The sequence below is a fragment of the Eleutherodactylus coqui genome, chromosome 13, assembly GCF_035609145.1.
Source record: "Eleutherodactylus coqui strain aEleCoq1 chromosome 13, aEleCoq1.hap1, whole genome shotgun sequence".
Taxonomy (NCBI): Eukaryota; Metazoa; Chordata; class Amphibia; order Anura; family Eleutherodactylidae; genus Eleutherodactylus; species Eleutherodactylus coqui.
The window spans coordinates 63,621,740-63,690,575 of NC_089849.1; the positions used below are offsets into that span (position 1 = coordinate 63,621,740).

General features: G+C 43.1%; 2 protein-coding genes across 2 annotated transcripts in view; one reads left to right on the forward strand and one right to left on the reverse strand.

Annotated features, from left to right (window-relative positions):
- The window catches only part of LOC136587557 (lysosomal protective protein-like), an 18,005-nt gene extending 3,380 nt beyond the window's left edge, over positions 1-14,625 (forward strand). Inside the window, exons 6-15 of the mRNA XM_066586213.1 lie at positions 76-231; positions 3,293-3,384; positions 3,936-4,020; positions 5,323-5,414; positions 6,478-6,550; positions 6,727-6,875; positions 7,566-7,641; positions 13,017-13,106; positions 13,222-13,323; positions 14,018-14,625. Of these exons, the coding sequence (XP_066442310.1) occupies positions 76-231; positions 3,293-3,384; positions 3,936-4,020; positions 5,323-5,414; positions 6,478-6,550; positions 6,727-6,875; positions 7,566-7,641; positions 13,017-13,106; positions 13,222-13,323; positions 14,018-14,101 (999 nt within the window). The 3' untranslated portion in view covers positions 14,102-14,625. The remainder of the gene's footprint in view (positions 1-75; positions 232-3,292; positions 3,385-3,935; positions 4,021-5,322; positions 5,415-6,477; positions 6,551-6,726; positions 6,876-7,565; positions 7,642-13,016; positions 13,107-13,221; positions 13,324-14,017) is intronic.
- Positions 14,626-20,520: 5,895 nt separating this feature from the next.
- On the reverse strand, positions 20,521-52,864 carry PLTP (phospholipid transfer protein). The gene is made up of 16 exons (XM_066586556.1): positions 52,716-52,864; positions 39,363-39,487; positions 39,108-39,207; positions 37,603-37,731; positions 37,083-37,238; positions 34,407-34,470; positions 32,777-32,840; positions 31,807-31,898; positions 27,622-27,798; positions 27,256-27,315; positions 25,747-25,911; positions 22,919-22,986; positions 21,616-21,658; positions 21,465-21,528; positions 21,305-21,381; positions 20,521-21,207 (listed from the first exon to the last, which is right to left on the reverse strand). Exons 2-16 carry the CDS (start codon positions 39,472-39,474, stop codon positions 21,085-21,087), a joined length of 1,494 nt encoding a protein of 497 aa, XP_066442653.1. The 5' UTR covers positions 39,475-39,487; positions 52,716-52,864; the 3' UTR covers positions 20,521-21,084.
- Positions 52,865-68,836: the final 15,972 nt, after the last annotated feature.

The following is a 68,836-nucleotide window of genomic DNA, read 5'->3' on the forward strand; positions in this document are numbered from 1 at the left end:
GCTACACTGTTTATACAGATAGTTCAGAAAGGAAATATGTATGTATGCAACCTCTCTTCCATTCTTCTTTCCCAGGTTGCTCAGGACAACTATATGGCCTTGAAGGATTTTTTTCGCCTCTACCCGGAGTTCGTTGGAAATGATTTTTACATAACAGGGGAGAGTTATGCGGGCTTTTATGTTCCTGCTCTGGCACTTGAGGTTACAAAGGACAGCAGTATAAACTTGAAGGTAAAAAAGACATCTTATATGTAATACTAATATTTAAGTAAATATGAGAGAAGGACATTTCATGGTCAACCATAAAGGGACTAACAAGACAGACAATGATGGAGCCATGTAAAGGTTAACAAAATAAAATAGAGGAAGGAACCCCAGTGAGAATATCCTAGCCTGACGCCATTTCTTATAATAAAAAAAGAAAGAAAAAAAACCTTAAAGGGAACACAATTGTGGTGCCTTACTTCAATGTAAGGGCCAAAACCACAAAAAACAAAAAAAGAAGGTGTAAAAAGGCACTCAGAAATTATACTTTAAATTTCACTTTGTGGAATACCTAATTAGAATATCCTGATTCAAGATATACTGTTATTTGGACAGGGACTAGAATGGAGTTAGAAAAGTTCATAGATATGTTAAACATAAATGATGACAATACTCATCTAACTAATTTGGCCAGTAAATGTAAGAAATTACATTTTTGAATTTGGTAATTTATATGTCAGGAGGTTGAATTCCTGATACAGACATCCCCACCTGAGCACTATAAGTCATGATAAATATAGTAATCATAATAATCCATAAATATTGAAGTGCAACATGCCTGAATACATAATATATATCAAATATATTCTCGAAAATTCATGCAATTATCTCCAAATGCAAGAAGCAACAGAAGTTCATTCATTCAAATATCACTTGTGTCAGTAGCGAACACATATTCATAAGAGGCACCTAATTTATAGTCGTTCAAATACAGGCATGAAGACTAAATCCACATTCTTAACAAGTGTATCCTGTGCTGATTATTACCACCTTTAACCCTTTAAGGACCAGTGTATTTTGGTCCAAAAGGACCTAATACGTTTTAGGGATTCTACTCATGTGGTGGTTTTATTACCCACATTTTTTTTTCTTCAGCTACCAAAATTATTTTTGCTGTGTTTTATGTTTCCATGACAAATGGGGCTATTTTTTTAAAATATATTTTTCAGAATTTTTTTCTAGTTCTTTTAGTTTTATTAAAATTTTTAAAGTTTTTTTTTTAATGTATAATTCTTTATTTTTACAAATTGTATATTTTTATGCTAACATAAAGTACAGGAATGGATTCTTCATTTTGTTTTGGACATTTTGATATATAATTTATGTAGTCTGGGATTACAGAGCGCATATGGCGATGGTTTAGGTTGGCGTCAGCAGTAGGTAATTTTCTTTTTTACATACATGTCTTTATTTTATTCTGCAATTTTTTTTAAACTTATTTTTGTAGCTATATTTTGTAACATCTATGTCCACCCTGATGGGATATAAGATCTCTGGGGGTCACTCATATTGTCTTTTTTTCCATAGAAGCCCCAGTTACAGGGGAAAACACTCCCTGTAGTGTCAATAGTCACTGGCAGAGCTGATCTGGGTTTGCAAGGACCATGCAGCTCTGCTGTGGCAGGGTGCCCCCAGCAGTCACATGATCGCCAGGTCGACTAGCGGAAGTGACACTTCCACTTTCCCTCTTCACTGCATAGAACTCATTGAATAACATCTCATTGATTAACAGCTGAGGACCTGACTTGCTCCTGCTGCACTGCAGGAGTTTCAATCTCGCACCATATTTTTATTATTGGGCAGAATTAAAGCCCAAGACCAAGCGCTGTAAATTTACTGTGCTTGGTCCTTAATGGGTTAATTATGGAAAAATACTCAGCATAATTATCTTCTTTTTACACCCATGGTTAAATAATCTAGATTATGACATATCAATAAGCAATAGAAATTTCTATATGTCACCCTCCATTGGGTTTCCAAATATCATCACTGATTGATAACTGCAATGCTGGCTGCCAGATTTCCCACTCGGGTACTGCACCAGATAAGACAGATGCTGCAGGCACCTTGTTACTTGAGGGGATTCAAAGAAGGGCAACTAAATTAATAAATGGAATGGGAGGACTGGAATACCCAGAGAGGCTATCCAAATTAGGATTATTCGCCCTAGAAAAAAGACTAGTTAAGGGGCGATCAAATAACTATGTATAAATACATGAGGGGACAATACAAGGATCTCTCCCATGATCTGCTTATACCCAGGACTGTGACGGTAACAAGAGAGCATCCTCTACGCCTAGAAGAAAGCAGGTTCCATCACCAACACAGAAGGGGGTTCTTTACTGTAAGAGCAGTGAGACTGTGGAACTCTGTGCCTGAGGAAGTGGTGATCGCAAAATCAATAGAGGAGTTTAAGAGAGGACTAGACGTCTTTTGAGAGAGCTATGATATTACAGGATATAGACATTAAATAACCAGTGGGTTGTTGATTCGGATCTTAGTCAGGTAGGAACCTTCAAATGTTGATCTAGGGATCATTCTGACTATCATTATGGAGTCGGGAAGGAATTTTTTCTCCCAAAATGGGGTAAATTGGCTTCTGCCTTATTGTTTTTTTTTGCCTTCCTCTGGATCAACAAGGGTTATGAGAACAGGCTGAAGTGGATGGACATTTGTCTTTTTTCAAACAAGCATACTATGTTACTATGACACATAAATTACCATTTATGTTCAGTATACCTACAAACTCCTTTCTAGTCCCTGTCCAAATAATAAGGATATTTTGTATCAGGATATCCTAACATTAATATTATTATTATTATTAATTTAATAGGTATTCAATAAAGTGAGATTTTAAGCATAATTTCTGAGTGCCTTTTTTTTTAACTCTGTTTCTTCATTTTATTGACCAAGCAATATTAAATAGTGTACACTTCAACAGATTTGTAAGTGCAATGCCACTCTAACTCTATCAAGATGGTGCCAACTGATGTTTTCATACCTGGTCTTGCCTCCTTTACTGTCACCACTGCTGATGGGCTAGTTGAGTCACCAAGGAGGCAGGGCTTAATAGCGCCACCCGAAACAGCATTGCTCCTTCTCATAGGGAGCTGTTTCACTCCCTTACATTCTCCGCCTGTGACACAGTTTTCTAAAGTAAGGCATTACAGATCCTGATGGAGCGGGGAATTGATAACAGTCTCTAACAAATAATATGAGTGCTATAATTTTTATCTTTGAATTTCAGGGCCTCGCTATTGGAAATGGGGTCACAGATTATACAATAAATCACTACTCCCTAATATATTTCGCATATTACCATGGTCTGTTTGATACAAAGTGAGTGAAAAGTAAGCAACATTAAAGTGTGTATGGGGGACACCTATACATTCTGTCAATTCATCTATATACACTGCACTCTTACTATCCTATACATATGACCCTACATCCTACTGTAGATCCAAGTACATGTTCTTGTACCAATTAATTGATATTGGAGAAGCTGGATGATAACCCTAGACAACTATGAGGAGAACCTCTATGCTTCATCATACATAAGATCTGTACAGCTTCAGACAAAGTCCCCATGGGTCCGTATTATGGGTCTCCTCAGAGCAATGCTTCTAACTTAGACTATGATGGTAATACAGCATGTGTGGAACATACTACAATTTTATGAGCAGATGCTTATGGAATCAATGAGAAACAACGCTTGTATGTCTTCATATATGACAGAAGCCTTGGTGTACATAGCAGCTTCCATACACATTAGATTCTTTGACAATGTCGTGAAAATGGTGGAAACAACTGATATGTGTTCATATGAGGACATAATGTCTAATACTTCTCAGTCAATAATCTTCTTCTCTGTCTTGTTATCTTTTATATAGGTTCTGGTCACATCTAGAGGATGCTTGCTGTGAAACAGCAGTATGCAATTTTTTAGATTCCCCCGGCCTATTTTGTAATTTGGCAGTAAGTATTACAGTCATTTTATGCCACCAAGTATTCTATGAATATTGATATCATACAGTTCACACTGTAAATGTCAGGAATCATACTGGGTTGTAAGTGATGGCTCTTAAGTTCCTACAGGGCGCAAGTATGACGCCCTTCACAGACATCACCAACACTTCAGATCAAGAGCTAATTATTATCCTCATTGGACCAACATAGACATATGTACATTATATCACCACAATACAGGGAACACAAAATAGGACAAATAATGATAACAGAAATACGAGAATGAAAAGGCTATCGCTAACCAACTTTGGTGTAGCAGACCCTGCCTAGAAGTAGGGCACTTACCCTGATAGGGGTGGCCACATGTCAGGAATCTAAGGCTTCAAGTCTGTTCCTATATGGAGGATAGTGTAGATGTTTAATTCAGATGGAAAGAGCTATGTGTATACACAGCATTTGGTAGAAGTGAAGAAACCCTACACAGAATAAAATAACCACAGATACTTATCTGGCACAAGAGTCCGCCGCCTCACTAAATGCCTCAGGCAGGTCAATAACCAGTGCCCATGTAAAGGCGGGGCCAAAAAAACCCCACTTCCATTATGGCTGATTGGTCGACCAGGGGAAACGTCATTCTGTCGGATAATCAGTTCATACACCACAGGAGATGTTGTAGCAGGCTTGTAAGGAAGAGTACAATATATACCAACCCCACTGAGGGGTTTGCATTGGATGACACCTCAGGGACCTTCTACAGTGGCGGAAAGAAGGCACTCATCGGTGTCTAGCCCCAAATGACATAGTGCATGCACTTAAGGTATAGTCAGGTTGGCTGTGGCTGACGTCTTGTTGTCACCCGGCTCCACTTCCTGATTGCGGCTAACATGCAGCAACAATGGCTTTGTAGAAATAAAATAATTTGGGAATGTAATTTTGTTTATTAGTGCAAGACAGTATAACACAAGATAGGCTTATACACATACTGTACAAGTCTAATTATCCTAATGAGAATATGAAGACACCTTCTGATGATACTGACCTATGGGGGAGCCTCATACTGGCTTCAAATGCTATCACAACACAGTATATTATAAATAAACATTCCATTAAGCCACCCTCGGCTGTTGGGTCTCTGTGGACCATGCCATTGTCATATCCAGCTATTTCCAGTATGCATATCCTTATTTCACCTGGGACATCTCTGGGAAGAGTTGGACCAGGATGAGTTGCAGCTGCAGCAACGACGCAATGACACCTGACAGGTCACAATGTTAGTAATCATGATGATGGTGGTTATCTTTCTCTTTCTAGATTCGTTTAGCCCACTTTAAAACTCGCAACAGTAAGCTGAATATATATAATCTTTATCAGCCATGTGTGGAGGGCGAACCTGGTGAGATCAGGTACATCGATCATTTTACTATGTTTTATGTATGTTCTATACCCTGAAAATAACAGTTCTGGCATAAACCTGCTATTTAGAGACCTGCTATGTAGTTAAAAGCGCCAGCCACTACACAAGGGTTGGAGCATTATCTTTCACTCTGACCCCTGTGTATTGCAGCGCTGCCGGCGGGTGCTTAATCAGCTGATCAACCAGGATCCTGAGCGGTGAATCCCAGTCCTGAGAATAGGTCAACAATAGTACTTTGCATAGAAAACCCCTTTAATGGGCAAGCCAGTCAAAATGATCTATGTATATGTCAGATACATGATACATGAGAAAAACACATGGCCGGAGACTATGGTCTTGAACCAATACTGATTTCCAGAACAGAAGAGTTCTGTAAAGACCACAAACATCTTTAGTACTGCTCAGAGATTACTGTTACTGGGAAAATGATTACATTATGAACAAAGTCTCATTGACATGAATAGCAGTTTGCTTAGAATGTTGCATCAGAGGTTCTTCACACTGATGTTCAGGTTTGTCAGCTTCCCATTAAATAGAATGCTATTATTAGGAAAGTATAATATCAATGTTTATGGTGGAGCAATTACTAATATAATATAGTGAAAGGGATTGGAGTTGTAAGCACACGGCTGCTGGTTTAGGACCTGTGATGATGTCACCGGCATTGCTTACATGCGCATGTCACACACACACACAGCTCTGCTGCATGTATGTCATATGCACCACACAGCTCTGCTACGTGCATGTCACACACACCACACATAGCTCTTCTACATGTGCGTCACACACCAAACCCACAGCTCTGCTACTTGCCTGTCACACACACACCATACACCTCTCTGCTACATGTGCGTCACACACACCACACACAGCTCTGCTAGATATGCGTCACACACACAGCTCTGCTACATGTGCATCCCACACAGCACACACCTGCATGTGATCCGTCATGTGATCAGGAGCGGAGCATGTAATTGTTGGCATCAGGGTCAAATAGATAAGATCAGTGATGTTCTGCTGCATGATGGGCCACGTATCTTTTCTTTCTGCAGAGACTATGGGGACCATATTAAAGCCTATCACCCGGGGACATTGTCTATTCAAAGTCATTCTGAATTCAGTAAGGTAAGTATATGAAGGCAAAACACCAAATAGTCAGCAGGTACATAGATGATAGTAGGTAAACATGAGGAAGAACCATCACATCTGATCATGACTTTGTATTTATGAATGTGACCTAAATATGTGTCTTCAATAATGACTCCGCCTAAAGTTTCAAAATGTTCTTTTACATTCAACAGAGGCTGAAGGATGCGTCTCGGTTCAACAAGCCGATATCAATGGGTGTTCCTTGTGTGAATGACACAGACCTCTCTACCTACCTGAACAACCCCGATGTGCGGTCAGCATTACATATCCCACAATCACTGCCCCAATGGGAGATCTGCAAGTAATTATTTTACATGCCCAATCTTTTTATCTACTCAATATAGAAAAATTCACAACCTGCTTAATTCCTGTTGCTGGCAACCTATCAGATGGCTTGAAATGAGAGCCTCGTTGCTGTCATGTGTTTTAGTAAATTTATAGTCCCAATATTGCCATTGCATTGTCCCTGTTTAATATTTTTTAGACAGGGAGGTCAATGGAGTCGCCAATGCCAAGCCAAGATCAATGGAATCATCTTGGCCAGTGTCTGTGGTATCTTGAGTAAGAAAGAAACAAAACATGGCTTGCATTTATTAGAAAAAAGTGGTTATTAAATTACACATATTTCTGTACATGACTCACATTCATTGGCGTAACCTCCAGGGTAGCAAGCAGAGCAGCTGCCTAGTGTCTGAGAGAGGTGAAGGAGGGGAGGACAGATTTGGTAAATACTGCACCAAAAGGAAGAGAAAGACTTCTATTTCTTGAGAACACTTGAAAATTGGCTTCTACCTCATAGGTAGTTTTTGGCTTCTTCTGGATCAACGTTGCTAAATAATAGGTTGAACAGGGATGGGCGTGTGTCTTTTTCAGTCTTACAAACTATTTTGTGGTCATTCACCTCTGAGAGTGGAGACCCCTCACAAATTGATGGGGTCCTGTGATTATTTATTTCCTTACCTATGCTACATCACCTTCTGTTATTTCACAGTGAATACGTGTTCAGTAACTTTAAAAGAGAGCTGGTAAATGTACACGACCAATATCTTCAGCTCCTGAAAGAGAAGGTAAGAAAACTGTAAGCTGGCCTGGTAATAAGAATGTCTTACATCTAGAACAGACAGTAGTGTGTAGAGAAAAGTCCGGTGCGACCTTCCAAAAGAAGATGTTTATCTAATAAGCGGAGGATAAATTCACCTTTAATGTTGAATCAACGTAAAACCAGTATATAACAGATTTTGAGGCGGAGAGCCTCATCTTCAGTTAAGCTGGGGTGAGGGCTTGCAATTAAAAGGAAGATGGTGGTCATTGGGGGAAAGGATTACAGAAGGAAAGCACATGGAAAAAAAAATATAAAAACAAACCGTTAAAAAAATAAAACTATGCATGATACATAAGCACTAGAGATGAGCGAACGTGTTCTTCCGAGCTCGATATTCGTGCGAATATTAGGGTGTTCGGTATGTTCGTTATCCGTAACGAACACCATGCGGTGTCCGGGTTACTTAAACTTTCTTCCCTGAGACGTTAGCGCTTTTTTTTGGCCAATATAAAGACAGGGAAGGCATTACAACTTCCCCCTGCAACGTTTAAGCCCTATACCACCCCCCTGCTGTGAGTGGCTGGGGAGATAAGGTGTCCGCCTGATATGAAAGTCTGCCCCTCCCGCGGTTCGCTCTGGATGCATTCTATATGCGCTCAATGGGGCCGGCGGCAGCAGCGCTGACCCCATTGAGAACATATAGAAGACAAATCCTTCTTCTCTGGCACAGCTGTAACAGCTGTAGCAGAGAAGAACGATGTTTGCCCATTGAATTCAATGGAGCGGCAATACAGCATGTTCCACTGAATGCAATGGGCTGCCGGCGATCGCAGGATGAATGGTCGGAAAGGGGTTAAATATATAACCCCTTTCCTGCAATTCATCCAGAAATGTGTTACACTAAAAATATATACCGGCGTATAAGGCGACCGGGCGTATAAGACGACCCCCCAACTGTCACCTTATACGCCGGCAATACAGTGGAGCAAAGAATAAAAATCATTACTTACGTTTTTAGATGATCTGCGGCGCTCCTGCAGGCTGTCACTCCTTCCTGGTCCACGGCAGAGTATTGCTTTCTCCACGAAAGACTTTAAATCCCTGCCTCCAGAAGCACACGTGCCTTCAGCCAATCACAGCCAATGACAATGGCATCTTTCTTGCTTCGGCTCGGCGGATGTGCCCGGCGCATTCGCGCGGCACGTCGGCGACGTGCCGGCGACGTGCCGCAGCCGTGACGAGTTCATCCGCCGGCCGAAAAAGAAGATCCGGCTGTGAGGAAGAGAAGACTTTCCCGAACCGCTCCGGATGGGTAAATTCTTTTAAATTCCTATTTTCAGCACTCATGTCTGCGGGGCAGGAGGGACCCGCTGCAGATTCTCCATGTAGAATCCGTAGCGGGCCTGATTTTCCCCGTGGACATGAGGCCTTAACATGTGCCCTCGCCCACTGGCACCCAATAAATTGAACCTGTCATGTTGAACATGGCACCCTATCTGTGGGCAGCATACTATAAGGCGGGAGGAGCTGAGCAGATTAATATATAGATTTATGTGAAAAGATTCAGTAGAACTTACAATTTATTGATTTAAATCTCTGCTCATTCTGGAATTTGGAGTCCAGTGGGCGGTCCTACATGGTGATTGTCAGCTATCTCTGTAACTATACATATACAGAGCTTGTTGTTAATCACTGATAGGACCGCCCCACGGACTCCCTAGACCCAGAAAGAGCAGAGATTTCAATCAATAACATGCAAGTTCAACTGAATCTTTTCCCACAAAGCTATATATTCATCTGCTTTTTCACACTTTTCAAAAAAGCTAAATTTTATCCTGTGTTATAAATAAAATAATCGGTATATACTGCTTAATAAGGTATTCCAGCCAGAAACATTTATCACCTATTTACTGGATAAATATTTAACCCTTTGCCTCCCCAGGACATAAACTTACATCCTAGCTAGGAAGCAGGTCCCTCTCAAGGACATAATCCTAGAAGCTAAACTCATACCATCCACAGTGAGAGCCAGTTGTGACTGACAGTTGGCCTCCCGTTGCAGCAGCAGGAAACAGTGAGAACATTAATCCCCATTGTAACCTCTTACATGCTGCGATCAATGTTGATCGCAAAATGTAAAGGGTTCACCTATGGAGCGCATGCTCTCTGTGATGTTATCAGTCCTCTGGTATGTAATTGTGAAGTGCCATTGGGTTGCCATGGCCTATGATCGCTATTATTAGCAATAATACATTGCAGTAGAGAAGTACTACAATGTATTATTATTTTGGCATCATAGGTTCAAGTCATCTTCAAGGACATAAAGACATAAAGGACATGTCAAAAAAAAATAAAAACAGTAAAAAAATACTAATTGAAAATCTTTTTTGTGCACTTTCCCTTTTGTTTAAAAATAATAAATCCGTGTTTGGTATTGTCGCATCTATAATGAACTGCACAATACACTGAACATACTTTTTATTCTGCATGACAAGCGCTGTAACAAAAAAAGCTAAAAAATGTAGCCCAAATGCATTTTTTAAATTTATTTTGCCTCTCAACACAATAAATGTGATAAAAAAACATATGTTTTCCAAAATGGTAGCACTGAAAACTACAGCTCGTTGCACCAAAAACAAGCCCTCACAGAGCCCCATTAATGGAAAAATAAAAAAGTTATGGAATTTAAAACATGGTGATGCAAAAGAAAAAATTATTTTCCTAAAAAAGGTTCTTATTGTGCAAAAGTGGAAAAACCTAAAAATATATATATAATTTTGGTGTTGTAATCATATTAACCGACAGAAAAAATTTACTGTGTCATTTATGCTGTATGTCATGTCGTGCTTCTGGGACCTGCAGTTCTATGGGTTTCCAGGAGCACACTTCCACAAATGTGGGATGAGTGAGGCAGCAGAAATGCAGTCCTAAGATTTTGCTCATGACCTAAAGGTTACGAGTTTAATCCCCACATGGATTAGGTAGCCGGCTCAAAGTTGACTCAGTCTTTCAACCTTCCAAGGTCAGTAAAATGAGTACCCAGATTGGAGGGGGGAAATAAATAAATGACCTGAAAGTTCTGTGGAATAAGTTTGCGCTATACAAATAACAAGATTTATTTATTTTTATTTTATTGCTCCAGCCAATCACCACCGGTCTGCTGCAGATATACACCAGCCCCTCTTGCTAGATAGAGCTGGTCATTTATCTTTCTCCTCATTACCTCTCAGAACCCTAGTGTATGGAGTCATGCATGTTTTGCTTGGTGTTGCTGCATGCATGAGGTTCTGGGTGGGATTCCCTTGTCTGTTGGTGTACACCGTGTCCTGTTATGCTTTTATGCCTTTTACCATCTATGGTGAGTCAGCCCCCTAAGTTCCAGCTTGGGGCCATCCCTATAGGCAGGACTCCTTTGGGTTTAAGTTGTCTTGTTAGAGTAGGGACTCACAAGACAATGAGGATCCTTGTTGTGGGCTCATGAGCTTAAAGGGGTTGTCTCGCGAAATCAAGTGGGGTTATACACTTCTGTATGGCCATAGTAATGCACTTTGTAATATACATCGTGCATTAAATATGAGCCATACAGAAGTTATTCACTTACCTGCTCCGTTGCTAGCGTCCTCGTCTCCATGGTTCCGTCTAAATTCGCTGGCAGCTTGCTTTTTTAGACGCGCTTGCGCAGTCCGGTCTTCTGCTCTCAGCACGAGCCGCTTCAGCCTGCTAGCCGCTACAGCTCTTCTGCGCATGCACAGACGAGCTGTCACTTCTCGGGAGCGCGCTGGAGCGGCCATTCTGTACCATCCTCTCTTAGAGGAAGGTGCAGAAACTTGAGCCGCCCAGCTGTCCCGAGAAGCCGCCAGCTGTCCCGAGAAGCCGCCCAGCTGTCCCGAGAGGCCGTCCTGCTGTCCTGCCGTCCTGCCGTCCCGCCGTCCTGCCGCCCAGGTAAGTGATGGGCCGGGGGGGGCTGCCGCTGGGCCGGGGGGGGGGCTGCCGCTGGGCCGAGGGTCTGCCGCTGGGCCGGGGGGGTCTGCCGCTGGGCCGGGGGTCTGCCGCTGGGCCGGGGGGGTCTGCCGCTGGGCCGGGGGGTCTGCCGCTGGGCCGGGGGGGCTGCCACTGGGCCGGGGGGACTGCCGCTGGGCCGGGGGGGCCTTCGTCTGTTGTCAGGGGTCTAGCGCCGGTTACCTGCTGCCTGGCGGTGGGTGACTGTGTGCCGTGGTTGGCCGCGTTCAATCCTGGGGTCCGGTCGGCGGCTGCGGGGCGTCTGGTTGTCAGGGAGACACAGCTGGTAGCGTCTCGGGAGCGCGCACGTCGGGCTACAGCAAGCAACGGGAAAAAAGCCGGCGGCCATCTTGGGAAAATTTTTATAAGTTGCTGAAACGCTGGAACTGTATGTACAAACCAGCTAGAAAAGTCATTTACAGGGGGGCTTAGTAATGTATGCTTAATAAGGGGGACTGGGCAAAAAAAAAAATTCACTGCTTCCTCGAGACAACCCCTTTAAGTATCTTGGCCAAAATACAAACCAATACTTTGTACATACTTTAGGTATTTAGCTATTCCATCTGCTTATATGTGTTGGTATTCTTGGTAAGTATGTTGGTGTTTGTCAGTCATAGTTTGATGTCTGCTCGCAAGTCCCATTTACTGTTCAGTCTGTTTTAGTGTACGTTTGTGTGCACTCCCCTTCTATTTGCGTTCGTCCTGGGTGTGATATGCATTACGCTCAGGTCAGATGTGACACTGTATGATTAATGTTGTAATAAAAAAAATTGCAGAATTTAGGTGTTTTTTTTCCTCCCTGCCCTACAAAAAAAAATTAATAAAAGTTATACAGAATGTTATATGTACCAAAAATTGGTACCCATAAAAACTACAGCTTGCCATGCAAAAATCATTCCCCGTATTGCTGTTGTCTGAAAAATAAAAAAACTTATAGCTTTTAAAAAGTGGAGAAATGCCAAAAAAAATCTTTGCGTCCTTAGGTCCGAAATAGGCCACGTCTCTAAGGGGTTAATGCTAGATAAGTGTTGTTCGACCACTGGGATCCCCACCAATTGCCAGAATAGGGGACCCACGCCCAATTGTGCCATACAAATCCCTACAATAGTGCTATACAATGCTCAGACTAAAGATTCCACATAGTGTCCAAACCAATAGTGCCATACATTCTCAGATCAATATTGCCAAAAAGTGCCTCTTCTGGCCAGGTGCTTTAATGGTGTGTATGACTGCACAGCTTGGTTCTCGTATGATAATATTGGACTGGCAAGATATAGACTGTGTGGCCTATGGTCCGAATAAGACAAAAATATGAGTTTGCAACACTTGTTATTAGACTGTATGTACTAAATGTGATAGAATTTATAATTGCCATTATCTGTTATTTATCCTTCTCTGCAGAAGTATCGCATCCTGGTGTTTAGTGGGGATGCAGACATGGCCTGCAACTTTCTGGGCATTGAGTGGTTTGTGAATGGACTCGACTTGGAGGTAAGCAGACTGAAGTGATCATGTAAGATACTGTATTAAACATTTTCTGCATCTTTCATACAAGTTTTATATCTGCTACTCAGTAATTCTTTGTGATTTGTATTCACTTCTGTAGGTAGAGGAACCATACCATGCTTGGATGTACCATGATGGAACAGAGTTACAGATTGGTGGTTTTGCAAAACAATATGCCAACCTCACCCTTATAACTGTGAAGGTATAAACTCGTCTAACGTCAGTCCGTATTTAAGTTTCTTCTTGTCTTTTTCCTGTTTTTATATTTTCTCACTGTATGTTCTTTACTTATCCTAAAGTGTCATCAACTTTTCTTACTGTTTTATGGCCAATAAAGCCCAATTGGACCATTGGCTCAATGCATATTATCCACCAATCCCAGGTGTAGCTATCGTAGATAACATTCATAGTTAAAATTGGAATCTTGTCCACTCCATCTGCTAAACGATGGCTGTAAGCATCTTAATATAATTTTTCCCCTTCACACAATCCATTTCGTTAGTGGGTTCCTCAGAAAATAAGATGAATGTCCTGCTGATGGGACTCCCAGTGGTCAGCTGTAATCTATGCAAAAGCCTGGCAGTGAGTGTTCAGTTGGGCTGTAGTACCACTACTTGGGAAACTGCACAGTTCCCATTGAAACCAATGCCTACCAATGCAAAGTATAGATGTTTTTCACAAATCCCATCTACACAATCACAGAGGGACAAGAACTGTCTTCCAGGGAAGCCATCTTCTTCTTACGTTCTCTTCTATTTCTGGTCACCTTGACTTAACTCTTATTATTTTAGTCTCTTGATTGTCAAATTTATTTGTCTGTCTGGAGCTCCAAAATTGTGAATAATAAAAATAAAAAACATTTTTTTAAAACATTTTTGCTTTCTATTGATCCACAGGGAGCTGGTCACATGGTGCCAACAGACAAACCTTTGGAATCTTTTCAGATGTTTGGACGATTCATCAATAATGAGCCCTTTTAGACCTTAAGTTCCAAGTCATGGCAGCATTGTGGGACTCTAGATTGCTTTAGTATTAGTGTTCACATATACTGCTTTCACTCTAAAGCTGGTCATACACATCAGATAGCTGTCAGCTCAATGCTTGTTAAGACGATATCCATTCCTCTTCAACCCCCAAAACACATGCATGCTTGGCTCAGCCAAGTGTGCATATGCTTTCAATGTTCTCATTGGGTAGAGGGGGGTAAGCTGTAGCTGGACACCTCTGGCAGTGGCTTATCTCCAGTAACAAGAAAAGGATTGGACACACTGGATTGCAAAATAAATGCCTTATCTTTTTGCTCTTTACCCTGACATCTACTAAAAATCGAGACACCCCCAAACACACAAGATGGTCATCCGGTTCCACTGAAATCAAAAGCCTTGCCTGACAATCATCTAAATTGCATGGCCACTTTAAGTGTTGATTCAATGTTGATTGCTGTTAAGAATTGTTACATCTTCTGCCGCTTATCAATAATAAATGGTCCTCTTGAAATAAAAAAGATGTCTCTGCTTCAATGAAATACGTAAGAACACTTCTAAAGTTTAACAGTTATATCATGCATGATGTCCAAGACACAACTTGAAGCTCCTGGTCTTCAATGAAAATCAGTAACAGGGTTCCTCATCTACCATGTGTAATTTTTAGTGCAGAACCCAAATTTGGGAAGTTTTTTATTTATTTTTTCAGTTTTTAATGGTTCATCATTTGTCATTGATAAAACTTGCAGACAAAATTACAATTGATCATCAGAATAGGAGAAGGGAATTCAAAGTGACAACCAAGGGCAGCCTAAGGGGTCGGCGACCTGTGCTGTCACACAGGGGGGCGGTAGATGCTTAATTGTATAGCAGGAATATTTAGACGTGCTATATCAATGAAATTAGATTTCTTTCCATATGCAGATTTGATTGCTGTAGCTTGGTATCAGTTGAGCAATATAGGGGGTTGCGTGGCACTGCTGGTACAGTACACTATGTTATTTATAATCTGTAATGTGTGCAGTGTGCACATACCCTAAAGGGGTTTTCTACTTCCTAAAAATAAATGATCTATCAACAGCATGGGTCCTCAATAGTTGATTGGCTTTCAATGTAATGTCAGCTTTTCATGAATTGGACCTTTACAGATTCAGCAATACAAATATTTTACATTTTTTTTATTTTTAGATGTGACTACTTGAAAAAGGCTTTTTTTTACTATTAATTACTTTTAAATTGACTAAAATTAAAAAAACTTTATTAATCTTATTTTTACTTTTTTTAGTCATCATCAACTGTTGATTTTTCTGATTACATATACAATATACTGCAGTACTTCAGTATTGCAGTATATCAGACATTTGTAGCACCTATGGCAGGGCTTGTGGTAATCGAACGGCAGCCCATGATCTCATTATGAGCAGGTCAATTGAGAGATAGAAGGAGCCTCCTCCCTGTGTCAAGCCCTTTAAATGTCACTGACAGTACTGGCAGCAACATCTAAAGGGTAAACAATCGGGATCAACATTACCCCTTATCTTGGCCATTGCGACCAGTTGTCAAACACAGCCATCACCCGCTTCGTATAGAGTGGGCTTAGCTCCCGAGTCTGCTCCATACAATAACACACGACTTAACACAGTACATGTATGTTGCTCCTTGAAAAGGGGTTAACCCTTTCCAACCAATTTTGGATTCAGGGTTTCCTAAAAGGCTTTCTCTTTTTGCTGTTATACAACGGTGCCATCTGCTGGCTAAAGCCAGTGTGTGTGCACCAGAGAGGCTCCAACAGCGGAGTGGTTGGCAATAGACGTAAGAATACCCTGTTGGAAATCTTCTGACATTGGAGCTGTACAATCTTCAAAAAGAATGTAGGAAACCATCAAGCAGTAGATTAGAAAAGGTTAAATAGCATCACTGGGCAGAAAAAAAACAATAAAGGAGCCGCAACACTGATTTATTCACTCTCAAGATCGGTGGGGGTCTGACCGCTAACCTCTCCTAGCAGTTTGCCAACACTTTATAAGATGGGGACTTCTCTTTAAGACTGTAGCTCTGCAGGTGTACAGCTGTATTTCTATGTATGCCAGTATTTGCCAACTTTCCTTCTACCCACTATCTGTCCAAGTCCACTTCTAAGTTCTCATCCTGTAATTTTTGCTGTAGAAAGTGAACAGAAGGTTGCAGTCCGGCTACACCCAGCAACAAGAAGTGAACGGTCAGCACGCATTGTGGTCACGTCGGGCTGCCAAGCATGCCATAAAGATTTCTTCAAAGTGTTCCTCATCTAACATGGCAGCCATTTCTTTTTTGCGGTGGGCGGTACATATACATAGCTGATTATTTAATTGGACATGAGGTTTCGAATGTATTCCTTTCAAAGTGCAGTGTCTTCATGTGTAGGACTACCACAATGCTGCCATTTCTTGGTATAATTATAGAGCAGTTCATACGTGAAACACAAACTATATAATCAGCAATAAAACCCACTGAACACAAAGCAGGTCCGGGATAAAGAAAGATGTCTTTTCTGCAATATTCAGTGCAAGGAAAATCAGCTTTTAGTAGGTTTTGCATCAAATTGCTGCTCTGTGATGACTGGGATTAGCAATTGTCATTTATCATTAACATATCAAATGCATCAAAGGTGGAAAGAATAGGATGTCAGTCCTGACTCTGCTCTGGGAGGGTCTCTTCAGAGCTTGTTCTTTTTTATCAGCCCTTCTGCCTTACAGTATCGTATTAGCCCATGCCCCTGACAATCCTCCCCATATGACATTATCAGGTGACATCTCAAAACAGTGATATTGGCCCATGAAATTATGACTTTCTATGGAACCTTAGAGGGGACTCACCATGCCCCTGACATGAACCACCCCTGCTCAGGCAAAGTAGGTTCCTAAGTTCATTCTGTTCTTAATAATTAAGGATTTAAGGTACCTTAAGGTCCAATGTCCATGGGTGGATTTTAATTATAAAATCCGCATGGGAAATGCTCATCTCTAGCCGCTCATGGGATTGCATTAGCATCCGCAAGGCAATTTAAAGCATCCGGATGTGATTTTTTTTCCCGGGGTGTGGATCACATGCACAGTAAGAAATTGCAGCATGCTCCATTTTTCTGCGGATCCTGCGGGACAGCTTCCAGTTAAGTCAAAGGAAGACGTCCAATCCGTGGCACAGCCACAGCTAACAGGTACCTGTCGACTAACAGGGTACCAAACTTTTTTCCCCCCATGAACCCTGTAATTTTACTGCATGCATTGGTGCCTTCCTAGGCATCCAGCAACCCATTACCTGACAGCAACCCCTTCCTCGGTGATGCTGGCCATACTGATGTAAAACCAACAAAGTCTCACCGACTATTCAGTACAGGGGACTCGCTACACTTCTGGCATAGACCAATCATGCCCCTGGTTGCAGTAAATGTAACCCACATACCACTTTACCCATGACATCACTACCTGCTCATCTGGGCCATAAATAGAGAAAAATAAGGCAATGTCGCTGACGTCACCATCCTTGTAATGGTGACCATATTTGTGACATTGATTTGCAGGAATGCTGCCATCCGATAGGTGGCGCTGCAGAGGTATTTTTCCATCTCCCCTATTTGCGATGTCTCTGTGATATCACCACATTAACCAGTCCCTTACAGGAGACCCACCAGCCTCTGATACAGATACACCTCTTCACGTTATTAATGGTGACATCAAGTTAATATTGAGAGGGTTAATCTTTAAAATCTAAATAGTAATTATTAGGCAATTACAGTATAGCCCTGCTACATGGTACATGCCTTATGATCCCCACACATCACACACAGCAGCTTGATTACCACTCTAGACATACACCGCTTGGCTCCTCCCACAGCAGTGAATATGATGTGTATTGCATAGCTGCAGCACTGAACGGGTTACTGTCTGGGTTATGTCTGGAAAAGTATCTCTTTGTATGTCATGTGACCTTGTTTTATGTATGTGGTTGCAAGGTGTATGAGTGTGATCTTTCCTATCTGTCTGTTCTGAGAGGAGCTGCTCTGCACACAGACACCTTTAGTTTGCATGTACAGAACATGGAAGAGGCTGAAAAGATAGCAGAAGAGTGTTGTGGACCCCTTCTTCCCTGCCTGGGAGATTTAAGAGAGTAAGAAGCCACGAGAAGTGCAAGTTCCCACTGTGCAACGCTGTGTGCATTTCTCTACTCTTTGAGTGTGGTAGAGAGTCGTCAAGGTGTTCGTGAGAAGGTGTTCTGGAACAGAGATCCACAGATAACAGCCTGTGCAGGTCACTCTGTCCTCCTGTGTTTCCTCCCTGTCAGACCACGTGTTCTTCTGCATTAAGTGTATTGCCGGTGGATGTCAATTGTACTGGATTGTTTTGGATTTGTTCAAGTTGTGTCCAAGTAAATGGCTTTACCAACCGTTCCCAGTTCTGCCTTTAACCTGCAACTCTGCGTATGTGGACTCTTTATTCCATCATCGTGAATTCACCGTGGAGCAAGGAATGATGGGATCACACGTGACAAATGGACGAAGGTAAACCACCAGTAGGTTATCCTATTTAATAGCCTGCTCTTGGCCCTTTGGACGTGTCCCTGGTTACCCTCTGGGTGGGAAACTGTAGAGCCACCGTGAGTAAGGCCTACATCTATACCCCGCTGTCTCCTAGGCTGGTCCCCTCGAAGGCTGCACAGGTATAGTGAGCCTATTACCGAATGACATAATGTGATGATGTACATTATATTTTAAAACGTTCGTCTGTGCCCAGAATACCCCTTTAGGCCTCATGTCCACGGGCAAAATATGATTTAAGATCCGCAGCGGATCTCCCGCATGCGGATCCGCATCCCATAGGGATGCATTGACCACCCGCGGGTAGATAAATACCCGCGGATGGTCAATAAAAGGGATTTTTTAAAAAATGGAGCATGAAAAAATCTGGACCATGCTCCATTTTCGTGCGGGTCTCCCGCGGGGACGGCTCCCGCGGGCTTCTATTGAAGCCTATGGAAGCCGTCCGGATCCGCGGGAGACCTAAAATAGGAATTTAAAAGAATTTACCCATCCGGAGCGGACCGGGAAGGTCTTCTCTTCCTCACGGCCGGATCTTTCTTGCTTCGGCTCGGCGGATGTGCCCGGCGCATGCGCGCGGCACGTCGGCGACGTGCCGCCGGCGTGACAAATTCATCCGCCGGCCGAAAAAGAAGATCCGGCCGTGAGGAAGAGCAGACCTTCCCCGCCCGCTACGGATAGGTAAATTCTTTTAAATTCTTATTTTCAGCACTCATGTCCGCGGGGCAGGAGGGACCCGCTGCAGATTCTACATGTAGAATCCGTAGCGGGCCTGATTTTCCCCGTGGACATGAGGCCTTAAAGTGTAATGCCTTTTCTAAAAACTTTTAACATGTCATAGGAACATAGTGAGCCATCAATTAGCCGAAGTGGAAAGTGGCTTCCAAGAACAGCTCTGGAGGACCTGGTATGTCCATGAATTAATTCTATTTCTGCCATTTTCTTTCCTCAGCTTACAACTAATTGCTGGGGGTAACAATGATTGGCAGTGATGGGACATCCTGCAATCAGCCATTTTGGGAGGACCCTGATGGCTTCTTTAACAGCTGCTTTAAACCTTGATTGGCTGCAGTGTCATGCGTTGTTGATGTGACATCATGGCTCCAGCTAGGTAATTAAAGCCCGACAGAGAGAACCAGAGCAGTAGCACTGGATCTAATAGGCAAGTATTGCTTATTTTATGGTTTTATTTAATTTGCCACCATTACCTGGTTTTTGGCTACAAGTGGACAACCTCTAACTATTTATGTAGATTGCAAGCAGTATAATGATAGGAGAATATGTCCTTTACAAGATTGATAGACTTATTTGTTTTACCCTCACTCTAAGGCTGCATTCCCACGAACGTATATCGGCTCGGTTTTCACGCCGAGCCGATATACATCGTCCTCATCTGCGTGGGGGGGGGGGGGGGAGGATGGAAGAGCCAGGAGCAGGAACTGAGCTCCCGCCCCCTCTCTGCCTCCTCTCCACCCCTCTGCACTATTTGCAATGGGAAGAGGCGGAACGGGGGGGCGGGGCTAATTCTCGGAATTTAGCCCCGTCCCGCCTCCTTTCATTGCAAATAGTGCAGAGGGGCGGAGAGGAGGCAGAGAGGGGGCGGGAGCTCAGTTCCTGCTCCTGGCTCTTCCATCCTCCCCCCCCCTGCAGATGAGGACGACGTATATCGGCTCGGCGTGAAAACCGAGCCGATATACGTTTGTGGGAATGCAGCCTTATGTTCTGAAGCATCCTGCAGATTGTGCATTGTAGCATTTCACCATTGTGCAATTATGATTTCAGATATTTATTCAAACCCCTCCTGCAACATCTACTGCCTAAATAACAAAAATCAACAAAGAACTAATTTTGAATACTTTTTATTTTTCATACAGTGCACATGGTGCTACAGACAAGTCTGCAAAGTTTTCAATATGTTCAGTCATCAGTTGTGAGCCCTTGTAGACTTTCTTCCAAAGTCAACCCTATACAATTCTGTCTAAATCAGACTGATCTACTGTAAATTCTGTATGTTACCTGTTAGTTAAAGACTGTTACAAGATTATTCACACGCGTTAAACAGATTTTTTTTCTTTACTCGGTGAAGGTTAAATTTCTCAAGAGATTGACTTCTTTTAGTTGAGTTGTTAAATAGTATTTAGTTTGGTAGCATTAAAGGGTTCTCTGTATCTCTTTCTACTTGATCAAGATATATAAGGTTTCTAATGCCCTCATACCGGTCATGATTGGTGCCTTTTTAAAGTCTAACCACATCCAATGGGACGTCCTCTAAACGGTCTTACTGGTTTGGAGGAGTTTTGTGATGTCTTTATATTACAGACACCTTAGATATGTGAGAAGCTCCCATAGAACTATCTCTTAGATGAATCTCTAGTAGCCATCGAGGAAGGTTTCAATATTGTGGCTTTCAAATAGCCTCATTGGTTCCTTGGTTTGTTTCTGCCTGGGCAGTTGGTTCAGGACGGTTTTTCTCAATGACTTCCCGGAGACTCATGGAGAAGTGTAAATCGCCACCAATGAGAATAAAACCCTGGAAAGGGGAAAACAAAGACAATTTAATCAATTATGACTAGCATGAAATTCCATCTTTGCAGTAATATTAAAGCTGTGGGAGTACTACAACTTACAGCATGGTGAGTAGTTGTCTCTCGAGTAAAATCCAAACCCTCTGGAAGAGGGATGCTAACGCCTCGCTTTGTTCTCTCTGCGGAAGACATTATAAACAAGTAGTAAGACCTTGTAATCTTCATTGCCAGATTATGAGTAAGAGGGAAATGATTGCCTTACCATTAAGGATGGGCATCACTGACAACTGCAGAAGGGTCTTTAAGGGGGTTTGTAAGGGTATGAGCTGTAATAGAAAAAGGCATGATTGTAATGTATGATAGTAATATGAGCTAAAAAACCAATTATATGCATATTTCAGTATTTCACTTACTGCCAGGGACTCCAGCGCTGACTTGTTGGAGTATATTCTGAACCTGTAGGTAATTAAAAAGGCCATATATCCATAAATATGAAAGCCTCATTGATATTCAATAATAATAAATAAACCTTAAATATTATTACTTATTTGCCTTGCTTCCATACAAATCCATATACATCTCTAGTTCCCATAGGCTACTACATTTCTCTAAAGCATTTACAGTTGCAAGAAAAAAGTAAGTGAACCATAGGAAGACTAGCAACAGTTCTGAATATTCCATGTTTGTCCATGATTTGTCTAACCGTAGAAAATATACACCCAAGTCCTAAGCAATGCTTTTGCAGCCTTTTCCAGCCTCATGTGTCTTGATAACACATCATCTAAAGTCCTGTGATTGTTGTTTGTTACAAGGCAGGGTTCATACTAACTAATCTTTATTGAGGCAAATAGATTTGTGTAGAACCAGGTTTTGTGTGTCTTTATTTAATGGGCAAAGCATCCGTGAAACCCACACTTCCACTCTTATCTTCTTTACTGAAACATCTTTGGCCAGTTAGTGTAGTCCGTTATGCTATTCTGCCCCCCAAAGGTGATGGGAAAAAAACAGAAACCCTATTAAATGGAGACCAAGAATTTTACTTTCAACATTTATTTCTCTAATGACAGTCAATGGGTCTTGTCTCAGTAAGGTTTGCAGTGATTCAGATGGGACCCAAAATGGAAAGGCATACTGCAGGGTTAAATGTTATGTGAATGCAGCCTGATTTCAAAAGAGTTCACTGATTTATTTTGGCAACTGTATTTCCTCTATGCATTCTTAGTTATTATTGCTATTTTACACACATTATACTAATATACACAAATAAGAAAGAAGGAATAAAACCTCCACAGTGCCACCTATTGGAAGGCAGCATTCCTTCAAGCAAAGTCAGACTTTTTATACAAGCCGTGTAACAATGACGGGTAATTAAAAGCAAAGCCAGACTCCATGTACAGACAGCTGTTTCAGGGTATTTGTCCTGTATCAGTGTAATTTAGGAGTCTGGCTTTGCTAGTGAGAGGCCCTGGATGAGGGTCAGAAACGCGGTCTTTTCTCCTTAGGGAGACCGCCTAGACCGTGAGTGAGTAGGCTCAAATGGCCATGCACGCTCCTCTGGGTAATATGCAAATAAGGGAGATGGAATAAAACCTCCACAGTGCCACCTATAGGAAGGCAGCATTCCTACTAATATACACACATACAGAAGTATACTATATATAATGAACCATGGCTTTTGACCAAGGATGAAACTAATGATAGTTTAAGTTAAATTACCTCTTGAGGTCAAGATGAATCAGTAAAGTAGTCTTCTTCAGAGTCACCCTAGCACTGAGGCGTGATTCCTATGGAAACATAAGTATTTGGAAGTTAGCTTCATGTATAACTATTATTCAAATTTATGGAAAGAGATTGTCAAGAGTTAAAAAAAAACATGGATGTAGCTACATGCCAAGCTGAAAGGTGGACACGATCCTAACAAAGTGGATAAAAAATATTTTGCGGATTGTGACACAAATTTGGTTTTGGAGTTATTTGCTCCTGGTATATTGGGATGTAGTTTTATCTATATCCCATGTAGATAGAGAACATACGTAACTGCACAGATAAAATACTTCTGTACTGCCATATATACTTACATATCTATGTACTTTTATGAGGGTATGTCTATCTGTATCAGCATACAGTAGGTGAGTAGAATCATACAGCAAAGACTTTGGGTGCATATGCCAGCATAGAACATGTTCTGTATAGTCCAGCTTAGTGGACCCAGTGATAGTTATTCACAGCAGTTAGATGTTATTTTCTAGCGAGTCTGATTATAAACTATCCCATTCACAGAACACCATACAGAAGTTTTATCTTATTTTCAACCTGAAGCATGTCCTCTACTTAAAGTAGGTGCATTCCACATTGACTACAGCAATAGATCCTTATTAGAGATGAGCGAACGTACTCGTCCGAGCTTGATGCTCGGGCGAATATTAGGGTGTTCGGGATGTTCGTTATTCGTAACGAACACCACACGATGTTCGGATGTTCGGGTTACTTTAACTTTCTTCCCTGAGAAATCATTTCTATATGCGCTCAATGGGGCCGGCGGCAGCAGCGCCAACCCCATTGAGAACATATAGAAGACAAATCCTTCTTCTCTGCCACAGCTGTAACAGCTGTGACAGAGAAGAACGATGTTTGCCCATTGAATTCAATGGAACCGGCAATACAGCCGACTCCACTGAATGCAATGGGCTGCCGGCGATCGCGGGATGAATTGTCGGAAAGGGGTTAAATATATAAGCCCTTTCCTGCAATTCATCCAGAAATGTGTAAAAATAAAAAATATATATATACTCACCTGGTGCCGACAGACGGAGTTCAGCGCGGCAGGCTGCAGTTCTCCTGAACTGCTCTGAACAGCTGTGAGTAGTATTCAGCAGCCGGGGATTTAAAATCCCCGCCTGCTGAATAAGATGCCTCTGAATGGTCACAGCCTGACCAATCAGAGGCCAGCCCTCACTCACACCCATTCATGAATTCATGAATGGGTGAGTGAGGGCTGCCTCTGATTGGCTATGGGGCAGCTCTCAGCTGTCCCTGTGCTGAGCCAATCAGAGGCAGCCCTCACTCACCCATTCATGAATTCATGAATGGGTGTGAGTGAGGGCTGGCCTCTGATTGGTCAGGCTGTGACCATTCAGAGGCATCTTATTCAGCAGGCGGGGATTTTAAATCCCCGGCTGCTGAATACTACTCACAGCTGTTCAGAGCAGTTCAGGAGAACTGCAGCCTGCCGCGCTGAACTCCGTCTGTCGGCACCAGGTGAGTATATATATATTTTTTATTTTTACACATTTCTGGATGAATTGCAGGAAAGGGCTTATATATTTAACCCCTTTCCGACAATTCATCCCGCGATCGCCGGCAGCCCATTGCATTCAGTGGAGTCGGCTGTATTGACGGCTCCATTGAATTCAATGGGCTAACATCGTTCTTCTCTGCCACAGCTGTTACAGCTGTGGCAGAGGAGAACTTGCTGTGTCGTTCCCATCATTTTCTTGAATTGCCAAGATTTTCACACATGAAAACCTTAGCGAGCATCGGCGAAATACAAAAATGTTCCGGTCGCCCATTGACTTCAATGGGGTTCGTTATTCGAAACGAACACCCGAACATCGCGGGAAGTTCGTTTTGAATAACGCGAACCCGAACATTTTGGTGTTCGCTCATCTTTAATCCTTATCTGTTTGCCATTCTCAGACTATACAGTTGGCCAGGCACATGAAATACTTGTCAAATAAATGCTTATTTACAGGTTAATAGCTATATCGTTTGACTTCTCCACAAATATACAAGGTAGAAGGTGAAAAACTGTTGCCAGACACTTGCCAGGTGCCTATATCCTGGTAAATGAAAGAATTAGGCATATTGAACTTTATTAGGTGATCCTTGTTTGCCCTGACATCTCCCCCTGGGAAACAGTTGTGAGGCTCCCATACACATTATATGGGACAACAACCAGTAGTCGCTAGTCGCTTTGTTTCAGTTCACTGAAATGAAGCAACTATAATGCGATTTTTTGCTCAGTGTAAACAGGCAGTTGTTCATCTTTGAATGACTGCCTGTTCACAGTGAATGAAGGTGGGCAGCCAGAAGAGATCTCCGATGCGCTCCACCTTCATTCACTGAGCAACTATCGCTCATGGGTGGAAGCACAGGAACAATAAGTCTTGGGACAACCATTGGGAGCTCGTGTGCCTGACAAAGCCACACTTAGTTGGGATTCATCTACCGGTACATAATCCTTACACCCCTCACACTGAAAAAGCTGTAACAAAAAATGTATTATCACACGACCGGTGCCCTTCGGAGTTCCTTTTGTTTGTTCGGCATGTTCGGCAGAGTTGGAAGTCGGAAATAAGTCAATGCCAGACACTTCTGTATGTGGCTTATTTTCTTGTTGAAATCCATCCTTCTTCTCCAACATCTGACATTATTATAGCATCAGGAGGCCCCCAAACATTATAGATGGTTGTCCGATGCAGCCAAAATTAACGAGTTTGGCCGACATTAATTTAATGTATATGACCAACTTTCTGTGAGCGTACCATTGTCATGCTGCTTAGCTGCACAGGGGGCAAGTCCTCTGGAATCAGGTAGATGTTCAGAATGGCATTCACTGAAACACTGGTTCCTGTGGGCTTAATGGTGAACCGTGGAGGGGTAGAGACACGCAGCTCTAGTTTCATAGGGGCGTCTGCCACGGCTGGATCCTGCATGAATAATGAAATAGCATTGTGACAATATTCTACAAGTTTTAGAACTTTAGTGATCACACAAAGCAACCAAAACAAATTTGCAGCTTGCATTTGTTATAATACATATTATATTCGTTAAAGCTAACACATAACTGATTTGCTAATTTCATTCAACTATTAAAGGGGATTATTAGCTTATTTTTTTAATACCATATACCCCTCCTTATAAAAATGGATAAAGTTTGCTGAGGGTAATTTTTCAGGTCTTTATTTAAGTAGCTCTCAGGTGTCTTTTAAAGGGGTTGTCTAGTTGTTTACGGTTGGTTGCCTATTCTAAGGACAGGTCATCGGTAGCGGCCCATTGCCCGGGACCCCCACCAATCAGCTGTTCCCTGTCTAGTGTGCTCAGCTGATTTCTGCAGGAAGCAGACAGCTCTGTTCTCACTGCAGTACCCTGGCTTGGTAGTGCAAGCCAAACTCCCATTAATTTCAAAGGTAACTTGGCCTGCAATACCAAGCCGGGGCACTAAAGCGAGAATGGAGCAGTCTGCTTCTTTCATAAATAAGCTGAGTGCAACGGCCCAGAGAACTGCCGATTGGTGGTGGTCCCAAGTGGCAGACCCATACGAGTACTTATAGGGGCTGAGCAACACCATTGGTGTTCCAGCATCTAGGAGGGCACATAGACCTACTTCATTAAGGGCAACAACAAGGGTCCATTACCAGGACAAGTCTTTTTTTAGTTTAATTAACTAGATTTGATTAATTTACAATATAGAACATACTGATTGTACATAAAATATTCGATAACATGTAAGATGCACAGATTGCATCACAAGAAGTGAGCAAGCTGACAGCACAGCACACCATATTCAAGTGTTTGCACAGAACTGTACTCTATATGTAATATGTATCCATATGAAATAGCTACAGAATGTATCATGTAGTTCTTTCTGTTCAGAATAAACAATGTATAATAATATTAAAGGTCTTTACTAGAGATGAGCGAGCATACTCGCTAAGGGCAATTACTCAATCGAGCATTGTCCTTAGCGAGTACCTCCCCGCTCAGAAGAAAAGGTTCGGCTGCCGGCGGCGGGCAGAGAGAAACGGAGGGGAGATCTCTCCCCCCACCCCCCACCCCCCGCTCCCCCCTGCTCACTGCAACTCACCTCTCACCCGCGCCGGCAGCCAAACCTTTTCTTCCGAGCGGGCAGGTACTCGCTAAGGACAATGCTCGATGCTCGCTCATCTCTAGTCTTTACATCTAATTTCTATAGTAATGGTGGCACTAAAGGTACATATATTTTGATAATATTATATTCCTTTCAATGCAACTTAATGTTAAAAACTCCTTACCAGAAGCATCAGACTTCCAAAATATGATGTCCGCAGCAAGACTTCCAAGTCTTTAGGCATCTGAATAACAGAGACACATTAAGTAACAGAACAAAATAGATTACAGTAAACTATGTTACGGCAGGTGGGGCTGTTTTATTACTCTCTATAGCCATATATGATCTATAGACTATCACACAGTATAACAGGCTGCTATTCTCCCAATAAGGTCACTCACCATTGATAGCAATAAGTTAGAGTCTTGCTCTTTATGGATCGTATTATTAATTAGTATTTTACTATTACTATTTACAGGTGTGTTGGCCCTTTAAGGGCATGCATCATTGCCAAAAGTAGCATCTATTAGGATAGAGATATGGAACTTACCTGTTCATTTGCAATTTCCAAACGGAGTACATCTGACTGATAATACGCATACATTGCTGAATCAAAAAAATACTCCGAAAGGGCGATGTAGACCATGCGTTCATTCTGCTTTATGTGGAGCGCTGGAGATGTGTTGGGGAATGTGTCATTCTCAGCATTTAATGAGTAGAACATGCCCTAGGAATAATGGGAGACAGGTTTAGTGCAGCTAATATCACGTCTGCAATAGAAAGGAGGCCTTTAGTGTTTGTCTACTTTCATCAGTTTCCATGCCATTGGCCAATATTGTTTTACTGATCAAGATGGCGGCATGGTTGGCTAAATCTCCTTTTACACCTAACGAGAACCTCACAATTCTTGTTTGCCCGAGCGAACGAGCTGGTGAAGTCATCAACAGCTCATTGGCACTCCGGCAGCCTGTTTAGACAGGCAAATCATTGTCGGGGATCATGCACTTCTTGTTCACTTATCGTTCAGTGTTTCACATTTCTATCTGAAGCACTGAACGATCAGTGTTTAAACGCAACGAGAAGCCAACGAGCCAACAATGGTTTTTATGCCGGCTGAAACCAAACAACGAATGAGAAGCACACAATTCTCGTTCGTCCTTGGCTTGCATTTAACCCTTTGCAATCCAATTTTGGATTCAGTATTTTCTAGGGGGCTTTCTCTTTTTGCCATATATATAATGGCGCCATCTGCTGGCTAGAGCCAGTGCTGCGGTATGGGATATGCTGGAGAGGCCCCCAACAACAGAGCGGACAGTAATCTACAGTAAGAATACCCTGCCGGACATCTTCCGACATCGGAGCTGTACAGCCTTCAATCAGAATGTCTTTAGACGTCAGACAGTGGATTGGAAAGGGTTAAACTGAACAATCATCAGTTTTACTCATTTGAACTATTTTCTGAACGATAATGGTTCTGTCTGAACTCAGAATAACAAAACTTTCTGAGATGGTGAGTATGCCATGCTGAATCTACCCATGGGAATTGTTTTATACCAGAACGTAATAATGAGCTCAGCTTAGTTGCTAAACTGTGATTGACTGTCATAAAGGATAGTAGGCGTTCTTCACTGGCAGCAAACCACCATTTATGTTCCACACATAGTTGGAAGCACCCTAAACAACCTTACGGATCATTTTTTATGTCTTATGTCGGACAGTCCAATGAGTTCAATATAAAAGATAACTATAATTAAAGTGGCTGGGCGGGATGCTTGGCTTCATTTATTATGAATCCGCTGGGATGGGGTATCCGGTATTTAGGGAGCTAGCGCTAATCACAACCTCTAGTATATTTAACCTTAGGGTACTTTTACACAAATCGTTCGCCCATACAAACTTGCAAATGATGACACAATTTGCTCGTTCACATGGGCGGTCAGTTTAAAGATAAATCGTTAATTTATTTCTGAACAGGATCGTTTGGTCTGCTATACCAGAGAATGAGAATGACTGAATGATCGGTGTTTAAACCAAATAATTAGCTAACGAGCCAAAGATGATTTTCAGGCTTGCCTAAAATTAATGATAAACTAACAAATTATTGTTCATCATTTAACCATTGGTTACATTGAATGAGTATTGATCAAACTCAAACGATTCAGCATTTTTTTTTTTACGATAATAGTTCCGTGTAAAAGCACCTTCATTCATGATGAACTTACTATGAGTTGAGGGCCTTAAGTGTCCTCTCTAATCTTATCATGGTCATATTTCACTGTGACAGTAATATACTGTTGGGGGCAGACCGATAGCGGCCATTTGCCCCTTACCAATTATAGTATAAGATATTTGGGTTGCCCTTCACAGATATAGATAAAATTAAAATTAATAACTTTTATTCACGACTAGTTAAAATTAGGGCCACATAAATCATATAACAAACACAAACAAATGTGGACTGACAACATGGATCGTACTATGTGACTCAGTGACCGGATGGAATGAGGGTCTCAATTCCCCTCGAGTATCCAGTCGGGTTAACCCCTATTGACAAAATTAGGGGACTGGGTCACTGGTTTGTAGCGGTACGTCACACTAGGAATGATGGTCAGAAGGTATCAGGTTTCCATTCTAGGATATAATTCATAGCTGGAGACCCATCGACCATTTCTATCGCTACTTTCAATAAGGATCATATGGTTAATCAGAGGTGTGTGTTACACCATACTAGATAGACAGTCACTCAGAGTTTGTGTATTTCAACGTTGAAGGGGAATTGTTCCCCACAGTGGGTGGTCACTCAGATATTAGTGTAAGTGTTCCAACGTTAGTGGCCGAGTAGTCACTCAGTAATCATTCAAACATTCTGAAGTCTTTTCATATTTGGGAGTGAGATAATTACTCCGCAGGTAGGTGACTACTCGAGTGTCTTTCAACGTTCCAGCTCTTTTTAAGGTATTCACTCAGAGTTGTGTATTCGTTTCACACAGTGAGTGACTGCTCAACTATTAGTGTACGTATTTCGTCCCCAGACAGGGATGGAGAAATGCGTTGATCCAATATCCTATCCCTAAAAGAATTGAAAGAGTCAATATCTTATTCTGAAAAAGAGCTAATATCCTATTCCTAAAGGAATTGAACGACGAAGAGCCACTGAAGTGATCACTTACCTTTGGAGTGATTATCCCGCTCCTTAAAACCTATGAATGTTTGAGCGATCACTGAGTGACTATTCGAAATACGTACACTAATACTTGAGCAGTCACTCACTGTGTGAAACGAATACACAACTCTGAGTGAATACCTTAAAAAGAGCTGGAACGTTGAAAGACACTCGAGTAGTCACCTACCTGCGGAGTAATTATCTCACTCCCAAATATGAAAAGACTTCAGAATGTTTGAATGATTACTGAGTGACTACTCGGCCACTAACGTTGGAACACTTACACTAATATCTGAGTGACCACCCACTGTGGGGAACAATTCCCCTTCAACGTTGAAATACACAAACTCTGAGTGACTGTCTATCTAGTATGGTGTAACACACACCTCTGATTAACCATATGATCCTTATTGAAAGTAGCGATAGAAATGGTCGATGGGTCTCCAGCTATGAATTATATCCTAGAATGGAAACCTGATACCTTCTGACCATCCTTCCTAGTGTGACGTACCGCTACAAACCAGTGACCCAGTCCCCTAATTTTGTCAATAGGGGTTAACCCGACTGGATACTCGAGGGGAATTGAGACCCTCATTCCATCCAGTCACTGAGTCACATAGTACGATCCATGTTGTCAGTCCACATTTGTTTGTGTTTGTTATATGATTTATGTGGCCCTAATTTTAACTAGTCGTGAATAAAAGTTATTAATTTTAATTTTATCTATATCTGTGAAGGGCATTTCTATGACTATATAGATTTGGAATACCACTGTGATTTCTTTTAAGATATTTGGGTTGAGTTAAGTTGCACTATAATGAATACTCTATAAGTAGATAATAGGTAACTAAGAATGACAAGCCAACTCATTTCTATTGTTTTCCCACAGGCAGTCAAGAAAGATGTGTCACAAGCTGGGGGCCTTCTGCCCAACTGAAACGCACCCTGTGATTGCATTGTGGGGTGGAAGGGGGGGGGGGGGGTGAAGGGGGGCCATTTAGGACCCTCAAATGCCAATGAAGCTATCAGAATTCACAGCAGCATTTATATGTTAAACCATTGTGATCAGCGTTCAGGCTGATTGTGGCTCCTGCCGGCGAGTGTCAGCCTCCCAAGCATGCTCCATTCACAGACACCTATCGTGCATCGGTCATGTATGGCAGGGGTCCCCAACTCCAGTCCTCAGGGACCACCAACAGGTCATGTTTTCGGGATATCCTACAGTAAGAACACCTGTGGCAATGTCTGAGGCGCCGACAATAATTACCTCACCTGTGCAACACTGAGGAAATCCTGAAAACATGACCTGCTGGCGGTCCCTGAGGACTGGAGTTGGGGAACACTGATGTATGGCATACATAGAGAAAGGCTTAAGAAGTGCTATAATTGACCAAGAAGCTCTGGGCCCCATGAGCTCTAATAACCAAACAATCATTCCACTCACGGTGCTGCTGCAAAATTATTTTGGTTAAATGGATAGTAAAGGTAGCCCACACTATAAAGGCTAACATATGATAAAGAATTGTTTTAAATAGCCGCCCTTACGTAATTCATGTGAGCTCTTATACCTACCTTAAAATCCATATCTAAACTGTCTTCTGACACATCAGGATCACTCAGGAGAGAATAGTCAATGCCTATGTAATCATCCACTGGATTCTTTACTGCAGAAATACAAAAAATATTAACACCACTTTTAGAAGTCATTGTCCAAACTGCCCAGTTTAGATCTGCACCATCATCGGGTTTGTGGCAGTAAATATGGCTAAATAATATTTGTAGAGGAGCAAACATAGTAGAATGTCCAATAGAAGAAACGTGGTGACCATTTTCAATAATAACAGTATGTTTGGAAATTAGAAGTTATGCAATTGCCTATTAATCTTTATAGTGGCTCCAAATCAGAGTATCGCATTTAACTGGGATCTACCGTAGATGGAAAACTTCAAAGCACACTAGTATTATGTGGCAGCATGATTATAATGTTAAAGTACCGTAATTGAAATATTTGAACTCTGTCTGTCCTTGCCTGCGCAATCATCTTTTCTTCTCTTATAGCACACTACCATCCAAAACCTGAAAATCGAGCTTTGATGAACTACTAACCCCCTCTAGTCATTTTCATATAGGGAACTTGGCTTGAGGTGCCCATACACCTTCAATAGCTGTTGACTAAAGACTACAGTATTTCTCCTGACTCCCCCATGCACATGAATGATTAGTTTGGCCAAGCATTCATATGTTTTCTGCAGACGGAGGGGAGTAAGATGCTGCCAGGCAGCTTAGATGGCAGCTTATCTACAGGAGAACAATGGGATCAGGCATTGAAACTGAACTGGATATCGTTCTTCCTCCAAACATCATCTGTCTGGGGAGAATTGGGAGGTACCCCTATAGACATATGAGAGTCCCCACTGAAATTGTTGGGTTTGGATGACTTTAACCTTGAGATCTTTAACCTTAATATTGAGAATCCCTATAGAATACAGAACTTGTGCACTCATTAAGCTTCAGTCATTGGTACACATGGCTTCCTACTTACCAGGCACAGTGTTAAGCAGGGAATTTAGCAGTACAATACCAGCGTGCCTTAGTGCTGGACAGATCTGTAAGAGAATATCAAGTATGATTATGGAGACATGTCAGCATTTGAAAATACAGAACATATAAAAAAATTACACACACACGCACTTATATCTTCATATATATATATAAATGAATTTCTGTTGTCGGTTCTTTATGCACGGCCAATTAACTGCACTAATCTGCACCAAGTTGGCCACATAGATAAACCAGGTGCTTTGGAAGGTTTCAGCTCTCTGGGACCTACCGTTTGCAACATATGTATAAAACAAATCAGACTATGGACAAACAACTGGACCAATCGGCACCAGATTTGCTGCATGGGTAAACCAGGTGCTTTGGAAGGTCTTAGACTGGGTTTCAGCTCTCTGGGATCTACCGTTTGCAACATATTGAAAAAAGAAATAAAAATGCGGCCAAACGACCCGACTAATCTGCACCACATTTGCCACATAGGTAAATCAGACGCTTTGGAAGGTCTTAGACTGGGTTTCAGCTCCCAAGGACCTACCGTTCTCAACATATTTACAAAAAATAGGAATACAAAATCAAATATGAGCTGAAATCTGGTCTAAAACCTTCTGAAGCACCTGATATACATACATGGCCAAGTTGGCGCTATAACGATGTTGGCTTCATATCAGTAGCAAACAAAGTTTTTAACCACACATACAAACAACAAGCAGTTACATGAAATAGAACGATGTGAAGCGGAGTCATTCTGGGACCCTTCCACTGATCAATACTTTTGCCATGTCTCTATAACATGTCAAACGTTATCTGAAAGTGCAGCTACTCTTTAAACATATACTATGTAGCTATACATTAATTAGCCTACTAGCTTGCTGTGCCTTAACCCTTTGCAATCCAATTTTGGATTCAGGGTTTCCTAGGGGTCTTTCTCTTTCTGCCATTATACAATGGCATCATCTGCTGGCTAGAGCCAGTACTGCAGTGTGTGACATGCTGGAGAGGCCCCCGACAAGAGAGCGGCCAGTAATATACAGTAAGAATACCCTGCGGGACGTCTTCTGAAATCAGAGCTGTACTGCCTTCAATCAGAATGTCTTTAGACGTCAGACAGTGGATTGGAAAGGGTTAATGCATCCTCAAAAGCTGTTTGCTGAACGCCATTCCCAGTTACCCCATGTACATGAATGTTCAGTTCAGTCGAGCGTTCATGTATTTTCAATGGACAGACGAAGGTAAGTTGCTACCAGATATCTCTGGTGGGAGTTTAGCTAAAGAGGAAAACAAAAAAAAATTGGGTGTTGAAATTCTTTGCAGTATCCTTCTTTTCTCTGACATTAACTGGCTGGAGAGAGTCAGGAGGCCCCCATACACATGTAGTAATCATCGGGTCCCACTAAAGTTGGCGGTTCCAAAGGATTTTTCCCTTATGTGTACGGGGCCTTAAGAATGATACCACAGAACATCTTCACACTATCTCAAGGCGTTCTGGCTAGCCCTCCTCTGATTTGGGTCAGTATTTGGAAAGTTTGGTGGTTATTACAATGTAACGTAAAAGGAATACAATAAGGTTCAGTTATTTGCTACACTATAGTAAGAAAGACTTTTCTTGTACCTACCTGTTGGTTTAGTAGAAATCTCATTCCTGTTGTTATGAAAGAAGCAAGAAAGTCATACACCATCCTGAAATGGAAGGGACCAGAATAGGTGAGGTCAAGAGAAATATTACGTGAGAAAGTACTGGACTGGGTTAAAGTTGTACGTAAATACTGGTGATACTGCATCATTTACTAACTCAGTTCGCAGTGTTTATTGCTAGGTTTACTCTTGTCCCTGAAAACAGTATTCAGAAGGAACCCCAAATGGAACTATTGACTTTAATTAGTCAAATGGAGACCAAAGGTGCAAACTTTGTTCTTTGTTTGATCAAGTGTCTGTTTGTTCACATTCCATTTGCTGAACAGAATGCTGTAGTCCACTAGCTCATCTGTCAACCAAAAACGAAACGGAAACAATGTTAAACGGAGACCAAAGTGTTTACCACTTGACACGAAACCCTGAGATAGAAAGGGAAAAGGCCTGTCTGAAAGAGCCTTACCCATCAAGGATTCTCATTTTGTGCATATTTGAGGTCAGCGTGACTAATTTGTCCATAATACGGAAAGACTGGCTATATTGGATATTTATTTTATCCCTCCGCCAAAAAGTCCTATGGCTGGTAGCAGAACACCCATAGAGACCATATTGTGTTGTCTCTATGGGTGTTCTGCTTGCGAATGCTCTAAAAATACAGCTCTTAGCAATATTAATGCATGTGGTAAAGCAGAGAATTAGAAGAGTGCATGCTGTATTGTGACTCTAGTTGCTCTGCACTTGTACTATTTAGCAAATATCTTTGGGAACAGGACGTACAGATTGACTAAAATGACTTGTATCACCAAGACATCCCCATTTTTTAATTGAAGCCAGCCTGGCGATCACTTGATCATTGCAGGTCTAACTTCACCAACCTCCAGCAATCTCTATTGCTCATGGAAGCTGCATTTGGACACATGGACCAGTCAGGAGCATCAGCGCTCTCACTTCTGACCAGAGAAAGGGACCTCCATCTAAGTTGTGTACATGGAGCTTGTGTATAAACTAATTCTGAATGGCGTGTGCTGAACCTACAATCTTCCTGAACAGAGGTTGAGAAATAAGAGACAGGTTTAAGAGTAAGTTCAAGTAAGACTATATTTACATGGGTGATGCATGTAAATAATGCATTTACAGTAAACCCTTGAGTAGCATTGCTCTTAAGTAAAGCTGTTTTCAACTTAAGTCGATGTATCAGGGCAGCAGTGGTCCCTCAAATAAAGTTGCATTCCTCAGATAAGGGCACTGACCACTCCATGACCCCAGGCGCCGCTCAGTCAGCCGATGCGCAGCTGATGCCTGTCACTTCCTGCTTCTCCTGCATCAGCGCGCGCCTACTCCTCCCCCTCTCCTCTCCACAGTACACAGTGTCGGCTGAACGTTGCTGTGTCTGCCTGCCTCCTGATACAGTACAGCAACTGAATCCCCAAAGTTCCGGCTGAACGCCGGAATCCCTCCTGAATCCCCACTTTACTGCAAAATGTACGTACTGTACAGATGAGTACAGTACAGTAAAGAAACGTTTGCAAATAAATACTGCAGTCCTATGTCAAAGCACAGATAACACAGTGATACATACTGCTAATGATGTCCCTGCAGTCCTATGCCCCCCTGCACATGGGCGGAAATTCTGCAGCGGGATTTCCTGCAGAATTTCCACCCGTTGAAGCTGCCATAGAATTGCATTAAAAAACGCAATCCTAGGCAGACAGCCGCGATTTGTCCGCGTGAAATGACACGCGGAAAACAAATAGCGGCATGCTCTATTTCTGTGCGATCCGACCCGAGCACCTGCAGGGACGAGCACGTACTCACCCGTGCCCGGCGGCCCCGGCTCTTTCATGTCCTGGCTTCCGGGCAGCCGGCGCATGCGCAGACCGAAGCCGGCAGCCGGGTGAGTGACGTTTCTGTGCAGGGCTCACAATAGGACATGCCGCGGTTTGTTTGCCGCGCGATATTTCGCGCGGCCAAACCGCGGCCGTCTGCATAGGATTGCGTTTGTTAACGCAAACCTATGCAGGCTTTGAGCGGTGGAAATGCCGCAGGATTTCCCCCCATGTCCAGGCGGCCTTATTCTCTATTAAATGGGGGTTGGTGTGTTTTTGGGAACGTTTAGAACCAATTACTTGGATTTACATTAATTCTTATGGAAATAATGTCCTCAACTAACATTGATTTCTACTAAAGTCCATTGCTTCCAGACAGATTAATGACGTTAGTTGAGGTTCTACTGTACATGATGCATTTTTGAAAAAGGTGCAATTTGCATCAGACTTACATCCATGTTCACATGCGTTAAAAAAAAAAAATTCATGCGGTTCTCAGTAAAATGCTTGAAAAACGCATTACATTCACATGCAAATCGCATGGCATGCAAGTGATGCCATTTTTTTCATGTTCCCACAGAAAATAGTGGCCAATTCTTGCAGTAGAAGTATAGAAAAATAGGGTAGGCTGAGATTTTTTTGATCTCGTACTATCACTGATGTGTATTCACCCACTGAAATCAATGGGTTCTTTTCCCACGCAAGTTCTATCTCGCAATCGGACAGAACTTGCGGATGAAAAAAAAATAATCACACGTGTAAGTACACCTTTCGAATGATGTATTCAAGCTAAGCTGATATTTTCCATGGCAGTAAGAAGGCTCACGAGCTTACTTGAGTGTTCCACTGAATCCAGCCTGCATTCTGCTGATGGACGCATTACATGTCATATTGGAAATCTTCAAACGTCCTCCTGAATCCCTGGCAAGATCCAGCTCAGTTTTAATGTGCACTCCCTCTGCCGAGGCGTTGATCATCCCCATGTCATAGCTGAAGAGTACATAACATTATTCGGTTATATATGTACATTCACATGTAGTGCAATTAGTGTGGATTTTCTGCAATCCGCACCAAAATCCACAGCAAATTCTGCAGCAAAAACTGAGTCAAAGTCTGCATAATTGGTGCAGATTTTGCAGTTGAATTTGCCACGGATCCACAACAGACTTTCCCACTTGAATCGATGTTGCGGTTCCGATGTGGATCTTGGTGTCGATTTTCCGCTTAGGGAAATCCGTACCATTTCAGTTACATGTGAACGTACCCTTTAGGGATACTTAGACTTTACTATAACACATGGGAGGTCGGTTCCCATATAACATAAGATTACCAAAAGTATGCCGATGATACTTACAAGAACCAGTATAGGAGTTTTCTCTGGAAATTGAGGCTAATAGATGCATTATTAATATCCAACACCAGCTGTTTGCCTGGCTGGAACCACAATTCAGACTGTGACAGCTCTAAGTGTGTGACACGTACACTGCAAGAGAAAAGGGATCAAGAAAGCAGTCACTTAGTAGATAGTGCCTATAGACATAGCAAGACTCAAAATCTATAGGATTAACTATTGTGTTCAGCTATAGCTGCTTATTACTGAGGAATAGAGATGAGCGAGTGTGCTCGTTTAAGGCTGCTACTCGATCGAGTAGCAGTCTTATCGAGTAACTGTGTACTCACCCGAGTAGCATGGGGGGGGCAGGGGGGAGCGGGGGGAGAGTGAGAGAGATCTCCCCCCCCCCCCCCCCGCGCTACCCCCTGCATTTTCCAGTCAATGTCTCCATTTGTCATATATGAATGGATCTGTCACAAGATAATACTGCAGGTGGTGGAATTGCAATTCTGATTCCGAATAGGATGCAGTTGAAGGAGTTACAAAAAACGCACAATATTTATTTACATACAAAAGAATGAAAAGTAATACTAATATAATAACAAATAAGCAATTAAACCGTTTTTGTAGGATCACCTTTCACTAGCTACAGCTAATTAAATCCTAGGATCAATAGGGCTCTTTGCACAATATGAAGTAATGCAAACACAGCGCTGTCAATAACACAGTTTAAGGAGCAATCCAGTAGAGACGAAAGACAACCTATGTACGGTAATGTGAAATTTGTATCTAAGGAAATTACACTCCAGCTTTCACAGTTTGGTAATTCTGGAATGCAATTTAGATAAACACTAATTACAATGTCTCTGAGGTTTAAGGCTTAACTCTGATTAATGACTATTGAATTACTAGCGCTGTGCACGCCTCTCAGCTTTACAGAGACTAGCCTCACTTATGACTTGTTGCTGGAGAACTCCTTGATGTCCTCCTTGGTTTGGATCCTTGATAGTGCAATCCCACTCTCTCCCTCTAGACTCTGGGGCAGCAGACAAGTTTCAGTTCTTCAGTTCAGTGCTCGCTGCTACCCAGTTTCTCTTTCAGTCAGGACTCATAGCTCTCTGGTAGCAGCAGCTACTCTGTAGATCGTTGCACCTTTAGCTGATGGTCCTTCCACAGCATCTACTATAGCTCAGCTCCCAGCAGCGTCTCTGCTCACTTGCAATCTCTCCGGTGGTGCAACAGGAAATTGTCCTTTTATAGTGTGTATATCATCTCATTAGAATGGTACCATGGAACATGCTCAGTTGAGTTTGGAGCAGCTATCTTGGTACTCCAGTGTGAAGCCCAGTACACGCTTTAAGCGAGCCCCTTACAATAACATAGATAACTGATGAACTGGGACCCCTAACAATGCCCAGAATAAAGGGGCTACTCTCTAATGTGCCTAAAACTTGACAGCTCAGGTTGGATATCTTGGGCTCAATGGTTTAAATTATGCAAGGATACAATGTGACTCAAGTACTCACTTGTTTATGCTGTAGGTGAATCTCCCCTCACGTCCGTTCACATCTGGAATTGTGATGTTCTCAAGCTCCTGCTCCACAAACTTCAGTCCTTCATATTTCACTAATTGAAAAGAATATCTACTTTACCCACATGAAGCACAAAGTAAAACCCATAAGTATTCCATAAGTACATAACATCTGTTTGCTCATGGTGCTAATAGTTGGTTTCCATACTCACCATACACATGCAAACATTGGTTGATGATTTTTACTCACCAAACTGCAGACCTTTGGAAGTGATCCGTATTCTGCAGCCAGGGTTCTGTGCAGATGACTTTGACAACACAACTGGTAGGACAAGAAAAAGAAGGTAGACCGCCGCTGCCATTGTTCCTTACAACCTGAAACAACCAAAAAGGAAACAACATTTTAACTATAAAGTACACACGTTGTAGGACATTGGAAGACACTTCCAAAGTAACAACTTGTAAATGCCAAAAAACTGTTGTAGAAACTGGTAGACCTCCAGGTGAGTCCCAAGTGTTTCAGATGATCAGCCATCTTTCATTTTATTTTGGAGAAAATGCAGAATGCTGGGAAAAGTCGCAACCTTTTATAGAAAGTAACACTGCAACAAGGATAAACCTGACTTCCCTTTTATTTGCTTAGAACCAGCAGATATGACGTGTTCCAGGGATGCAGACCCTTCCAGACAAGTGCTGGATGATACACAAATTTTTGCTTTTTTTAAGGCTGTGGGTACAAATATGTCTGCCTAAACAGCAAGGAGTTGTTTACCTTCCAGCATTTCTGAAGAAGAGGCTGCGCCCCAGAAACACGTCATATTTGCTTCTTCTAATGAAATAAAAGAGAAGTCAGATTTATCCTTGTCTCAATCCTATTTTCATAACCCTTTGTGTCTTTTCCTTATTTTAGTATTCTCTGTCGCATTCTGTATTTAGCCCACTCCAATTTCAAGGTGTTTTCCTATGTTGGCAGTACCTTTGCCTTTGCTTTTTTTATTGATAAATAACTGACAACATTTCTATCATGAAATGGGACCTTCATCTGGCCTGATAGCTACATTTACTCAAGAGAAAGCATGAGCTATTATCCCAGGTTTTCGGAGATTGTCACAAGAAAATAACAACCTCCTCTGTCTACAGAGATCATATAATTGTACACAACAAGGATGCTCATACCAGAGAAACAGGCTATATGGCTACAATGGAGTTCTTGGAAAAAAGAGGCCCAGCTCAGTCCAATCTCCTTGGGTGGCAAGAACCTGCGCAGGACTCCCACTTTGAGAGGAGCTGCATTGTTATTAAGCTAGGGATGAGGAATTAACCTAAGCTTCATTTAGGGGCAAACAAACACTAGATGCTTCTGTCCTGGGGTTGCCAAACCTGTCATCATAATAGGGCTTCCTCTCTTCTATGTACACAACCAGTACACAAGATAATTTCCATCAGCCAATCTTATAACTCAGTAAAGATTTTGTCACTCAAAAGTGAAAATCTAAATTTTGGTTACCATGGCTTCTTTTTGGTCATTATGCCCAATAGTTGAGTTGCTGGAGTCAGAGATAACAAATATTACTGGTAAATTTAAGCCTTTCAGTTATTTTTTTCCTGTTCTTCTAATTTTTCCAAAATATGTCATGGAAGATTCCAAAGTGGCTGTCAACATTTTTTTCCAAATTCTTGGAAGGAAAGAACTGCCTGGTTATGCATTACTGTGCTTAGTTCCTGTGTTGGTTGGCCGATTTGCCAACCTGGAGTTTAGATAGACATTCCAACAGAAAAACAGAATTTTTAAAGTTTGAGGGGAGAAAAGAAAAATGCTTGTTCATTGGTAGATTGAAATGCTCCTAAAGAATGCTTGACCGGATGTGCCACCCCAGTATAGAGCTACAGTGGGTATAAAACATCCTGTTATAATGCCAGGTTTTTGTCAAATTACATAATCTGACAAAGATAAATCATGTCAGATTCATTTCCACCTTCACTGTGACCAGCTATCTGTACAATTCCATTGAAAAACAAGCTGAAATCTGTTAGGGTGGAAGAAAAAGCTAATATGCACGCCCTAGAATGCTTTGTTGATGCACCCTTTGACTTTAGGGGTAGGTATCCATCAGTATGGCACATCTTGACTTGGTAATCTTTGAATACTCTTCCTTGCAAAAGCCCTCCAAATCTGTCAGATTGTGAGGGCATCTCGGGTGTTGCGCCCTCTTCAGGTCAACTCATAGATTTTCAATGGGATTCTGGTCTGGGCTCTGGCTGGGCCATTCCCAAACATTGATCTTCTTCTGTCAAAGGCAGAAGAACACGAGAGATGGTTGTCACATGCACTACACTATCAGTACTTGCTGTAGGCCTCTTGGCAGCCTGCAGGACCAATTTTCTTCTGGTCTTGTCATCAATTTCTGAGGAACGTCCTGTTCTTGGTAATGTCACTATTGCCCAAATCTAATCCACTACTTGATGACCATCTTCACTGTGTTCCATGGTATACGTAATACCTTGGAAATTTTTGGTCCCCTTCTCCTGACTGATTCCTCTCAAAAATCAGATCCCTTTGAAATTGTAAGCTTTTTTACACATGACAAAAACATGGCGTTTTAATGGTTGAGTAGACTTTTTATATCCACTGTACGTCATGGGGCTTTCTGTTCTGAGCTTGATCATCCAGTACTGTTAATTGAGCAGATGTGGTCCGAGTCCACTCAGTAAACAACTGTCATGAACAGATGTTGGGACCTTGGTATCTGGCCCTATGAAAAACAAAACCTGAGAGTTGCACAATACGCATTACAACACATCTTAATGTCTTTGAAAAGTGACCGCCGAGGAGTATGTGAAAAGTTAACTGTCATGAAAACCCATTCCAGATCTCAGTTACAGCTTGACATTTGGACACCACATCAAATTTTTTTAACACTATAGCATTAGCTGCCTTTATCCCTGTCATTATACTTATAAAGTGTGTGTGGGCAACCAAATCCACAGAAGCTACTTACAGGGCAAGATTTTACCCACTCTTTATAGTTGCACAACATACACCCTACGTAATGCCAGCTTTTACTCATGGACCCTATTTAGAGCCATGTAATTTTTATAGGTAGTATATAAAGAAAGACATACTGGGTGTGGAGAGACAAACATGGTAATTATACTAAAAAGAACTAAAAATCAGTTTTCAAAAGAGATTATTTGGTTTAGAAAACCAATTTTTAAAAACACTATTAAGGACTTTCTAAATTAATAAAGAGAATTACCCCATTCAGGATACTCTGCTATTAGCCAGAACAGAGGATGGCTACAAAAAATTATCAAGATTTCAATGAATACTGTGTAATGCTGCATTTCCCCTATGGAGGTGCTGCAAGGGAATTGAACACTTGTTGCCAAGGCCCCCCCCCCTGCAGATTACAACTGATCACTGGGTGTTCCAGTACTGATCAGCTTATTGTTGGGGATCCTACCAACAAATAGGGATTGTTCAAGTCGATAACTCTTTTAATACTAAATCTTGTTACTTTACTGCCAGAACTGTAGAACATATTACTGCAGTAATTTCAGTTGCAAATTGTTCTGTGCTGTTCAAGGGTGGTTTTTGTCTTCTGGATGAACTTGGCATTGTTAGTACCTAGCTAGTGAATGTTTGAACTTAAAGGGAACCTGTCACTGCCATCTCACCCCTAAAACTAACTTCACTTGCCAGCAGGGGATGAAACATCAATCACTTCTACTGCCCTCTCTTTTCCTATTGGGTTCACTTACCTTACAATTAGGTTTCAAAGTTATAGTTTGCCATACGCAAATAAGCAGAGAAGAGTCACCTGGCCAAGAAGAGTCACCTTGATTTATGAGCTATCAAGCTAAGCACACCCCTTTCTCTGGACAGGCAGAATTTACTGTTATAATGGAGGATGTGTCTATCAAGAGAAAGGGGTATCTTATCATTAGCCAGGCAGTTCATTAATCAGCATGACTCTTCCTGGCCGGATGACTCTTCTCTCCTCATTTGCTATAACTTTGGAACCTAATTGCAGACGTACATGGCTCATTAGGAAAAGAGAGGGCATTAGAAATTATTGAGTTTTAAACCCCAGACAGCCAGTAAAGTTAGTTTTAGGGTTGAGATGTTGCTGACAGGTTCCCTTTAATTGATGTCTTGTATGTCTGTTTTCAACCCACGATATTATCAACTACAACTAGCACAAGAAAGTTGCACTGTGTGCACCACTGCTGAGTATGATAATGCTATAGAATTAATACATTTCTCATAGTCTGCTCTAGATTTAGACATCTCAGAATAATGGAGATTAAAAACTATTTCTAGGATTTACACATACTTGCTGAGCTTGACATTAAAGAGGAAAGCAACCAAAGACCAATGCCTTTATTGATGCCTTGCACCTTAACCCTCTATGTTGAAGTCTTCATTCAATCTCTCCTACCATCCCTAGTGACAAATGCATGTGTTGTCTTTCACTTATTCTATTAACCAGGTCTTTCCACCCTCCTACATCTATCAAGATGTAAAGCAAAAATAGTGTGGTACCATGTTAGCCAGGAAAAGCTAAGTAACCTCGAAAGCTCGCAAATACCATTTTTCTGCTTAACCAACAAAGGTATCACCTCTATAATACTTTTTTCTTTTTTACACAACAGTATTTACCATTAGACACCCTCCTACCTCAATACTCACATCATTCTGATGTCTAAAACCTGTCCTTCAACAGATATTGTATTCTCTAGAAATAAACTTCCATGCCCACATACAAAATAAAGAGCCTAGGATCATTAGGAAACATATCGTCATATTGTGTGTACTATTGAGAAAACCTCATAATCTGCAGATATTTCAAGTCCGGATGGACAGCGGGCTGGACGATCAGCTGAAGAACCGGGGTCCCGAGTGGTGGATCCCTGTCCATCAACTACTGATGACCTATCCAGAGGTTAGAACATCTGTGAAAATATGGACAGACAACCTCTATAAACGTATTGTCCAGGATTAAAAAAAGATGAACAGGTATGGCATTGTTTATGGAAAGAAGCAGCCATGATTTTCCAATCCTGAACAAGACAATCCTATTAAGGTACCCATATACTTTCAATAACTGTGGCTGAACACCCATTTGCCCAACAGCTATTTTTAATAACACCTCCATACACATGCATGTTCTGCCCAGTAAAATGTGCATGTGTTCTTGATGGAAAAAGGGCAGTAAGACACCCTCAGACACCTTTGATGATGGCTTGTCTCCTGTGAAATTAAAGTATTGGACATGTTGGATTCTTCTTTCTGTCAATGTCTGTCTTCATGAAATGTCATTACACCTCGTTACACATAAGTTAGTTGGCCAATATTATTGAAATCGTCTGGTTCACCCAACACATGCATATGGATACCTTTAGTCTTTTAGTGATCTACATTCAGTTTATCATAGTCCCATTGACTTTCCCATTCCATCATCCACAATAAGTGTTCATTCACAGTTACCTCTAAATGGAGGTTAGCCGCCTTTGTAGCTCGGCCCAATAACAGTTACTATCCCAGCTATCCTAGTAGCAGCCATTCATCTGGAATTATACATGAAGTTCCTAAAACAAGGCATGAACTGCTGTTTAACTCTGCTTAGATACTCATGAGGTCCTTAAGAATTCTGATGTCCCACCTGCCTTAGGGACATGTTTCCTCTATGCTCATGACAGTTTTCTTAAGTTCTTGCAAGCTCATAAGCACTGTGAATGAATGTGTCTTGTTTTATTTAACCATATTAGCTCTTTTATGTTTCTTTGATGCAATAATGAATGTTTTATAGGCTTTGCTGAAAAATTGATTTGTTTATCTTTCTGACTCTGTCGCACAATATTGTTAAGTTTGATAAAAATGTTTTACTAGTGTTATGTCTTCACGGTCCATCAGCGACAAAGAGCCTTGAAGAGAAGCAAAGTTATAATGCATGACGTACACTTGAAGGCCAAGATAGACCATGAAATAGGCTTATTGTCAACACATGGGTATGAATATTTCCTCTTTTCAAACCCTCCTGTCTGCAAACGAAGGACGGAGAGGCTCTTGTAACTGTATCCAAAAATCTGCTTACTCATGTGAGTACATGCATATACCCAACCATAGTTATATGGGGACAAATCTAGCTGTCGCTTTTGGGTTCTGTTGTCTAATTGCCCCACTACCACAAGAGAAGAGACCAGTACTATAAATGGCACATAATTGGTGGTGTCTCTATTTAAATGGGGCCCAGCAGCTTCAAGTTTATGTCTCTGGGTATATCTGCGAATACTTTTGGGACTAATGCAATTTTTAAGACACAACAAGTCCAATCTATTACAGCTTAGCGGTTACAGCTTCCGACATATATGCCAAATGTATTCACGGGGCTTCAAATACCTGATGAAGGCCAAAAGAGTTTACTTTTGGCCTCCTTTGGGATGAAGCATGTCAATGTACTTTTCTTCTTGCGGTATAGAAGAATGTCTTAGACTATGCTATTGAATCTGAAGGCATACAATAAAAACTGTATATTGTGCATTATACATTTTTCCTTTATAATGGGAGTGCATTAGGAACATTATTTACTGTATGCCTATATAATGCGATGCGTTACAGCCTTCCATTGAAGGTATGCGCTGGGAGATCCTCCTGATGTATACTTGCTACAGAAGGCTCTCCAAGTGATGTGAGCAGAGCCTTACTGTGGGTTTCACCATTGATCTCTCTGGATAAATCATGGCTTTGTATACTATACCGTGGTTACAGTTACTTGAAGAATTTCCTAGAATTGTTCATTTAACTAAAAACACAACTGCATCAAAACTGCACATATTTACATGTGTTTTTCTGCAGTAGTGCTGAACTTACCCATGAAATATGTATCTAACACAATTTATGTCTAGATCTACCAATATGAGCGCATAATTTTTTTAAACAAATGATTAATTCTTATAATGCGTACATCTGCATAGGGGCAAGCAATAGGGCCAACTGCTACCTTAAAGGGAGTCCGTCAGCTTGAATATGTTGTCCAAACTGAAGTCATAATGTTATAGAGCAGGAAGAGCCGAGCAGATTGATATATAGTTTTAATGGGAAAGATTCAGTATAACTTGTATTTTATTCATTCACATCTTTGCACGTTCTGAGCTGAACAGTCCAATGGGTGGAGCTATTAGTGACTGACAGCTAGCTGTGTATGTACAGTCATACACAGATAGCTGTCAATCACTGTTAGGACCGTTCATTGACTGTGCAGCTCAAAATGAGCAAAAGTGACTAAAAATGCCATGCATAGCACCATATGGTAGTGCAGCGCTTTCCCATTCCTTTCAATATAAAAGATTGGTATTCCCATGCTTGTAAGGTGTCACTGGGCTAGAATTGCTCTATGAAGAAGTCATGCAGGCTGGTCCCCCTCCTGGCTTGAATGATGTCCTGCAAGCTGGGTACGTCATTGCAAATTATCTTCTGAGGCATTCGGTGCGGATGAAGCTGAGACACCAACACGTATTGCGTATGCCATGGATGTGTCTTGTGATGAGTGACAACATACCTAGCCTGCGAGATGACAATCACGCCAAGAGGGGACTGGCCAGTATGACTTCTCCAGAGAGCAGTGCCATCTCAGTGGCTCCTTACAACCATGGGGAAACCACGTTCAATGTTTCTTTACTGCATCATGTCAATCCGGTCAATAAGTAGAAGAACATCATTAAGAACCTATTACAGTCCTGGATAACATGTTTGTGGCAATTTGGGGGCCTAATTTCTAATGATAGATTCTCTCTATATTTAGAAGATGCATAACTTTAATCAGTAGAAGGCTGTGATGGTGTCATTATATAATTTGAAATAAGTCTTTCACATCACAGAATTTTAGCCTTCTTCCCGTTGTAGAACTGTTCTAATTCAGACACGCTGGCAGTTTGTTGTGCTCTTTGTTCAATTCTAGTCCTGCCAAAGCATCTTTATTGGATCCAAGTCTGGACATGGATTTAGGGCCCTTCTACACGGAGTGATTGTTCAAAAAATTGTTCAAATTAGTGAAAATGAACAATACTCATTCAGTGTAAACGCAGCCAACGATTGAAGGACGAATGGTAAATCATGGCATAAAAATCCTCGTTGGCTCGTTCATTAATCGTTCAGTCATTCTCATTCACTTATGCAGTGAGTGTGAATGACTGAACGAGCCATTGATGTATCTGCCTGTATAAACAGGCTGCCCAAACAAACTCTAACATCATTTGCTCATTCAAACGAGAATACGGCAGGTCTAAACTAACCCTTAGTCAATCTGTATCATGTTCTGTATCATTGACTGGTTGGAACAAGAATTACGTTTCAGTCCCTGGATAGATAGACATTACCTATAAGAACTTCTGCTGCAGAACATAACTCATAATTTTGGGAATAACAGCTCAAAAGCTCCAAGTGACAGTAAAATTGCAACGTTACCTCAATGTGGCATGTTCATTGGTCACTAGACCTAGGAGCAGCTCAGTCCCATTCAGGTTAATGGGACTGAGCTCCTATACCAGGCACAACCACCATGAAATGTATGCTGCTGTGCAATGAATTGGCTACAGAACTTGGTGGGGATCCCGATAGGTAGGCCCCACAATCTGATACTGACGACCTCTCTGAGGATAGATCTAGGAGCAGCTCAGTCCCATTCAGGTTAATGGGACTGAGCTCCTATACCAGGCACATCCACCATGAAATGTATGCTGCTGTGCAATGAAGTGGCTACAGAACTTGGTGGGGATCCCGATAGGTAGGCCCCACAATCTGATACTGACGACCTCTCCTGAGGATAGATCATCAATATCTTAATCCCAGAAAACCTTCTGAAGTGCTCTACTGGACTTCTTGTTAATTTTACTTTAACTTCTGAAATCATTTTCAAATGCAAAGTACTGCTCAGATAGCAATGACTTTTAAAGGTAACATTAGGTTATGGGAAGAAATGACTTTTCCGTAAAAAATTCTCATAAACCTGGTTTTATGAGCAGAACAATAAGCAAAACGGAAATGTCATAAATCAACCAGCCCTAAAAAACAGCAGAGTAAAGAATATTTTGGGGCTATAAATATTTTTGCATGACGTATGCTTTTTTTATCCAACAGGAAAAACCCTGCAAAATATGTTTTGTTGTTCACAAGTATTGATATCAACCCTGCAGGGAACTGAATGTTTTTTGTTGCTGAAGTCAAAACACTAAAAGACTCGGAGTCAGAACTTGGCTGAAGGCCTGTGCCTTGGGATAAAGGACACTCTCTCTGATGAGCTGCCAATGAGGTTGGAGGCCAGTGCGATGAAGTCCTTTATGGACCTCATATACATTTTATAGGATGTATAAAGTAAATCCAATATATAAAAATAACATATCCTTAGGTCAACTGTCTCATAGGAGTATAACTGGTATGATATGATGACAGAACACAAAGATTACACGGTTTAAAGGGAATGTAACACCTATCATTTTGTTACTAATTAAAACCAGATACTAATACACAAAAGTGAAACCTTTCCAAAAGACCTCTAAAAGACCAGCTCCTTATCCAGACATCTACATGGATTTTCTGCTCCCTCATATAGTATATTATTCATACAAGCCATCTTCTTTAGAAGACCACCACTTAGATCACTTTTCGATCCAATTTTGGTTGGTTGTTTCAAACAGGTTTCACAATTTGCTGATTGTAGATTTTTTATTCTGTTTTCTGTATATGATTATGGAGGCAACTATGTTGAATAAGCTGCTGTTGAAGGCAATCTGTCAGGAGATTATAGACCAAAACTATTGATGACCTACTCTCAGGATCACTTGATCGCCAGGCCGGCTGTCAGTGCAGTGGGCTGGACGTGCGTCCTAAGAGATGGGAGCAAAAGTGCCCTATCTGGCTTCACTCCCATTGATATCAATGGGAACTAAAGCTGGTTATTGCACTTCTGGCACTAACACGTCCAACACCAGTGATGGTCATGGAAATGTAAGAGCTGCTTCAGCTCCCATTAGTTTCAATGGGAGTGAAACCAGCTAGGGCACTTCCTTTTCATACTCAACCAGTTGCTCATTCTTGCGCTGACAATTTTTTTTTAGTCTGTGCATGCACAGTATCACTGTCCTCTACGATGGCATATGCCCGCTACCACAGTCCTCTACGATGGCGCACACACGCTACCACAGTCCTTTACAATGGCGCACTACCACAGTCCTCTACGATGGCACACTGCCACTGTCCACTACGATGGCGCACGCACACTACCACTATCCTCTATGATAGCACACACATACTACCACAGTCCTCTACGATGGCGCACGCACACTACCACTGTCCTCTATGATGGCGCATGCATACTACCACTGTCCTCCCGTTGGTGCACACACACTGACTGAAGAAAAGAGTCAAACTGTCTGACTGAGTGCCAACTTCACTGATGAAAGAGCGGGAATGGGGAAACAAGTGAGCATAAAAGCACCCCCCACACCCCTCATTCCCTATCATATAAGCATCATAACCTAGTTTATGAAGCATATAGGCTCCCTTTAATAATATGATAACATTTTTATTAACATGGCAAATATTGTGGACCCCTGGTATATACAGTGTTAGAAGTTTGTATAAATAAGTCATAGACTCTGAATATGCTGCTACCTATAATTAAAATTTGAAGACAAATTTGAATTAATTAGGAATTTATTATAAAAATCACAGCAACAAAAAATTGGCATGAAAGGGGAACAGAGCAGCAGATGTCCCACGACTGACCTAAATCCCACCTCATAGACTACAATTGCTTCCACATCCCCCCTAAACCTCTGCCAATCTGTCAGGACTTTGTTCAACACCAACCCAGTCATGGGCATGAATAAATAAGGCCTTATGGTCGACTCCTTACAATATACAACTATATACAATTTACAACATCTAATTCCATTTGCAGTGTCATAAAGCAGGTTCTGTTGTGAAGACCATATAAGCGGGGTTCTCGTGTCAGAAATTTAATGAAGTAAAGCGAGGATAACATTTATGTGGAGTCCACAACATGCCCTTACCTGTACAAGCTAATGTTGCACATCTGAATCATTTTTAAGATATGTGTTACGTCTCAGCTGGACACCAAAACCCCTCATCTGGATCAGACATAATAGTTGTGCAACAGTACGAATATACACAGAAGAAATAACTCGGGGTACAAAATTATATATAAAGTAAATCAAGAAAGGGAATGTCAGTCTATCATGCTAAAATGTGAAAACCTTGCCTGAAAGCGGGCTGATCACCCTGACGAGGGCAACCCCACATCCAGAATCTGGGGGCTGCCTAAACTGTCCATAGATGGAAAAGGGATAAATGTTAACAGATGAAAATAACAACAGTCACAACAGTACAGGTATTAGAACAAATAGTAAATAAGACCACCAGGGATTTATCTAACAGCAAACTAAGACCACAACTCCACTAAACACTTGAATAACCGATGCCCTCTGAAAGTAGGGGCGGGAATTTCTATACTACTGATTGGCGCAGAGATTGTTTTTCCAGCTGGGCAACCAGTTGAACCCCACACTGGCAGAAATTGGTTTTCAAACATCAGCATCAAGCACTGAATGATGGCACATGCACCAGTGCTGCGATCACATTGGCCAAGCTGGCATCATGGCCCATGTGATTGTGTCGTAGCCTTCACACTGCAAGACTATGAAGAGTGGAGGGCAATAAGAAGATCAAAAGAATTCCAAATGATAACCCCTGTATTCATTCGTCTCATGTCACTTCAAGAGTTGGATTTATAACCCATTCCCACCAAAAAGCATTAGTGGATTGTACGAACACTTGCCTGATAAACATCTAGAATATTTCAGAGAAACCTGTGATGACCTTGATCTACAGTCGTCTTCTGGAATTAGAAGTCTGGGTCAAATACTCTCTTACCTCAAGGCATGAAAATATATGTCTGCTGAAAACATAAAATTCATTTAAACCTCGACATTTACGTATTTGAATTTTGCTCAATGGCTATGAAGCCACCATCTCTTCGAGGCAGCGATTACATTACGGTAGTACTGATTATCAATACTGCCCATTTCTTTATTCTACTAATCAACAAACAATACGTAGTAAAGAATACATGTTTTAGGAATGCTGAACTGGGATTCCTAGAAAGAACAATTCTTGTCTCATAATTGCAGGCTATGTCCAATCTTGCATCTGACTCCTGTGAACCTAAAAATGCACTTCTGCCTAACTGTAAGAACAATTAGAGAGTCAATAAAAGAATGAAACATCTGCATCTAGCACTTTCCTAACTTGCACCGCAAAACTCAATACGCAGGGTTTAGCAATTAAATAAGCAAAAAAAGTGCCTACAACTACGATACAATGACTGCATGGAAAAGGGGTACAGTTTTTACACATAGCTTGTAACCCGAAAAAAATACGCAAGTCCATCTAGTATAGTCTATTCGACTGCAGTACTGATCCAAAAAAGAGCAAGATGAGGCAAAAGCCAATTTTCCTCAACTTAGGGTTAAAAATCCTTTCCCACTCCCAATTTGGCAACCAGAGTAAATCCAAGGATCAATAACCCATATGTGCTTTCCATTTAGGTGGAGGCATAAATAGATTCCCTGTGTATGCACATGCATAGCCAATGAACAAGATGTAAGTAAACTATCAATCTCATACCCAAAACCCTACTGTCTAGAGAGTACATTAGAAAATGAAAACGTGTCCATCGCTCGGCTAGTAGAGCCTTTACTTATGTGCTTCTTGAGAATGCCTCTAACCATGCTAAATAAAAGAGCATTATCATTAATTAATACCTTACAGGTATATATAGGAAATCCAGTGAGTAGTCAAAGACAGAACATTTCATAGGGTCATGTAGAATTGTTACCCTATAACCAAGTGCTTTCTTGTATAGCAAATTAAGCAATGATGTGATATTGGGGAGGTAATAAAAGAAAGATACAAGTAGTTTAGCCACTTCTATCTTATGAAAAATGTTATAACATTATTACAAATGCATAGGGTGGCGTAATAGAGGCGATCGGCTCTGTCTAAAGAAAGAAGCGACCTCGAAATGTTGGGTAAAAGAGGGCTTTGTTGGGGTTGTAAGGGCAATAATGCTAAATTAACAGAGCATGTAACACAGACATCCTAACAAAAAAGAAGTCTATTTACTTGCATATATCTGACTCATAGACATTGAATAGATACATCAAAGAAATCTATACACAGTAGACATCCCATGTATATACGATAACCTCGCATGCAGTTGCAAACCCAAATAGAAGTGAATTGAGATTTTTCAACCTGCTCTTTCGAAGAAGCCAACAGATCACTGGGTTTCCTATTAGTAGAACATTTTCAGGTCAATATTAGTATTTATAGATGTTAACATTTAGATTTTACATCAAGCGCTTGGAAAGTGGATGACAGTAAGAAGCATTCATTTCTGCAATGACAAGTGATGGCTGGATAGAGAAGTGTTGGTAGATTAAAGAAAGAACATCCATCTAGTCATTGCAGATCAACCACAGCTTCATGAAGACCCCAATCCAGTAGCCGGTAGACACTCACCTAGCCCCTTGGAATATCTGTCTGTGCTGCTCCTGCAGGGTACTAGCCCAGAATGCTGCTTGCAGAGACTTATATAGAGCACACTCATACACATTCATACACACACCACGCACAACCCCTCCTCCTTCCCACAGACCACACAGCTGGACGTAGAACAGACCCCGAGGCAGCAGCTCATCTTGTAATACAGACTTGACCAGGAAAATATACAACTTGATGACGTTAAACCTCACAAAAACCACATCAGTCGCACAAACTGCTTACAAAAGACATGTAGCAACACACAATAGTAACAAACACAAGAGGCAGTGGGGAACTGGAATAATACACACAGGGTGTCCATGGAAATACCTATCCAGGAGCAAAAGAGATCTTCTTGGCATTGCAGGAGGGAATGTGTGCAGAGCTGCTTGTTCCAGCGCTAAAATAGCCGAAGGAAATGAATTTAAGACTAATTAGCATAACAATGCCTTCATTCATTGGTGGCGTTTTAAAAAAAAAATGTCACAACTGAATTAATGCAATCAGTAAAATACAAGGGAAAGATCTCTTTTGCCCCTGTGGACACACGCCTTTTTCCTTGGCTACCATGTTCCTAAGGGCAAATGCCCACGGATGGATTCCTGACGCGTTTCATGTGGCAGATATCCGAGGCATTATCCCGCAGCTAAAAAGGTAAAAAGCGCCTGTGTGAGAGAGGACTAATACTTCTTTACTTCTGTGGGGTCATTGCTGGGTACTGAATATTGGCTGTGGGGTCCAACACTGTTTACAGCAAATCTCTGGAGGCCATAGCAGTGTGACACCTTATGATCAGTTTATCATTGATAGACTCTTTTTACCGCACCATCCTCGGGTATTATTGTATCTTGACGCCATCGGAAGCTAGGGGTTTGACAGGAGGAACGCCTCTGTCACACCTCTAGCTCCCGATTGGCTGAATAGCGAGAGGTCCTGGAAGCTACTAGGAAGCCCATGATTTCCCCTCCTGGCAGATTTCACTAAGCCCTCATCGAACGCTTGCCTTGCCCCTGTTCCCCTGGCTAGTGTGCTGCTGTGAGTGGTGAGCTAGTACTCTCCTACCCCACCCCACCTGGCAGTGCTCACCCGCGGGCTGGCGGCTCTTCTCCCTGTTGCTCCGCTCCGTCAATGATGGCGTCCACTGTCCCTCTTCCTGAGCCGCCACCGATGCAGCTCCCGCAGTTTGCCGCTGCCTCTGCTCGTGTTGTTTCAGCCCTCCTGCTGCCGTGTCTCTACGCTACTTAGGGGATTGTATAGGGCGCCGCTGTCAGGTTCGCCACTCTCCTAGGGCTCCTGTGGCTGCGGCGCTGCCGCTCCCACGGTGAGGGCTACCTGCTGACCACCCCGCTCTGCACTTTAGCACACAGGGGGGTGCCACCGGCGGTAAAGCTCCTTGCACCTGCAGCTGCAGCGGGGGCCACTCTCTGCTATATAAATCCATGGAGCTGTAGGCTAGCGTTAGTGGACTACCAGGACCTGCAGCCCAGCCACCTCTCCAGCCTATCAAGTACAGGGGCATCACCCCCCTATCAATCTTGACTCCACCAACACTTGCTGGTGGCGTCAAGATACAATAATACTCCATCTTCGAGCAGGGCCCAGCAATGATGACCAAGAGCTACACACAAAACTGACCCTCTTACACATACACTGTATATTTTGGCTCAGTATGTGCGGTGGGTGCATACAGCAGTACATGGTCTGTAATATGTGTAGTGGCCCTCAGAATGCATGTTTCGTGTTTGTCTTGTGCACTGTCATGTTTGTAGAATGCATCCGTTATGTGTATTGGATGGCTGCAGGCATCAATGGGTTAATGTCTGGAAAATGTATCATTTTATCTTGTGTGTGGTATAAAAGAAGCATCACATGTCTATGTGAGAGAGAATTGCCAGGAGGGAGAGCTAGACAGATCTGAGAATTAGTAAGACAGAAGACAGATCTGAGAGTCAGGGAGACATGGAGGAGGCCAAGAGGTGTTCTGTTATTCCCGCTTGGGCCTGTCCTTCCCAGGAAACTCCCCGCTATAACTAGCTATCGAGAGTGCATGCGTCTGGGGAGATAGAGACACCGCTAGCAAGCGAGAGTGACTGGCAGTAGAGAGAGAGAGAGAACCAGCAGATATCTAAGACTGCGACTGAGTAGTTCACCAGGAGGCCTCCCTGTTCCAGCACCATTTCTCAGGAGCGTTGTTTCATGTTAAGACTGTTGCATTGTTCATTTGCCATGAAGAGACGTTAACTAAACGGGTAAAACTGAACGTCTCCGGTTCTTCCTCAGTTAAGTATACTATGTGTGTCGACAATTTTATTCCTAGAATGGATGTTGGAGTGATCCACCCCAGAGGACGGAAAGTTGGCGTCACGAGTGACAAAAACTGGACTACAGGTATCCAGGGTTACCATCCCCGTGAACTTCCCCACCAGTAACGAGGTCAGGTTCTGAGTAGGGATGAGCGAGTATACTCGCTAAGGCACTACTCGCTCGAGTAATGTGCCTTAGCAGAGTATTTCCCTGCTCGTCCCTAAAGATTCGAGGGCCGCCGCAGCTGACAGGTGAGTTGCGGCGAGGAGCAGGGGAGAGCGGGTGGGAGAGAGGGAGAGAGAGATCTCCCCTCCATTCCTGCCCGCTCTCCCCCGCAGCTCCCCGCCCCGCGCCGGCCCCCGAATCTTCAGGGACGAGCAGGGAGATACTTGGCTAAGGCACATTACTCGAGTGAGTAGTGCCTTAGCGAGTATACTCGCTCATCCCTAGTTCTGAGTGATTTTTTTATTCTTCAGCAATAGCTCTGTGATAGGGCATCCTATGAATCATGCCACAATTTTCCAGTGTACTACTTGAAATATGAGGCATATTAACGTACATTAAGGCCCAATGCACTTTAACAGGTGACCCTATTACTGCACCATACGAAATGGAGTTGTAATATGGCTATGTGCATGAGGCGCACAATGAAGTTCCTCATTTTATTAACAATGGCTATATAATTAGTAAATCTAGTATCTTTGTAATATATCTATTGCTTTACAACGGCATTGTTGTCACTCTTGCTACATGAAAACAGTCAACAAGCTGATGTTCATCGATATATCATTATGTGTCTCTATTAAGTACTTCGACTACATATTGGTGTTGTGCTGTATGGCTATGGGTTTGATTGGTTTCAAGGCCAAGGCTCCACTGCAATATATTGCTAAAAAAACTAAAAAGATTATCGGTAGTGCAATAATGCGCATAATCTTCAGCATTTCCAAAAAGGTGCATGAGATGGCATGTGTATATGTTATGTTCATCACATGATACATTATGGGTATTCTATAGAGTCTTAAAGGGAGTCTTGTCAGCTGTTTTACATCAGCGGAACTAGTGATATTGACATGTAGGGTCACGGGACAAGGGAAAATCAATTTAAATCTCTAGGAACACCGCCCCAGGAAGTCCTTTAGAGGTAAGCCCTCTAACTCAAGGGCTCCGCTTTCTGTCCAATGAGCCGCTTCACAGCTCTGATTGGCAGCTGTAGTGGTCTCCTGGCTGGACGCAGCAGTTCATTGGACAGCAGAGCTCTAAGCTAGAGGACCGGCCTCCAGAGGACTTTCCAGGTGGAGGGTTAAAAGTTAATTTTCACAATCTTGCAGGTGACGCAACTAGCCAGAAAGGTAAGTACAGTTTATTTCTGTCCCCTGACCGTACATAGTGCGGTCAGCAGTTTTGATGATGCAAAACCTCTGACAGACTCCCTTTAAAACTCTGCAGTATATCCCCAGTGTATCATGTACGTTGTCCGATTTACTGATTTTACAATTTTCTGTCTAGGTCTACACCAGGGTTGCCGATGGCCCATAATTCCTGTACAGTTAGTAAAAATAATCTTCAGTGTCCGTGAAAAAAATAGAGATGTCTGCGTTATTTGTTGAGGCTAGTGGTCCTTGAGCACTTTTATTTATCACCATTTTACAACTCCCGTTAAGCGCAGGTGTGTTCCTATCACTAGATTCAGCTATAGACATTTACTACTTATGATCTTTATCATTCATTATGATTTTCCCATTCTTTCGTAAAAAATATGTTGGCTGAAATTTTTGGATAAGTTGTCCAGTAAAAAGAAAAATTCTATTTGGCAACCCTGGGCAGCACACTGATTTGTGCTATTCAATGGCATGTGGCATCATTCATAGGGAACCTGTCACTTGCCTAAAGCACCATGAACCAACTTATGACAGGGAGCAGGCTGCGGTATTTTTCATACTTACCTGCTTCCCGATTCCCGCGGTGCCGCATGTAAAGTCTGTGCGCCAGCTGAAAATCTGACTGTTTTCCGAGTCCCATAGACTTGAATAAGAGAGCGCTCGCATGGGACTCTGAAAAGAGTCAGATTTTTGGCCGTAGCATGGACTTTACAGGCGGCACTGCGGGAACCAGGAAGTAGGAGAGTATGAAAAATACCTCCCCTGGCTCCCCGTCACCTCGTCTAACAGCACCATAAGGCTAACTTCAGACAGGCAAGTGTGATATGGGGCTGTGAAACTCGGCCCGATATTGTGCGATTTTCCTGCGGACGCGAGGAGTTTGTGTAAAAAAAATCTTGCATTGCTTCATTGAAGTAGCATTTGGCAAAGTGTAGAGGATCGGCACATTTCCCATGGGAAACCCTGCATCACACTCGCTTGCACCTCGCACGCGGTGTGATGCTTTTCCCACTCCATTGAAAACAAGAGTTGATGTGCTCCAAGGGAACGCCCCAAAGATAGAACCTGCCATTATTCAAAAGAATGGGGTTCATATTCATGCAAGAGTTGTACGTCTCACAGCGCACTAATCTTGTGCGATTTGCTTGGCGGCCTAGGTTAGTTTATAGTGCTTTAGGCAGGTGACAGGATCCCTTTAATTATACATTGCAGCCTCTTATGACCCCAGGTTATTGCACTGCATTGAATCAATGACTCAATTTTGCAAAAAGTGCAACAGTAAGGCTTCCAGTCGGGCTATTAGTAACAAAGCCCACGCTCATCTGTCCTAACCTATACTTTACTACCCACATTCTACTGAACAGCTGTTCATATGTAATAGGTTTTGTTCTTGAAAGTAGATTTACATTGTTTTTCAATTTTTCTATCTTGCCTGTAATTTAATTTACACAACTTTTAGAGAGATTATCTCCTCAGTGAGAAACCTTTTCAGAATGCAGTCTCTGCTTATCTCCCCGCACTGCCAGCAAATAGCTGATTTTGGCAGGAAAAAAAAATCATGGCAGCCATTGCCATGAATGACGGATCATGTAATACAAGGTGCGCTCAAGCCCACCAGAATGCGAGCTGCTGTCCTAGAGTGGCTCTCCATTCTGGCTCATAGAAGGTAGCCCAGATGAGAGGACCACCTCTATGACATCCATATGCCCTAATATGGACGAGGTTGGTCTTCATCAGATAACACTTTTTTAAATGTTGCGTTTAGACAGCATGGCTTATTTTCAGATTGCTAAAATAGCCATGTGTTCTAATCTAATTCATAGGACCCGTGGAACAGTTCCTGGGCGTCAGAGAACGTGCATCAACATCTCACCGGATGACAGATCAGGCGGGGGGGAGAGGAGCTGGACAACTCATTTAAAAAGATAAGATTATTCACAGCTACATTTAGGCTGTCTTCACAATGGTGAAAAAAATTGCGCAATTTTTGGGTGATGCGAGAAAACGCAGAATTCTGAAACCCACACTTTATCAATGACTTCATTTACTATCTGCGAAGTCTTCTATCATGCGATATTGTAATCTTTCTGCATTTTGCAACTTTTTCTCACCCATGTTTCCCCATGGAGCCTCTGATTTATCACATCACAACACTTGCCATGTTCGTTCATTGCTATTTTAACATTAGCAACACCTGTTGTCGTCTATAACATGAGAAAAATGCGGGCTGCTGCGATGTGTAGTAATTTTCAAGGAAAAAGCATCGTTGATAGAGATCAGCGAGTGTTCTCGCTAAGGCTAACTACTCGAGCGAGTAGTGCCTTAGTCGAGTATCTGCCTGCTCGTCTCTAAAGATTCGGGGGCCGGCGGCGGGCGGGGAGCGGCGGAGGAGAGCGGGGAGGAACGGAGGGGAAATCTCTCTCTCCCTCTCTCCCCCCTCTCTGCGCAAAACCTTGAAATACTATTTAAAAAAAAACAGATCTGGACCTCATTAGGCTAAATAGCCTTTTAAATCATGGCAGGGGTGTCTCACGCCCATTTGAACTGTCTCTCCAAATGCACAAAGTACAGTAATATGCGCAAATACATGCAAAAGCGCATTGTTTACAGCACAAATGCGTTGCTTTTGCTCATACGCTTGAGTGAAGGGACCATTAGGTCCAATATCCACTGGCGGATTTGATTTGCGGAATCCGCGCAAGGCACCCACATGGATGATCTGCAAATCAGGGCCCCCATAGGGATGCATGTGTAACATCCTACAGCAACCGAGACACGACGCTGAGGAGCTGGCGGTGGTAGAGATGGCACTTGACACGGTGGCCTGAGCCAAGGCATCGCTGGGCCTCTTCCAGGCAACGCTAGGGCAGCGGTTACCTGGATAGATGTGTAGTGGACTGAAGAAGTTGTCACTTGTGACGCCACTGTTCCTTTACATCCGGCGTACACACACGGTTATAGTGAATACCTCAATCACTGGGAACGGGCAGTGACTGGAACTTTACTTCTTTAAAGCAACTTTCACACACCAGTGCAGGAACAACAATTTCAGCAAGGTCAGGGAGGAGAACACAGGATGACACCGGGCCTACAGGCTGAGTTATCTGTAAGGCCCCGCCCCTGGACAGACGCACACCGGCAATGGGAAGAACACTCTGCTGACACTCACTTGTACATGGAACACTGCATGGCCGGCTCCTTACTTCCACTCAAGGTAGGGTTCCTGGGATGGGAATGTTAGGATACCTCTCCTCAACCTCCATTCTTCACCCCATGAGAGTTGAAGTTACCCCAATGTGTCTGGCACTCTCTCTCAAGGAACCTAGAAGAAGATGCACCCAGAAGAAATAGACCCAGACTCACTCCTTGCAATCACATTTATATGAGCACATCACGTGACAGGACAATTAGTCACAATTTCCAGACATATCCCAGCCACTCTCAGGCAATACACATAACTAAAGATAAGACAATTTGCACAGTGCATCCATACTAAAGACATGAAATGTGTGACAATTATGAAGAGGCCAAATATATAGACTTCGGGCCACTACACATGGGCATCCTCAAATTGATTTAAAACATGCGGATTTGATTTGTGGACCATCTGGTCCCCAAATAAAATCGCAGCATGCTCCATTTTCTGAGGCTTGATTTCGCGATGGGTCCCATTGAAGCCAATGTAAGCTGTCCGATCCGTGGCACACCTGTGGCTGGCACTGCAGACATGCCGCGGATCCCGCAGGAAACCAAGAAATTTGGGGCGTACCCCAAAGCATCCACCATGCAGAGGAAAGAAGATCTGTCCGGGACCCACGCAGGATTCGGAGAGGTAAGTAAATGTCCCATGGTCGCAGTCACAGGCTGATTCTGTGCAGGATACCGCACTCCGAATCTGTGCATGCCATGGACATGAGGCCTTATTGTATTTTCATACAGCAGTTGTGGCACATGACGTTACTATGTACATTGCTTTAAAATGTTTTTGAGTCCTTTAGTAACCACTTTTCTGCATAATTTGCTACTATAGCACTTTCTATTGTTAGTCCGAGGAATGACCTAATTGCTTCTTTTTGCTCACTCTTCTGGTCATATGAACTTCCACATTATGTTGCCAAGTTTTTACTGCCTGGCTTCTCAGTCTTTTTGGATTACTAGGTGCTGGATTATCAGCTGCAGTAGCAGTGTGTAAACAGCCTTCGTATGCTGCAGAGGAGGGAAGTTCCCCCTTCACATCAGAGCATTGCGGTTATGGACATGTGCAGACTACCATCAGGTTTGACCAGGAGAGACCAGATGCTGTGAGGCCAATTCATAAATCCCACCTACACAATACGATGGCTGTGATTGGCTGAGCAGCGGTCGAAGAACCAATCAATGCAGCTCTCGATTAACCAAACACAGCCATTGCAGTAGTTCATCGAGCGCTGCATTGATTGATTCTCTAACGCTGCTCAGCCAATCAGAGCCATCGCTTCATGAAGGTGGGATTTATGAATCCTGTAACCAGGAAGTGATCTTCCGTGGGTGAACAAGGACTGCAGGACACACGTTCGGAGCTCCGGACAGCAGCAGAAGGACCTGGACCAAGCCTGCTAGGTACGTGTTCCTTTTTTATTTTTGTAATTCAGCCAGGGCTTATTTTCAGGGTAGGGTTTATATCTCAAGCCTCTCCAAAAATAAGGGTAGGGCTTATTTTCAGGGTAACAGGGTATGCGCTACAGTATGAAATACAGTGCTCCGATATCAGAGGCTTTTCTGCATATACATGCTACAGTATATAGGACAGTGCTCCAATGTTGGAGGCTGTTCTGTATATATATGCTACAGGATAGAGCTCTGATATCAGAGGCTGTTCTGCATATATATGCTACAGTATACAAGACAATGCTCCAATATCAGAGGCTGTTCTGCATATATATGCTACAATATATAGGACAGGGCTCCAATGTTGGAGGATGTTCTGCATATATATGCTACATTATACAGGATAGAGCTCCAATGTCGGAGGCTGTTCTGCATATATATGCTACAGTATACAGGATAGATATATACTAGATATATACTAGTACCAGTGTTTCTGGTGGCGCCACTTACTAATCTAATGTAGTAAAGGGTATAGGAAGTGCACAAATAAAATGTTTCTGCAGAATTTGCTACTATATCACTTTCTATTGTTAGTCCGAGGAATGACCTAATTGCTTCTCTTTGCTCACTCTTCTGGTCATATGAACTTCCACATTATGTTGCCAAGTTTTTACTGCAAGCAAGTGCTGGCCTCTCAGTCTTTCTGGATTACTAGGTGCTGGATTATCAGCTACAGAAGCAGTGTGTAAACAGGCTTTGTATGTTGCAGAGGAGGGAAGTTCCCCCTTCACATCGGAGCATTGCAGCTATGGACATGTACAGAATACGATCAGGTTTGACCAGGAGAGACCAGATGCTGTGAGGCCACGCAGCTTAGAGCGAGCACCGGCTGTGGCCCAAAAACATTCAGGTCACTGATGCCCTTCCTTTAATCCGCAGACTAATAAAAGACAGTGATATGGCAGCAGATTTTGTATAAACATTTTATTTTGTGTTTAAAATGAGTGGTTACTAATAAACGTTAAAAACTTTAAAGCTATGAATACAGAGATCATGGAAAATAAGTCATACACCAGTGCTTTCCAAAGCATACCTCCCAACATTTGGATCCCCATGTGAGGGACACGTTTTAACCCTGCCCAATCCACCCAAGAACACCCACAAAATGATCTGTGACACCTAATGTTATGCAAATGCTGACAACCCCAACACACTTTACAACCCAAATCACAGGACAACCCCCAAATACAGGATAGCTGGAATGTATGCAACAGGGTAACCCGAACCCCAGCTAGGAGTCCCCAGAGCACAGTAGCAGCAAGACCTATGACGTTTACAGTAGGGCAAGCAATCTGATTTCAGCCTTTTCAAAGATGGTCGGCAAAGTAGTCAATAAATCTCAGGATATACTACAGGGCAAGAATTATAGGATGCCTTACCGGCCCATGTACCAAGCTTATCTGAAGTAGGCAAGGCCACCATTGGAAGTATCTTAGCTTCATGTTTGCACATTATAACCTATTAAATGGAGCTCATTCTTTTTATACAAACAGACCAAAAAACCAACAGACCCTATTATAGTGAATGGAGTCTGTTGGGAACGGTTTGTGTCCATAATAATATTAATAGTCTTTATTTAGAATTCCGCAGCATGTTATAGATCATATGACAGATCACCACGATGCAATGTGAACAAAGCCTATGAGACTATTTTTTTGGACTAACTGGATCATAAAGGGTGATTCAAAAAGAATAGTGCAAAAGTAAAGCTGATTTCTTCACACGTGAATCCATGGACCCAATGTGCCAACCATAAAGTTAAGGTGACCGCATGCAGGGTGCAGTGAAAAGAATATCCTTATCCTTCCACAAACAGCAACAGCATTTCGACAAACTGGTCTTTATTAGAAGTGAGCGAGCATACTCGTTAAGGGACAATACTCAAGCGAGTATCGTCCTTTTCGAGTACCTGCCTGCTCGTCAGAAAAGATTCGGGTGCTGGTGGGAGAGAGCGGTGGGTTACGGGGGGGGGAGATCTCTCTCTCCACCCCCCCCACTCCTGCAACCCCTGCTCCTGCAACCCCTGCTCACTCCTGCAACCCACCGCTCACCCTCGCCGGCACCCGAATCTTTTCTGACGAGCAGGCAGGTACTCGAAAAGGACGATACTCGCTCGAGTATTGTCCCTTAACGAGTATGCTCGCTCATCTCTAGTCTTTATCAAGCATACAATATTTATGTATCACATATATAGTGTATAGTACAAAACAACCACTTAGATCAACCTTCACAGATGTATGAGAATTAAACTTACATCATGGAGAAAGCCAGCATACCAACCCAAGCACATACCCATCCTGGTGCCAACTGATTAGACCCAGCGTATCCCACTAAGGTCAACACATGCACAAACAATCATGAATGGACATGAACTTTCGCCAATGTGAACACACCAAACATCACTGGCGCACATGTGTGGACTCACATTAATGTGCACACTGACCAATAGAAAAAAGCATCTAAGTGCTGCTATGGTGACTCCCAAGTAACTGATCAATACCTGATCATATGATCACAATAATTAATGTGCAGTTTACCCATCTAAATTGCCTAACTAGATAAATGGGCATCATGCTATACAGGTTGGTTGAGGTGAAAGTTTCAACGCTTTAATGAGCATTGAAACGTATAAAATTTGTTTACAAAAATTATATGACTGAGCCTTGTGGGCCTAAGAAAAATTGCCCGTTCGGCGTGATTACGTCAGGTTTCAGGAGGAGGAGCAGGAGGAGGAGGATGAATATTATACACAGATTGATGAAGCTAAAAGGTCCACGTTTTTGATGGTGATAGAGAACGATGCTTCCATCCGCGGGTGCAGCCTACGTATTGCTTACGTATCGCTGCTGTCCGCTGGTGGAGAAGAGAAGTCTGGGGAAATCCAGGCTTTGTTCATCTTGATGAGTGTAAGCCTGTCGGCACTGTCGGTTGACAGGTGGGTACGCTTATCCGTGATGATTCCCCCAGCCGCATTAAACACACTCTCTGACAAGACGCTAGCCGCAGGACAAGCAAGCACCTCCAGGGCATACAGCGCGAGTTCAGGCCACGTGTCCAGCTTCGACATCCAGTAGTTGTAGGGGGCAGAGGCGTCACCGAGGACGGTCGTGCAATCAGCTACGTACTCCCTCACCATCCTTTTATAGTGCTCCTGCCAACTCAGCCTTGACTGGGGACCGATGACACAGTCTTGCTGGGGAGCCAGAAAGCTGGCAAAGGCCTTGGATAATGGTCCCCTGCCTGCGCTGTACATGGTGCCTGATCTCTGCGCCTCCCCTGCTACCTGGCCCTCGGAACTGCGCCTTCGGCCACTAGCGCTGTCGGATGGGAAGTTTACCATCAGTTTGTCCACCAGCACCCTGTGGTATAGCATCATTCTCGAACCCCTTTCCTCTTCGGGAATGAGAGTGGAAAGGTTCTCCTTATACCGTGGGTCGAGCAGTGTGTACACCCAGTAATCCGTAGTGGCCAGAATGCGTGTAACGCGAGGGTCACGAGAAAGGCATCCTAACATGAAGTCAGCCATGTGTGCCAGGGTACCTGTACGCAACACATGGCTGTCCTCACTAGGAAGATCACTTTCAGGATCCTCCTCCTCCTCCTCCTCCTCCTCCTCCTCCTCCTCCTCTGGCCATACACGCTGAAAGGATGACAGGCAAGCAGCATGTGTACCCTCAGCAGTGGGCCAAGCTGTCTCTTCCCCCTCCTCCTCATGCTCCCCCCCTCCTCCTCCTCCTCCTCCTCCTCCTCTGGCCATACACGCTGAAAGGATGACAGGCAAGCAGCATGTGTACCCTCAGCAGTGGGCCAAGCTGTCTCTTCCCCCTCCTCCTCATGCTCCTCCCCCTCCTCCTCAACGCACTGAGATATAGACATGAGGGTGCTCTGACTATCCAGCGACATACTGTCTTCCCCCGCCTCCGTTTCCAAGTGCAAAGCGTCTGCCTTTATGCTTTGCAGGGAACTTCGCAAGAGGCATAGCAGAGGAATGGTGAAGCTAATGATTACCGCATCCCCGCTCAGCATCTGGGTAGACTCCTCAAAGTTTCCAAGGACCTGGCAGATGTCTGCCAACCAGGCCCACTCTTCTGTAAATAATTGAGGAGGCTGACTCCCACTACGCCGCCCATGTTGGAGTTGGTATTCCGCAATAGCTCTACGCTGCTCATAGAGCCTGGCCAACATGTGGAGCGTAGAGTTCCACTGTGTGGGCACGTCGCACAGCAATTGGTGCACTGGCAGATGAAACCGATGTTGCAGGGTCCGCAGGGTGGCAGCGTCCGTCTTGGAGTTGCGGAAATGTGCGCTGACCCGGCGCACCTTTCCGAGCAGGTATGACAAGTGTGGGTAGCTTTTCAGAAAGCGCTGAACCACCAAATTAAAGACATGGGCCAGGCATGGCACGTGCGTGAGGCTGCCGAGCTGCAGAGCCACCACCAGCTTACGGCCGTTGTCACACACGACCATGCCCGGTTGGAGGCTCAGCGGCGAAAGCCAGCGGTCGGTCTGCTCTGTCAGACCCTGCAGCAGTTCGTGGGCCGTGTGCCTTTTCTCTCCTAAGCTGAGTAGTTTCAGCACGGCCTGCTGACGCTTGCCTACCGCTGTGCTGCCACGCCGCGCGACACCGACTGCTGGCGACGTGCTGCTGACACATCTTGATTGCGAGACAGAGGTTGCGTAGGAGGAGGAGGAGGAGGGTGGTTTAGTGGAGGAAGCATACACCGCCGCAGATACCACCACCGAGCTGGGGCCCGCAATTCTGGGGGTGGGTAGGACGTGAGCGGTCCCTGGCTCTGACTCTGTCCCAGCCTCCACTAAATTCACCCAATGTGCCGTCAGGGAGATATAGTGGCCCTGCCCGCCTGTGCTTGTCCACGTGTCTGTTGTTAAGTGGACCTTGGCAGTAACCACGTTGGTGAGGGCGCGTACAATGTTGCGGGAGACGTGGTCGTGCAGGGCTGGGACGGCACATCGGGAAAAGTAGTGGCAACTGGGAATCGAGTAGCGCGGGGCCGCCGCCGCCATCATGCTTTTGAAAGCCTCCGTTTCCACAAGCCTATACGGCAGCATCTCCAGGCTGATCAATTTGGCAATGTGCACGTTTAACGCTTGAGCGTGCGGGTGCGTGGCGGCGTACTTGCGCTTGCACTCAAACTGTGGCGCTAGCGACGTCTGGACGCTGCGCTGAGAGACATTGCTGGATGGGGCCGAGGACAGCGGAGGTGAGGGTGTGGGTGCAGGCCAGGAGACAGTAGTGCCTGTGTCCTCAGAGGGGGATTGGATCTCAGTGGCAGGTTGGGGCACAGGGGGAGAGGCAGTGGTGCAAACCGGAGGCGGTGAACGGCCTTCGTCCCACCTTGTGAGGTGCTTGGCTATCATATGTCTGCGCATGCTGGTGGTGGTGGCTCCCCAGCTGATCTTGGCGCGACAAAGGTTGCACACCACTGTTCGTCGGTCGTCAGGCGTCTCTGTGAAAAACTGCCACACCGTAGAGCACCTTGACCTCTTCAGGGTGGCATGGCGCGAGGGGGCTCTTTGGGAAACAGTTGGTGGATTATTCGGTCTGGCCCTGCCTCTACCCCTTGCCACCGCACTGGCTTGGCCTGTGCCCACAACCTGACTTGGGCCTCCGCGTCCTCGCCCGTGTCCACATCCTATAGGCCTACCCCTACCCCTCAGCATGGTGTATTACCAGTAGTGCAGAAACAGAACGCTGTAATTAAATGTGCCGCTTATTGGCCTGTGGTTGGAGGCTGACTTCGCTTACGGAACGCCAGGAAATAATTTTGCGCAAGCCTGCTGTAACACTTAGCTGGCTGCGTATGAATTAGGAGGACTACTACACCCAGCACAGACCCAGTACACTGAGGACAGTCACAGGCAGCCCAAATAGATTTTTTTCCCCAAATGTTTTTGCAAAGGCCCACTGCCTATATTCAATCAATATATCTCTTCTCTCTCTGTGTCACCGCTACTGGCCCTGGAGTATGTCAAATAACTGCAGAGTGTTGCACTGTGGACTGGAATACAGCGGTGATTTAACAGCCAACACAGAGCCAGGAAATAATTTTGCGCAAGCCTGCTGTAACACTTTGCTGGCTGCGTATGAATTAGGAGGACTACTACACCCAGCACAGACCCAGTACACTGAGGACGGTCACAGGCAGCCCAAATAGATTTTTTTTCCCCAAATGTTTTTGCAAAGGCCCACTGCCTATATTCAATCAATATGTCTTATGTCCCTGCCTCACAATATATGTGTTCTGTCCCTGCCTCACAATATATGTCTTCTGTCCCTGCCTCACCACTTCTGGCCCTGGACTATGTCTAATTACTGCAGGGCGCAATGCTCTGCACGGCCGATATACAAAAAAAAAAAAAAAGTGCAACACTGCAAAAAGCAGCCTCCACAGTACTGCACACGGTTAGATGTGGCCCTAAGAAGGACCGTTGGGGTTCTTGAAGCCTAAAATACTCCTAACGCTCTCCCTATAGCAGCTCCGGCACCAACAGCACTTTCCCTAAACTATGTCAGAACGCATCTGTGGCGAGCCGCGGGAGGGGCCGATTTTTATACTCGGGTGACACCTGATCTCGCCAGCCACTCACTGCAGGGGGGTGGTATAGGGCTTGAACGTTGCAGGGGGAAGTTGTAATGCCTTCCCTGTCTTTCTATTGGCCAGAAAAGCGCGCTAACGTCTCAGAAATGAAAGTGAAAGTAACTCGAACATCGCGTGGTACTCGTCACGAGTAACGAGCATCTCGAACACGCTAATACTCGAACGAGTATCAAGCTCGGACGAGTACGTTCGCTCATCTCTAGTCATTATCAGTTAGAGGTTTAGACAAAATTTTAACTAGATTTTCCTCTTGTCCAAGGGGGTGCGTCGGGCTCCCAATCAAGTCACTCTGAATGGAGCTTCTTTTGAGTGGTTGTCTATGACTGTGGCCCCCTCAACGTTTACGATTACCTTCTTGTCTTTCTGGTAACAGTTACTCTGCCCCAAAAAGAGCCATCATTGGATTTCCTAGTGAATTCATAGTAAATTTATATCCCTGCTGTTCCAAAGCCAAAATGTTGGTGCACCTTCCTGTTTGATTGATATTCAGTTAGACCAAAAAAATAGTCTCTTAGGCTTTGTTCACATTGCATCGGGGCATTCCATTTTCATAGGAACAGAAAAACGGAGTGCCAGCCAGGATGCATCCGTCACATGATGTGTAACATGCTGAGGAATGATGTTGACACTAAGTATATAGAGACTATGAATATTACGGACATGATCAGTTCCCAACAGACTCCATTCACTATAATAGGGTCTGTTGGTTTGTTGGTCTGTTTGTATAAAAAGAATGAGCTCCATTTAATATGTTATAATGTGCCAACATGGGTCCAAGATACTGCAAGTGGTGGCCTTGCCTACTTCAAATAAGCTTGGTACATGGGCCGGTAAGGCATCCTATAATTCTTGCCCTGTAGTATATCCTGAGATTTGTTGACTACTTTGCTGATCATCTTTGAAAAGGTTGAAATCAGATTGCTTTCCCTACTGTAAAAGTCATAGTTCTTGCTGCTGCTGTGCTCTGGGGACCCCTAGCTGGGGTTCGGGTTACCCTGTTTCATACTTTTCAGCTCTCAGGTATTTGGTGGTTGTCCTGTGATTTGGGTTGTAAAGATTGTGGGGCTTATTAACATTTGCATAACATTAGGTGTCACAGATCATTTTGTGGGTGTCCTTGGGTGGATTGGGCAGGGTTTAGAAGTGT

Bases quoted from the DNA above. Each gene is read 5' to 3' on its own strand.
- PLTP (XM_066586556.1), bottom strand. From the start codon at position 39,474: ATGGCAGCGGCGGTCTACCTTCTTTTTCTTGTCCTACCAGTTGTGTTG. The intron at 37,239-37,602 runs GTAAGTATCATC...TGTACTCTTCAG, and splicing joins AAACTCCTATACTGGTTCTT to CTATGACATGGGGATGATCA. The intron at 31,899-32,776 runs GTAAGTAGGAAG...GTATTTCTGCAG, and splicing joins CCTGCTTAACACTGTGCCTG to TAAAGAATCCAGTGGATGAT.